The sequence below is a fragment of the Capra hircus genome, chromosome 7 (genome assembly GCF_001704415.2).
Source record: "Capra hircus breed San Clemente chromosome 7, ASM170441v1, whole genome shotgun sequence".
Taxonomy (NCBI): Eukaryota; Metazoa; Chordata; class Mammalia; order Artiodactyla; family Bovidae; genus Capra; species Capra hircus.
The window spans coordinates 92,614,972-92,687,060 of NC_030814.1; the positions used below are offsets into that span (position 1 = coordinate 92,614,972).

Below are 72,089 nucleotides of genomic sequence, written 5' to 3' on the forward strand. Positions count from 1 at the left end.
TCCTAGCCTCCAGGTTGTTCAAAGGTCAACTGAGTAGTAATTTCATTACAGAATAAGACCCTGCTGACAAGGTTTAACTGCTCAATGAACTCTGCCACCATCAATGTGAAGGTTTATTTTTAATAGAGAGATAATTTACATAGAATAAGAATTCATCCATTTTAAGTGTACAGTGTGATGAGTTTTATCAAATGTGAAAGGTCAGGGACTTTCCTGGTGGTCCAGTGGCCAAGATGCCATGCTCCCAATGCAAGAGACCCCGGGCTCAATCCCTGGTCAGCCAAATAGAGCCCATATACCTCAACTAAAGAACCCAAGTGCTGTAGTGAAGACCGAAGATCCTGTGTGCCACAGCTAAGACCTGGTGCAGCCAAATAAATACATACATATTTAAAAAATGTGTAGGATCGTACAACAGCACCACAATCAAACTCTGGAACATTTATGTAGCCCCCAAAAGTTATCTCTTGGCCCTTTTGTGGTTATTCTCTAGACTCCACTCCTAGGCAGCCACCAGTCTACCTTCTGCTCCTGTAGTTTTGACTCCCCAAGAATTTTGCATAAGGAGAATCGTGCAGTATGTAATTGTCCATGCTTGACACAGTTCTCTTAGCGTCATGCTTTTGATGTGTCCACCATGTTACGTGTATCAATATTTTGTGCCTTTCTATTGCTGAATAGTGCTCCGAAATGCTGATGAGCTTCCCTTTTTTGTGTGCATTCATCAGCTGATGGGTATTTGTGTTGTTTTCAGTTTGGGGCCATTAGATTGTTAAAAAATAAAACCAAAACTGTTTTATTTGCTTATTTATTTATGGCTGCATGACTTATGGGCTGTTAGTTCCCAGACCAGAAGTTGAACCTATATCCATTGGGAGCATGAAATCTTTTTCCTCTTTTATTTTTAATTTTTGGCTGCACTGGGTCTTCATTGCTGTACACAGGCTTTCTCTAGTTATGATGAGCAGGGGCTACTCTTCTTTGTGGTACGTGGGCTTCTCACTGAGGTAGCGTCTCTTGTTGTGGAATGCGGGCTCAGCAGTTGCGGCACATGGGCATGTGGGATCTTCTTGGATCAGGGATCGAACCAGTGTCCCCTGCAATGGCAGGTGGGTGCTTAACCACTAGACACCAGGGAAGCCCCAGGAGCTTAAAATCTTAACCACTGGACCTCCAGTGAGGTTATGGGGTTATTATGAATAACAACGGTATGAATACTGTGTATAAGTCTTTATCAGGGTATGTGCTATCATTTCTCTGGGAAAATTCCTAGGAGTGGATTGCAGGTCATATGGTAGGTGTATGTTTACCTCTGTATGAAACTTTCCCCAAGTGTCCATCCCATATTCCAATCTATCTCATCACCAGCAAATTAGAGTTCTGTTTCCTCCATGTCCTCAATGATACTTGGTATGGTTTGTAAGGTTAGCTTTAGTCATTCTTGTGGTAATTTATTCTATTTTTCAAAAAATAATTTATTTGGCTGTGCCAGGTCTTAGTTGCAGCACTTGGAATCTTTGATCTTCTTTGCAGCATGTGAGATCTTTTTTAGTTGGAGCATGTGAACTCTTTGTCAGGGCATGTAGGATTTAATTCCCTGCCCAGGGATCAAACTTGGGCCCCCTGCATTGGGAGGGTGGAGTCTTAGCCACTGGACCACCAGGGAAGTCCCAATTTATTGTATTTTAATTTGCACTTCCCTGAGGACTAGTGATATTAAGCACCTTTTCATGTAGGTATCTTATTTTGGGACAATTTGTATCCAATTTCTTGATAGTTTTTTTTTTTTTTTCAACCGAGGTTTTGTCAATTACTGAGTTGTAAGAATTTGTAAAATATATTCTGGGTTCAAATCCATCTCTGGGACCTGCCATGACCATTCTATTTAAGAGTACTATACCCACCCCTCTGCAGTTCCAATGCCTTTAACCCTGACTTACTCCTTTTTCTATAGGATTTAACTTTCTCACATAGTACATCATTTACTTATTTATTATGTTTATTGTTCTGTCTCCCTTCACCAGAGTGTAAGCTCCATGAAAGCAGGAATCTTGGCATATTTTCCCACTATTATATCCCTAATAACTGAAAGAGTGCCTAACTCTCAAGAAATATCTGTTGCGTGGATTAATTCATTCAATTAATTGCATTTGGAAATTTGACCACTACCAATAATCAAATGTCATATTTAAAGTGAGTAGGATCAAAATTGAATCTTTACCCAGATATATTGGTTCTTCCAACAGATTCCATTAAGGAGGGAACACTACTAAAGCAATAATACATTTCAAGTCTCTGAAATTCTTCTTTGGTGTTGCCTTCAATAAAATGAAAAGGAGTTGCTGTTTGATAATTAAAAGATGATCACAACAAGGATTTTCTGCATAGCACATGGAACTATAGTCAATATCTTACAAAAATTTATTCAGTATAATAGAAAAGAATCTGAAGCTGCACACCTGGAACTAACACAATATATTGTAAGTCAATTATAGTTTAATAAATAAACTAATTTTAAAAATCCATCTCTAGATGCATGATATAAAATAAATTCTTTCTATGATTGAGTTTTTATTTTCTGAATTGTGTATTTAGAAGAGCAGACCTTTTTAATTTTTGTGAAGTTTGTTAGATCAGTCTTTTATGGTTCATGTTTTTAGTGTCCTTATTCAGAAGTGGGTTTTTTTTTTTTTTTTTTTGCCGTACCATGTAGCTTGCAGGATCTTAGTTCCCTGACCAAGGATTGAACCTGGGACCTCAGCAGTGAAAATGTGAAGTCCTAACCACTGGCCTGCCAGGGAACTCCTGTGGTTAGGAAGTCTTTACTTAATCCCTTTTATCTCTTCTCAGTGATCATGGAAATAATCTGGACAGTGTTTTACCTGTTTAAGGCAAGTGGGTAAATCTGATCCCTGTTACTCCATTATAACCAAAAACAAAGTGTTAACTTTTTGCCATCTAAACTAATCAAACTCAGAAAAACAGAGAGCAAAATGGGGGTTACCAGGGGTTGAAAGGTGGAGGAAATGAAAAGATGAGCTGAAAATGAAAAGATGTTGGTCAAATGAAACAAACATCTGGTTATGAGTAAGTTGTGGGGGTCTAATGAACAGTGTGGTGATCGTCATTATCAATACTATAATTATCTACTTAAAAGCTGCTAAGAGGGTAGATCTGAAATAGTCTCACCACACAAACAAAAATTGTAATCATGTGAGGTGATAGATGTATTAACTAACCTTATTGTAGTGATCATTCTGCAATGTATGTGTGTATCAATTCATCATCTTGTCCTTTATATGCAATCATATCTCAATAAAGTTGCAGAAAGTTTTTATCGAAGCATAACATACATACAGAAAAATGCATATACCATAAGCACACAGGTTTGACTCATTTTCACAAATGGAAAACAGTTATATCCCCAGTACCTAGGGCAAGATGCCGAGGATCATTGGCACCCCCAAGAGACTCCTTGAAACTGCTTTCCATTAGCTCCCAAATCGTGGACAATGCAAACGGATGCACAAATGTAATTTCAAGTCCTCTCTGTACTGACCTGGGAATGAGAAGCCACAACTGTATCAAAATTGCCCCTAAATGTGTGGATCTGACTTTGCCTGAAGTCACAGATAATACAGAGGAGGCGGAACTCCTTGAACTGTGTAAACTGCCCTTTAGAAGGGAAAAGGGGATTACCCTGTGGCACTGAAGGGTAACAAAAGAAAAACAGAAACGCGAGACAAACAGCCTCAGCACTGCTCCGACGGTTTAGAACACCAACGGCCGAATCTGCTGGTGAGACGCATAGCCGTCTTTTTTTGGTTGTGCCCCACAGCTGGTGGGATCTTAGTTGCCCCACTGGGATTGAACACGGGCCCTTGGCAGTGAAATCACGGAATTCCCCACAACTGTCTTTGTATTTCTGTTTCATCATTCCTCACCTTGTCGACCTCCTTCAAGAGTCTCTTAAGTTGATGGTGACTGTAAGAACCTGGGTTTGATCCCTGGGTTGGGAAGATCCCCTGGACAAGGGAAAGGCTACCCACTCCGGTATTCTGGCCTGGAGAATTCCATGGACTGTATAGTCCATGGAGTTGCAAAGAGTCAGACATGACTAAGCGACTTTCACTTCACTTCATAATAGGTTAAACTGTGTCCCTAAAAAAAGATATGTTTTGGTCCTAACCCCTGGTCCTTGTGAATACTTTATTTGGAAACAGTGTTCTTGCTCTTATAATGAAAAATGTAAGATGTGGTCTTTAGAATAGGCTTTCAATCCAACCAGGATGGTATTCTTATAAGAAGAGAAACAGATTGTGATATTCTGATTCATAATAGAAATATATATACTTTGGTTTTCATCCCGCATTCCTGTACTGCTGCTGCTAAGTCGCTTCAGTCGTGTCCGACTCTGTGCGACCCCATAGACGGAAGCCCACCAGGCTCCTCTGTCCCTGGGATTCTCCAGGCAAGAACACTAGAGTGGGTTGCCATTGTAGCCTTCCAGGCTCCTCCGTCCATGGGATTTCCCAGGCAAGAGTACTGGAGTGGGGTGCCATTGCCTTCTCTGCCGTTCCTGTACACTACTCCTAAAATCCCTTGGAATTTCCTAAATGAGGAGTTTGATGTAGGTGTCTTTAGTTATTAATGAAATAATTTTTGGAAAGCCCCTAGTGAAGGTGACTGCTTGCCAGGGAACCCAACTACATAATTTGGAGTTTGGAACTTTGAATCCCACCCCCTGATCTTGGAGAGGGAGAGAGGGGCTGGAGGCTGAATCAGTCGCCAGTGGCCAACAAATGAAAGAGTCATGTTTAGGTAATGCAGGCCCCATAAAACCCCAAAGGCTGGAGTTCAAAGAACTTCTGGGTTGATGAACATGTGGCCATTGGCAAGAGTGGTGTGCTTGGAAGGAGCTCCATGCTCTCTCGCCACACCTTGCCCTGTGCATCCCTTCCTTCTGGCTCTTCCTGAGCTATAGCCCTTTATCATAAACCCATAATCTGAAGTAAAATATCTTCCTTATATGGCAAGTAAAATATCCTTCCACATTCTGTGAGCCACTCTAGCAAATTAATTGATACCAAGGAAAGGGTTGTCAGAACCTCTGAGCTATAGCCCTTCAGTCAGGAGCACAAATGACAACCTGGACTTAGGGACTTCTGAGGGACTTCCCTGGGGTGGGCTAAGACTCTGTGCTCCCAATGCAGGGCAACCCGGGTTTGAACTAGATCCCACACGCCTGATCTAAAACATCCTGCCTGCCAAAACAAAGACCCAGTGTAGCCAAATAAATAAAATAAAATAAATAAAAATAAATGTTAAAAAACTGGCGTCTTGTGGCCTGAGTTCACTTAACCTGTGAGTTCTGACCTGGGTAGAAAGTGTCAGAATTGAGTTGAATTGTAAGACGACCAGCTGGTGTCTGAGAATTGCGTGGTGTGGGGGGAAACCCACACTCCCGGCATCGGAAATGTCGTTGAAGGTGGTAGTAGTGTGAGGTTAAAGGAGAAACATAGGAGATGCAGCTACAAATGAAAGAATGCCACAGATGGCCATCAGTAGTTAGGAGAAACTTGGAAACAACCCCTTCTACAGTCTTCACGGTCCTGCCAACATGTCGATCTTTGACTTTTGGCCTCTAGAACCATCAGTGGACAAATCTCTGTTGTTTTAAGCCTTTGAGTTTGTGGTACTTTGTTAATAGCGGCCCCTGGGAAATGATACAGTAAGGAAAGGTTGCAAAGGCATATTTATAGCTCAATCAGTATGCAGCTATAAATGTATTAATTTCCATAACCACAAGGAGAGTACAATGACATAGTCTTTCCACAATCAATAGAATTTCATGTTACATATCTCAAACTTGAGTTTTAAGTAACAGATGAATAATGTTACTCTGTTGCTATAATTTCATCACCCATATTTTCATTTTCAGTGTTACATAGCCTTTGGTTGTTCCTTTTTTGTTGTTGTTTGAAAAATGTCATCAGTTTTTATTTAAGCACTTGCCCTTCATTAGGAAGGAAATGATACAATTTCAAATTGAGCCTCCTTCTCAAGAAGTGGTATGAGAACATAAGATTGATTAAACATACAATCTTCAGCAAAAATAAAGTTTACACAATTCACTAGGACATAAAATGCATGTGGAATTTCTTTGGTTTTTCTGAATGAACCCTGAGGCTTCCCCTTTTCCCCCCCCAAAAGGTACATTTCGATCTTTTTCAAATGTAATAGTCATTTAAAGTTGACTTGTGACTGTAAGACCTCTTCCTTCCCTGTGGACCCCAAAACAAATCTGAGAAAGAATTTTTAGGGGAAATATTGAGCTTCTAGTTTGGGAGTCATAATACTGAAGTGTGAGGTTCTCACCTTTCTTCCTGCAGCTCTTTTTTTTTTCTTTTCTTTTATTCTTAGATGATTTTTATTTTTTAAATTAATTATTCATTTTAATTGGAGGATAATTACTTTACAATATTGTGATGGTTTTTGTAATTTTTTTTTTAAATGGCACATTCTGTTTTCAAAGTTTGGAGCCTGTGGTCTCTCCTACTCCCCCTCCCCACCCTGCACATCTGAGCAGCTAGAAAACCTAAATAACATATATGAAAAGAATCCATTTGGATACATTGGGAGGACCAGCAAGACTGAGAAAAGTTGCAGAGCCAAGATGTAGCATGAGATTCAGAGGTTTGCACCTGCTTTTCACATGGGGGTTGATCAGTACATTACGTTAAGGGATGACCCACAGGTGGGGGAAGTAAGTGGAGCTTTCGACAGACTTCGGAAACTGGAGAGACAAAAAAAAATGAGTTTAGGTCCACCGAGGAGAAGGGGCCCTGGGGAACCCCTGAGGCATTTAGTAGAGTGAGCAAAACTCAGTTCTCACAGGGATTAATGGCTCCAGGATCAGATTAACTCAATCCCTGGGTGAATTAAAGGGCTTCCCTGGTGACTCAGATGGTAAAGAGTCTGTCTGCAGTGCAGGAGACCCAGTTTCAATCCCTGGATTGGGAAGATTCCCTGGAGAAGGAAATGGCAACCCACTCCAGTAATCTTATCTGGAAAATCCCATGGACGGAGGAGCCTGGTCAGCTGCAGTCCATGGGGTCGCAAAGAGTCAGACACGACTGAGTGACTTCTCTTTCTTTCTCAGTGAATTAAAGAGATCTGGAAAAGCTAGGGGCTCCAGTTTAGCCGCTTAAAAAAAAAAAAAAAAGGAAAAAACAATCCTCTCTGGAGATGAGTGGTTATATCTTCCAGGGACTCATATTTTGCCTAATTTTTTATATGTGATGTTTGGCATTCAACAAGGTTACAAGAAGGTGATTGAAAAGCACAAGTCCAATTCAACAGTTCAAATGAGCTGGAGAGAGCTGAGCTGCCAGGTGTTGTCCAAGTAACCCATTTGTTGTTGGTGGTGATGGTGTTTAGTCACTCAGTCATTTCCGACTCTTTGCGACCCCATGGCCTGCAGTACACCAGGCTTCCCTGTCCTTCAGTATCTCCCAGAGTTTGCTCAAACTCCTGTCCACTGAGTCAGTGATGCCATCCAACCATGTCATCCTCTGTTGCTGCCTTGTCTTCCAGCTTTCATTCTTTCCCAGCATCAGGGTGTTTTCCAATGAGTCGGCTGTTCACACCAGGTGGCCAAAGTTTTGGGGCTTCAACTTCAGCATCTGTCCTTCTAATGAATATTCAGGGTTGATTTCCTTTAGGACTGACTGGTTTGATCTTCCTGCAATCCGAGGGACTCTCAAGAGTATTCTCCAGCACCACAGTTTGAAAGCATCAATTCTTCAGCATCAGCCTTCTCTATGGTCCAACTCTTACATCCATACATGACTACTGGAAAAACCATAGATTTGACTATATGACCTTTGTCGGTAGAGTGATGTCTCTGCTTTTTAATATGCTGTCTAGGTTTGTCATAGTTTTTCTTTCAAGGAGCAAGAGTCTTTCTGTTTCATGGATCCAGTCACTGTCCACAGTGATTTTGGAGCTCAAGAAAATAAAGACCATCACTGTTTCCATTTTCCCCCCATATGCAGATGATACTACCCTAACGGCAGAAAGCGAAGAGGAACTAAAGAGCCTCTTGATGAAGGTGAAAGAGGAGAGTGAAAAAACTGGTTTAAAACTCAGCATTCAAAAAACTAATATCATGGCATCCGGCCCCATCACTTCATGCCAAGGAGCCCATTAAGATGAGTTAAAATGAAAGTAACAGTTAAGGCTTAATCATTTATGTGGTGAGACAGACCAGACAAGAAGCAGAAAGCACTGATCTTCTTCTGTTCTAGGTTCTCCAGGAATGGTGTGCCAGTGAAGAGTCAGCTGGAAAAGCACAAACCTGGGGGTCATCTCATGACTACCAGAACCCTAAACAAAAGGTTGGTGCCTTCTACAGACCGAATATATGGAGGAGGGAAAGGTAAGGGGCAGAGGGAAAGTATGATTATTGAGCCGGAGTAGAGAGAAGCTTTTAAGATTTCCCCCGCTCCCTGATGTATGGATGACTATGCTGATCAGGAGTCATTGTCAGACCTCTTTATAAGGAAGGTGCCTGGGCAACCAGTACAATGTGAAGACGGCAACCTTGATCCCCAAACTTTTGCTCAGCCATGTTTTTTTGACATCTGTCCACACTGGAGTGGGTAGCTAGGATCGCTTCATTTGCATGCTATGTAGGTGTAGCTTCTTTCCATGTTCTCAGTGCTTCAATTTCCTTCCAGATTTTGTGTAAACCAAGAGTAACCAAACTGCCACAGCCTGACTAGAGATGCGTGTGACCTCCATCCCCTGAATAGCGAGTTTAATAAAGAATTTTTGAACGTGACCAGTCATTGGCTACTTCTCACACCAGGGCCCCAACATAAGGAAGTGCCCAAAGATATGTGAATTATATGTTAGTAAAGTCATTAAAAGGAAAAGAAGAAATCATGGCCAAATCTAATGCCACAAATAATTTCCCCTTTGCTTCCTTCTAAGATTTTTATAGTTTTAATTAAGTTTAGGTATTTGATCCATTTTGAACTAGTTTTTGGATATGCTATAAGTTAACTTAATTCTAACAGTCCAACTTAATTCTTTTGCATGTGGATATTCAGTTTTCCCAGTGCCATTTGATGAAAAGACTGTTCTTTCCCCCATTCAATGGTCTTGGCATCCTTATCTAAAATCAGTTGACCATACATAGGAGAGTTTATTTCTAGTTTTTCACTCTTCTATTTCTTTGGTCTATATGTCTATTCTTATGTCAGTATACCCACTGGTTTACTTACAGTAGCTTTGTGGTACATTTTAAAATCAGAACATGTGAATCCTACAGCTCTTTTTCAAGATAGTTTTGGGTATTTGGAGTTCCTTGAGATTCCATATGAACTACAGTTTTCTATGCCTGCACAAATTTTTGACAGGGATTGCACAGAATATACAGATCATTTTGGGTACTATTGCCACCTTAACAATTTAAAATTTTCCATCCATGAACATGAGATGTATTTCCATTTATTTAGGTCTTCCTTAATTTTTTTAAACAGTGTTTTATAGCTTCCAGTTTTCTTCCCCTTGGTTAGATTTATTCCTAAATATTTCATTCTTTTTGAAACTGTTGTAAGTGGAATTGATTTTTAAATTTCCTTTTTGGGTGGTAAATTGCTATTATATAGAAATACAACCAATGTACATGTTGATCTTATATCCTTCAATTTGCTGAATTCATTTTATTACCTCTAACTTTTAAAAATGTATTTAAAAGGTTTTTCTAAATATAAAATTACTTCACTTGTAAATGGAGATAATTTTACTTCTTTTTCAATTTGGATGGTTTTTATATCATTTTCTTACCTACCTGTTCTGCCTAGAACTTGCAGTACTATGTTGAATAGAATTGGTAAATTGTAATTGTCTTCTTCCTGATCTTACAGGAAAAGCTTTCAGTCATTCATCATTAAGTATGATATTAGCTGTGAGCTTTTCATATGTGGCCTTTATCATGTTAAGAATGTCCTCTTGTATTCCCTGTTTATTGAGTGTTTTTATCATGAAGGGTGTTGGATTTTGTCAAAAGCTGTTTTTGCATCAATGGGGGTGATAATGTGTCTTTTTCCCTTATTAAAAAAAAGTGTGGTGTATTGCACTGATTGATTTTTATAGGCCACACCATTCTTCCACCCTGAAAATGAATCTCTCTTGGTCATATTGTGTAATCCTTTTAACATGCCTGCTGCTGTTATTCAGTTGCTAAGTTGTGTCTAACTCTTTGCAACCCCATGGACTGTAGCCCACCAGACTCCTCTGTCCTTGGGATTTCCCAAGCAAGAATACTGGAGTGGGTTGCCATGTCCTTCTCCAGGGGATCTTTGCCACCCAAGGATACAACTTGCATCCCTAGCACTGTAGGTGAATTCTTTACCACGGAGCCACCCGGGAAGCACCTTTCAATATGCTACCGATATTCTATATCGTTTGCTACTATTTTATATTTTTATTTAAAAATATTTAATTATTTTATTTTTCTTCATTTGGCTGCATCAGGCTTAGCTGTGGTTTTCAGGATCTCACAGCATTTGTTGTGGCATGCGGGATCTCTAGTTGCCACACGTGGGGTCTTGTTCCCTAACTAGGAACCAAACCCGGACTCCCTCAGAATGAGTTTGAAAGTGTTCCCTCCTTTTCAATATTTTTTTGGGAAAAGTTTGGGAGAGATTGGTGTTAATTTTTCATTAAATGTTGGATAAAATTCACCACTGAAATCATCCAATCTGGGCTTTTCTTTGTCGGGAGATTTTTGATTAGTGATTAAATCTCCTTCCTTATTATAGGTCTATTCAGATTTTCTATTTCATCTTGAGTCAGTTTTGGTAGGTTGTATATTTCTAAGCATCTGTCCATTTCATCTAGGTTATTAAGTTTGTTGGCATAGAGCTATTCGTGTGTGAGTGCTAAGTTACCTCAGTCATGTCCAACCCTTTTTGACCCTATGGACTATAGCCCACCAGGCTCCTCTGCCCATGGGATCCTCCAGGCAAGAATACTGGAGCAGGTTGCCATGCCCTCCTCCAGGTGATCTTCCTGACCCAGGGATCAAACCCATGTCTCCTATGTCTCCTGTGTTGGCAAAGGGGTTCTTTACCACTAGCACCACCTGGGAAGCCCAGAACTATCCATAGTATTCTCTTACAACCTTTTTTATTTTTGCAAAATCAATAACGTGTATGTGTGTTTGTGTGTTTCTCAGTTGTGTCCAACTCTTTGCGACCTCATGGACTGCAGCACATCAGGCTTCCCTGTCCATCACCAACTCCCAGAGCTTGCTCAAACTCATGTCCATCAAGTAGGTGATGCCATCCAACCATCTCATCCTCTGTTGTCCCCTTCTCCTCCTGCCTTCAATCTTCCCCAGCATCAGGGTCTTTTCCAATGAGTCAGGGCCAAAGTATTGGAGTTTCAGCTTCAGCATCAGTCCTTCCAAAGAATATTCAGAACTGATTTCCTTTAGGATGGACTGGTTATATCTCCTTGCAGTCCAAGGGACTCTCAAGAGTCTTCTCCAACACCACAGTTCAAAAGAATCAGTTCTTCGGTGCTCAGCTTTCTTTATAGTCCACCTCTCACATCTATATGTGAAAAATCATAGCTTTGACTAGATGGACCTTTGTTGGCAAAGTAATATCTCTGCTTTTGTAATATGCTGTCTAGGTTGGACATAGCTTTTCTTCCAAGGATCAAACGTCTTTTAATTTCATGGCAGCAGTCACCATCGACAGTGATTTTGGAGCCCAAGAAAATAAAATCTATCACTGTTTCCATTGTTTCCCCATCTATTTGCCATGAAGTGATGGGACTGGATGCCATGACCTTCATTTTTTGAATGTTGAGTTTTAAGCCAGCTTTTTCACTCTCCTCTTTCACTTTCATCAAGAGGCTCTTTAGTTTTTCTTTGCTTTCTGCCATAAGGGTGGTGTCATCTGCATATCTGAGATTATTGATATTTCTCCCAGCAATCTTGATTCCAACTTGTGCTTCATCCAGCCTGGAATTTTGCATGATGTACTCTGCATATAAGTTAAATAAGCAGGTGACCATATACAGCCTTGGTGTACTTTCCTAGTTTGGAACCAGTCTGTTGTTCCATATCTGGTTCTAACTGTTGCCTCTTGACATGCATACAGATTTCTCAGGAGGCAGGTCAGGTGGTCTGGTATTCCCATCTCTTGAAGAATTTTCCACAGTTTATAGTGACCCACACTGTCAAAGGCTTTGGCATAATCAATAAAGCAGAAGTAGATGTTTTATTTCTGGAACTCTCTTGCTTTTTCAATGATCCAGTGGATGTTGGCAATTTGATCTCTGGCTCCTCTGCCTTTTCTAAACCCAACTTGAACATCTAGAAGTTCACGGTACATATACTGTTAAAGCCTGGCTTGGAGAATTTTGAGCATTACTTTGCCAGCGTGTGAGATAAGTGCCATTGTGCTGTAGTTTGAACATTCTTTGGCATTGCCTTTCTTTGGGATTGAAATGGAAACTGACCTTTTCCAGTCCTGTGGCCACTGCTGAGTTTTCCAAATTTGTTGGCATACTGAATGCAGCACTTTCACAGCATCGTCTTTTAGGATTTGAAATAGCTCAACTGGAATTCCATCACCTCCACTAGCTTTATTCATAGCGATGCTTTCTAAGGCCCACTTGACTTCACATTCCAGGATGTCTGGCTCTAGATGAGAAATCACACCATCATGATTATCTGGGTCATGAAGATCTTTTTTGTACAGTTCCTCTGTGTATTTTTGCCACCTCTTAATATCTTCTGCTTCTGTTAGGTCTATACCATTTCTCATGTTTACTGAGCCCATCTTTGCATGAAATGTTCCCTTGGAATCTCTAATTATCTTGAAGGGATCTCCAGTCTTTCCCATTCTATTGGTTTCCTCTGTTTCTTTACATTGTTCACTGAGGAAGGCTTTCTTGTCTCTCCTTGCTATTCTTTGGAACTCTGCATTGAAATGGGTATATCTTTCCTTTTCTCCTTTGCCTTTAGCCTCTCTTCTTTTCTCAGCTATTTGTAAGACCTCCTCAGACAACCATTTTGCCTTTTTGTATTTCTTTTTCTTAGGGATGTTCTTGATAACTGCCTCCTGTACAATGGCACAAACCTCTGTCCATAGTTCTTCAGGCACTCTGTCTATCAGATCTAATCCCTGAACCTATATGTCAGTTCCACTGTGTAATCATAAGGGATTTGATTCAGGTCATACTTGAATGGTCTAGTGGTTTTCCCTACTTTCTTCGATTTAAGTCTGAATTTTGCAATAAGGGGTTCATGATCTGAGCCACAGTCAGCTCCTGGTCTTGTTTCTGTTAGGTATGTATATGCTTATAATTGTCGTATCTTCTTACCACATTGAACCTTCACCAATATGTAACATTCTTTGTGCTTTGTGATTTTTTTAAACTTTAAAGTCTATTTTGTCTGACAATAATATAGCCTCTCCAGCTCTCCTTTGGTACGACTTAGATGAAACATCTTTTTCTATCTTTTTACACTCAACCTCTGTGTCTTTGTAGCTAAAGTAACTCTCGTGTGGACAGATGAACTGTGTTTCTTTATTCAATATCCCAACCTCTGCCTTTTAGGAAAATTTAATCCATTTACTTTTTATTTTATTATTTATTTATTGGGCTGTGCCAGGTCTTAGTGGTGACATATGGGAATTTTTTTTTTTTTTTTTTTTTTTTAGTTGCAGCATGTGAACTCGTAGTTACAGCATGTGGTTCCCTAGTTTCCTGACTAAGAATGATTTAGTTTTCTGACTAAGAATGGGACCTGGGCCCCCTGCGTTGGGAGTCTTAGCCACTAGACCAGGGAAGTCCCTAATCCATTTGCTTTTAAAACAATTATTCATATGTAAGAATTTCCTTCTGCAATTTGGCTGTTTGTTTTCTGTGCATGTTTTGTCGCTCATTTTCTCCGTTACTGCCTGGTTTTGGTATTACTGACTTTTTGAAGTGTACCATTTTTGATTGCCCTTCTTTTTCCTCTTTCTTTTGTATTCAAAAATTATTCTCTTAGTGGTTGTCTTGGGGATTGCAATTAACACAGCAAGCTTAAAACAACTTAGTTTTAATAGTACTAACATTTTCAGTAGTATGAAAACATTTTGCTCTTATACATTCCTGTCACTACCCCTCTTTTTTGTTGATATGGAAATATACGTATTATTATTATTAAGTGAAAGCAATATACAAACAATTTGTGTATAAAAATATAGATACACCTGAATATATTTTAAAGACTGGATGCTAATTCATTCAAACATTAACAGTGGATAGATATCTCTGTGATTTTCACTATTATTTTTTTCTTATACTAGATTTCCTTTTCTAGATTTTCTACAATGAACGTTTCTTTTGTGAAGAATTATAGTAATATATCTTACTAACTTTTAAAATTTTATGTATCCATTTATGGCTGTGCTGGGTCTTCATTACTGTCGGTGGGGTTTCTCTAGTTGCAGGGAGCTGTAGCTACTCTCTAGTTGACTTATCTTGGCTTCTCTTTGAGGAGCCGTCTCTTGTTGTCAAGCATAGGCTCTGTGGCCTTCGGGATTCAGTAGCTGTGGCCAGGGGCTTAGGTGCCCTTCAGGCATTGGGATCTCTTTGGACCAGGGATTGAAACGGTGCTCCCTGCACTGAGTGCAGAGCCTTAGCCACTGGACCACCAGGGAAGTTTGATATATCTTATCAATTTTAAAATTATTTTATGTTGTTAAAGTATAATAAATAAAAATAGTAATAAAAGAAAGGGCAATTTTATTGGCTGTCCCTGTCGCTCTTTCTAGCCTTACCTCTCTACTCAATTCCCCATCATTCTCAATAAACAAGGGCTCAGCATCGCCACTATTCATTTTAGTATTCGCTAGTATTTCCCAGCCTCAGAGAAGCATACTAGGTAACGCGACCTAAAGATGAACACTTACATTCTCTAGGTGATTTGCATGCACACCAAATATTGAGGTTCCTGGAAACAGGAAGTTTCTTTTGGCCATGTCCCACCTAGCTTGTGGGATCGTAGTTCCCTAACCAGAGATTGAACCTGTGGCCTTTGCAATGGAAGTTCAGGGTCCTAATGAAGGGACTGCCGGGGAATTTCCAAGAGGGAGCTTTTTTTAAATCTCCCTTTGTCATTTATTTTTTCCCCTTTTATTTCATCCATTCATTCCCAGCTTGGGGGCATTTATTTGATTTACCTGTGTGCTCTCCTGGGGTACTATCCTTCCAGCCTAGTGGCCTGCCTCCTGACACCGACCACTGGTTGACTCCCTCAACACACCCCTGACTGGTGGCTGCAGACTGACCTCACTGTCCATCAAAGTTGGAGAAAAAGCTGCAGCGGGGCAGAATGGCGGCGGCTTTAGTCGGTGCCTACAGACTCCATGAGGCTGCGATGGTCGCTGATGCTTAAGGTGCTGGCAGAACAGCTGCAGCCTGGGTCTGGGCACGTGGGGGCTGTCGCTGGAGCCGGTGGTGCGGTGTGGATGCAGGTCACGTTGGCGGCTGTGAGGCATGGCCGCGCTGCCAGGTGAGGCCTTCATGGCTCACAGCCTGGAGAGCAGTCCTCGTCTCAGGCGTGCCAGTCCTCTTTATATTGTTAGTGTCACAGGCTGCATCTTCATACTTTGTGTTCCCTTTAAAATAGGTTTATGATGATTGTTTCGTGCATTTGCCTTTTAAATAATATATAAAAAAGGAGGAGTTATGAACCAAAATGCCCTTCCCTGTTGGCTGAGTGGTAAAGAATCCGCCGGCAATGCAGGAGCCGTGGGTTTGATCCCTGGGTCAGGAAGATCCTCTGGAGAAGGAAATGACAACCCACTCCAGTATTCTTGCCTGGGAAATTCTGCAGACAGAGGATCCTGGCGGGCTACAGTCCATGGTGTCCCGTGAAAAAAGTCGGACATGACCTAGCTACTAAACAACAACAAATGAACCAAAATGATAACATTGGCTTCTACGTTTACCTAAGTAGTTACCTTTGCTGGTGTTTATCTCTTCTTATGGCTTCCAGTTACTATCTCATGTGCCTTCGTTCAGCTCCAAGAGCTTCCTTTAACATTTATGGCAGGGCTACTGGTAGTGAATTTTCTCAGCTGTTGTTTATCTGTGTTAGGGACCAAATGACAGGCTCTAGGACCTGAGTCATGTTTCCTTAACAGAACATTCCTTGACCAAATTAGGAAGACTTCCTGCACACACCAACCAGAAAGAGACAGGACATGCGCTCATCCTGCCTGGCTAATCATGTAATGCCAGCTACTCCTGTAACTGAGACAAAGAACTGCCTGTATATAAGCCGCCATACTCCTTTGTTCGGGGCTCTTGTCAGATTCCACTGTGCTGGATGAGACTTGGGCCCTAGTGCGCTAGAAATAAACTCCCTTCTTGCCTTTGCATTACTGTGGTGGACTTGCTCTCTTGGTCGGTGTGGAGATACGGGCTCGGTGCATAACATTTGGGGGCTCGTCCGGGATCTCTGTCCCACCGGGGAGGACAACTCTCCTGGTAGAAGGGAGTAACCTCGTTAGGAGATAAGAGCTCTGAGCACCGGTGCTAATGTTGCAGAAGCCCAGATTAAGTCCGGGGCCCAGTATCGTATTGGGGAGGTATCTGGGTGTAAAGTGCAGAGGCAAGTCCAGCGTGAGGCCGAGTCCCCGGTAGCGTACCGGGAGGGCAGCTGGCACTGAGGATGTCCTGACGGTAAGACACTTGCAAGTAGAAAAGGGGTTTCTAGTGCTGTAAAGAGGACTGAAAGTAATATTGAGAGTTGGAATCTGTTTGTTGTGTCGTTTCTGTGTCTCTGTGTGCCGGCACTGTCCGTGTGAGTCTCGTTGTTGTTCGTGTTCTCTGTACCCATGGGGCAGACTACTTCTACTCCGCTGTCTCTGATGACTGACCACTTCTCTGATTTCAAGTCTAGAGCTCAGAATCTTTCGTTACTGGTGAAGAAGAGCAAACTGGTGACTTTCTGTTCCACCGAGTGGCCCATCTTTGAGGTCGGATGGCCACAAGAGGGAACCTTCAATCCCCAAATTATCCAGGCAGTTAGAGAGGGTGCTTACTCCTAGTCCTGCCGGGCACCCAGATCAGACTCCCTACATTCTGGTCTGGCAGGATCTAGTGAGAAACCCATCGGAATGGCTTAAACCATTTGTTCTCCCTCCTTCTAAACCTCCTAAACCTCCCCGTCCCTCTTTCCCAACTCCAACCTTACCAAGCCCACAGGTGCTAGTCATGAAGGCTTCCAAAGAAAATGAAGGAAAAAAGGATGAGAATTGACTAAAGCCGGTCTTCCAGGAATCTTCTCTGTATCCTAATCTGATAGATCTGGAGACTGAATTGTTCCCACCCCCGTATGCGGATCCACATCCGCCCTTGCTTCCACAGGTTCCACAGGTTTCATTGGGAGAAGCCGGGAGGAGAACTGAGCCTTCAGCTCCTCCCAGAGAAGGGGGCCCCACCCAGGGAACTCGGGGAAGAACAAGGGAAATGGCCAGCATAGTGGAAGAAGACCTAGAAGTCCCCTCCTCCACCGTTCACGCGTTTCTGGTCTGGGCGGGGCCAGCCAGAGAGGGTGGAGAGCGGACATATCAGTATTGGCCCTTCTCCACTAGTGATTTGTACAATTGGAAAACCCAGACTCCCTCCTTCTCTGAAAAACCGCAGGGTCTTATTGATCTTTTAGAGTCTATTCTTTTTACTCACAATCCCACTTGGAATGATTGTCAGCAACTGTTACAGGTGCTTTTCACTACAGAGGAGCGTGAGCGGATCCTGTCAGAAGCTCAGAAGAATGTGCCAGAGGTGGATGGGAGGCCCACAATACAGCCTAACTTCATTGAGGAGGGGTTCCCCTTGGTGCGACCCAACTGGGACTTCGAATGCCCTGAAGGTAGGGAGAGTCTCCGAGTGTACCGCCAGACTCATGGCCGGCCTTAGAGCTGCCGCCGGGAAGCCAACTAATTTGGCCAAAATAAATTCAGTGAGGCAGCAGCCAAATGAGAGCCCAGCAGCCTTCCTTGAAAGGATAATGGAAGCTTTTAGACAGTATACCCCTATGGACCCACAGGCAGATGAGTCACGAGCGGCAGTTATGTTAGCATTTGTAAATCAAGCAGCCCCCGATATTAGAAGAAAGTTACAAAAGATAGAGAGGTTAAGTGAACAATCCTTGCAAGATCTAGTGAGGGCAACCGAGAGAGTTTTTAATCATAGAGAGACCCCAGAAGAGAGAGAGGACCACATTAGAAGAGAAGAAAGAATTTAGAGCTGAAGAAAACCGTAAAAATCAAAAAGAGCTGGCCCAGATATTTTTTGCTGGGGTTGAAAACAAAAACAGGTTCCAAAAAGGGGAAAAATTGGACTCAAAAACTGAAGGAAAAACGACAAGGCATAAGCTTGAGAAAAACCAATGTGCATTTTGTAAAGAGTTTGGACATTGGAAAGATAAATGCCCCAAGAAAAGTCTAAAAGAGGGGCCCAAGAACCCCAAGAATGAGACTCCCTCTCCAGACAGTCATATCCTCTACGCGGGTGAGGATAGCGACTAGGGGGGTCAGGGCTCGAAGGCCCTCCCCGAGTCCTGGGTAACTATAAATGTGTAGAGGAAACCGGTTGGCTTCATGGTGGACACGGGAGCCCAATACTCAGTCTTAAACCAAAAAGATGGGACCCATGTCTAAGAAAAGTAGCTGGGTGCAGAGAGCAACTGGGACTAAACGATATGGATGGACTACAAAACGGCATGTGAACTTGGGGGCCCACCAGGTAACCCATTCTTTTCTGGTGATACCTGAGTGTCCAGCACCCTTGTTGGGAAGGGATTTACTGTCTAAAGTGAATGCCCAAATTCATTTTGACCACGGACAAGTGTCGGTTTTAGATGGGACCGGGCATCCTCTTCAGGTCCTGTCTCTGGCATTAAAAGATGAATACAGACTCTACTTGCCAGAGGCCCCAGCGACAATAAGCCCCGAAGTGCAACCATGGGTTCAAAGATACCCTCAGGCCTGGGCTGAAACAGCAGGAATGGGACTGGCCAAACAGAGGCCCCCTATAATTGTGGAACTGAAAGCCAGTGCTTCCCCGGTGAGGGTACGGCAGTATCCCATGAGTCAAGAGGCTCGGCAAGGAATTACTCCTCATATACAACACTTCATAGACGCTAGGGTCCTGAAAAGGTGCCAGTCCCCATGGAACACTCCCCTGTTGCCTGTGAAAAAGTCTGGGGGAACTGATTTTAGACCGTTCAAGATCTACGAGAAGTCAACAAATGGGTGAGTGATATTCATCCTACGGTTCCTAACCCTTATACATTGCTAAGCAACTTGCCTCCAAACTACATTGGGTATACTGTTTTAGATTTAAAAGATGCCTTTTTCAGTTTGCCTCTTGCCCCCGCAAGCCAAGAGATCTTTGCCTTCGAATGGCAGGAAGACGGTGGTCAGACCGCTGTGCAGCTGACATGGACTCGCTTACCACAGGGTTTCAAAAACTCGCCCATGTTATTTAATGAGGCCCTAGACGAAGACCTCTGTGAGTATCGGGTTGAACACCCTACCATTGTTTTATTACAATATGTTGATGACCTTATGCTGGCAGCGGCTACAGAGAAAGAGTGCCAAGAGGCAACAGGTGACCTTCTCCAAACCTTGGGGACTTTAGGTTACAGGGCCAGTGCCAAAAAGGCCCAGATTGCCAAGCAAGAGGTTACATACCTCGGTTATAAGATAAAACAGGGCCAGAGGTGGCTAACACAGGCTATGAAAGAAACCATCCTCCAGATCCCTGAGCCGGCTAACCCTAGACAAGTGAGAAAATTTCTGGGAACTGTGGGATATTGCCGGTTATGGATCTTGGGGTTTGCAGAAAAGGCCAGGCCCCTATATGAAGGGACCAAAGAAAACAAAGACTGGAAATGGACTGAGCCAATGAAAGAGGCCTTCCAAGAGCTCAGGCAAGCCTTGCTAGAAGCTCCTGCCCTTGCCCTCCCTGATCCATCTAAGCCTTTCCAATTATTTGTAGATGAAAAGCAGGGGATAAGAAAAGGGGTACTAACACAGAGATGGGGACCATGGAAGCGACCTGTAGCTTACCTTTCCAAGAGACTGGACCCAGTGGCAGCCGGATGGCCACCTTGCCTCCGTATCATCGCGGCCACCGTGCTCTTAGTCCACGATGCTGATAAACTGACTTATGGACAGAGACTCTTTGTCTACACTCCTCATGCCATAGAGAGAGTTTTAAAGCAACCCCCAGGTAAATGGATTTCTAATGCCTGCTTGATGCACTACCAGGCCTTGCTACTTGACACCCCACGGATTCATTTCCAAATGCCCTGCACTCTAAATCCAGCCACTCTTTTGCCCAATCCAGAGGAAAATAGCCCCCTCCATGATTGTGATGAGATACTGGCCGGGGTAACAGCAACACGAAAGGACTTAACCGATACTCCACTGGATAACAGTGAGCTAAAATGGTTCACAGATGGCAGCAGTTATGTGAAAGATGGACAGAGACGGGCGGGAGCCGCAGTAGTAGATGACTCTGGACAGACGATATGGGCAAAGGCCCTTCCCCCAGATACCTCAGCACAAAAGGCAGAGTTAATTGCCCTGATTCAAGCATTAGAGAGAGCCAAAGGATAAAGAATAACTATTTTCACTGACAGTTGCTATGCTTTTGGCACGGTACACATCCGGGGCCCAATATATCGGAAACGGGGGTTTTTGACAGCTGAAGGAAAAGAAATTAAAAATTTGCTTGAAATCCGTAGACTTTTAGAGGCTGTAGAGATGCCTCGGGCTATGTCAGTAGTACATGTACCTGGACATCAGAAGGGTGACAGCCCCACAGCACGAGGGAATCGTGCCGCAGACCTGGCAGCTCGAAAAGTAGCTGATGATTTCATCACCCCTGTGTTGGCGATCGGACTTCCACCTCCAGGTATGGGAACTCTGCCCCCAACCCCTGAGTATTCATCCACAGACCTTGCTTGGGTCCAAGAACACACCAACCTTCAAAAAGGTGAAGATGGATGGTACCGAGACTCAGACGGCTACTTGATACTCCCTGCTCAGTTGGGACGGCAACTATGTGAGCATTTACACTTGTCTACTCATCTGGGAGAAAAGAAGACTCTGATGCTCTTTCAAACTGCACGCCTGTGATTTCCCCAGCACCAGACAACTGTAAAGAACATAGCGCATGCTTGTAAGGGGTGTCAACAGATGAGGCCAGGAAAAGGACAACATGCAGGACTGAGGTATTGGGGAGAAGGACCAGGGCAACACTGGGAAATAGATTTCACCGAGGTAAGGCCAGGCAAGTATGGTTACCGGTACTTGTTAGTGTTGGTGGATACCTTCTCAGGGTGGGTGGAGGCTTTTCCTACAAAGGGAGAAACCGCGATGATAGTGGTAAAAAAGATTTTAGAAGAAATAGTTCCCAGGTTTGGCCTGCCGGTGACCATTGGCTCTGATAATGGACCTGCTCTTGTGAGTCAAATAGTTCAGAGCCTTGCCCTAGCCCTGGGGACTAAATGGAAGTTACATTGTGAATACAGTCCACAGAGCTCAGGGCAAGTAGAAAGAATGAATCGGACCCTAAAAGAAACTTTAACTAAATTGGCTATAGAGACTGGTGGGGACTGGGTGACCCTCCTTCCCTTTGCCCTCTTCCGTGCGCGTAATACTCCTTATCAACTTAATCTGACCCCATTTGAAATTCTGTATGGGAGACCTCCCCCTGTATGTCCAATATTTGAAGGGAAGAAACTACTGCCTCCCACGTTGGGACAATTCCAAGAGGCCTTGATGGCCTTAAGCAAGGTGCACTCTCGTGTCTGAAAACTGCTCCGGGAAATACATGTGGGTCAAAATAAGGGAACTATTCCCTCACATGACATTGGCCCAGGAGATTGGGTATGGGTCAAAAGGCACCAAACCAAGGCACTAGAACCCAAATGGAAGGGTCCTTATGTTGTTCTTTTTACCACCCCAACTGCCCTAAAGGTCGACGGTATCGGGCCTTGGGTGCATTGCAACCACGTACGCCCAGCTACTTCAGCAGAGCAGGAAGACGCTAAAAAGGAATGGGAAGCGTCTCTGCACCCGTCCACTCCCCTGAGGCTGAAGCTCTGGGGTCGTCGACAGGACTAAGACAACTCGTTTGGACCATCTTATGGATGACCATGTTACTCTGGTCCGAAGCTGCCAGCGTGAACCCGCACCAACCCGTCAAAATCACCTGGAAACTGCAAAATGGACTAACACGTGAGATGCTTAACTCCACCACTGCAATACATCCACCAAATATTTGGCGGCCAGACTTATACTTTGACCTTAAGCCGGTGGTGAATGTACCCTGGAAGAGGGGCAAACTCCAGAATCATGCATTCTGGGCATGTCCAGGTGCGCCCAGGCATAACTGGAAGATCTGTGAAGGGATACAGGACTCTTATTGTAAATCTTGGGACTGCGTAACTTCCAATGATGGGTCGGAGAGTCCAGGGTATAGACGGTGGGATGTAGGAAATCGGGACTTGCTTAACTTCTCATTTAAAGGACCCGTACCTCCGTACTCTGATTGGGAAAAAGAACGCATAAATACAGTACAGCTGTTTGTGCTTCAGCAACAATATCAAACTGTGTCTCAGGACCGAGAGAAAGATTCCTCTATATGATCTAAGGACAGGGGGGAGTGTTAGGGACCAAACGATGGGCTCCACGACCTGAGTCATGTTTCCTTAACAGAACATTCCTTGACCAAATTAGGAAGACTTCCCGCACACACCAACTAGAAAGAGACAGGACATGCGCTCATCCTGCCTGGCTAATCATGTAACGCCAGCTACTCCTGTAACTGAGACAAAGAACTGCCTGTATATAAGCCGCCATACTCCTTTGTTCGGGGCTCTTGTCGGATTCCACTGTGCTGGATGAGACTTGGGCCCTAGCGCGCTAGAAATAAACTCCCTTCTTGCCTTTGCATTACTGTGGTGGACTTGCTCTCTCGGTCAGTATGGAGATATGGGCTCTGTGCATAACAATCTGGAAATATCTTAATTTCTCTTTTCTTTCTGAAGGATGTTAGGTAAAGACCAGGACACCGAAAAGAGTGTCTAACAGGCTTTAATGGGAAGCACTCCCGGGCGGGGTTCCCGGACCCGAACGAGGCAGGTCAAGGAAGTCCGAGCCCGGACCGTGTTGGGGGTGGTTTTTATACATTCGTTGCGAGAGATGGTCAGGCTAGATGGACGAGGGTTCAGATAGGTCGCCAGGCCGAGGCGTCGCGGGCTGACAGGTCCTTCTACGTGGCTGGGGTGGGGTGGCTTTAGCTGGTGAAGTGTGCTGTCGTTGGTCCCCGGGATCTGGGAGGACCCTTTTGTTATTAGGGTTGGGAGAGAAGAGGGGTGGCTCATCACGTCCCCGGGGTCCGGCCTTACATTTTGACCCTTTTGATAGGATAAGGGGTGCCGTTATCGCTTTGAGAGAGTCATTTCCTAGGCAGGTTGATAAGAAGTCTAGGGGTCCCCAAGGAGAGAGGGGTCTGGAATTCTCAAGGAGGAAGAAAGGACAAACTTTTTTTTCCTTCTCTACCTAGGATTATATAACAACAATGTATTATGCCTGAGGACAGTCTCTGGATTAAACCTTCTGGCTAATTCTGTAAATTATGGGAGTAGACCTGCTCTTTACAAGGATTATATAACAACAATGTATTATGTGTTCTGCCTGAGGACAGTTTCTGGATTAAACCTTCTGGCTAATTCCGTTATCTTAAAATGTAAATTATGGGAGTAGGTCTGATGAAGTCTTTACAACCTCCAGACATTCTTTTGATTTGCTGGGGAGTATATAACTCCATTGCTAACACTAGCAAGTGGGTACTTTTTCTACCCCCTTCTGATGCCTATGTCAGAAGCTTTCTCTATCTCCTTTATACTTTAATAAAACTTTATTACACAAAAGGTCTGAGCGATCAAGCCTCATCTCTGGCCCCAGATTGAATTCTTCTCCTCCAGGGGCCAAGAAGCCCGGTGTAGTGATTCAACAACAACCTTTCAGCTTCTGACTACTTCCTTCTGAACTGGGGCATCTTTGGGGCTGAGGATCGTGGCCGGATCCCAGTGACCTTTAGGGGGCCTCAGGGTCTCTGGACGGGAGTTTGGAGTATGCGGCCACCATCAACATCTGTCCAGTAGCCGTCTGGGTCAGCTCCCTGACCCTCCAGAGGATGATCTGAAAAATACAAGGTCCTATCGACAGGATGAGGAGCAAGGCTGCTAGGGGCCCAAGAAGCGGGAGAAGCCATTTTGCTCAAGACGACTTCCACCATCCCAAGAAACTGAAACCATCTAATTCGGCCTGTCCAAGTCTGATGTTCTCTCTCAGCTCTCGGACCTTGTTCTGGACCATCCCTGAGGCATTAATGAAAAAACAACAGTCTTCCCTTAGGAATTGACAGGTTCCCCCTTTTTCAGCAGTTAGCAGGTCTAGGGCCCTCCGATTTTGGAGAGTCACTGCTGCCGGAGAGGTTACCTGGGTTTGTAATGTCATTAGGGAATCTTCCACCTTGTCCAGGTCTCGATTGAGGTCTGCGGACAGCTTATAGTAGAAGTGTGTGGCTGATCCCAATCTTCTCGCCCCCAGTCCTAAGGCCATGAATAAACCTACCCTGAGGAGCAGGGGAGTTGCAGCCAATGGCTTCCGGTGGCGGCGGGTTGGCTGGATCTGGTCTTTTATTGCCTGTGGGATCAGAATGGTCAGGTAGGGAGTAAAGAAGACTGGGGTGTAAGGCTGAGTCCAGTTGGGCAGGAAACATTGTAATAAGGTGGTTTGATTTCAGAGAAAGAATATCCCGGGTTTTCCACATACTGGAGGGTTTGGGGATAGGGGGTCTTGTCTCGAGTTGTCACAGGCCACTGTGGTTAATGAGGTGTCATTGGCCAGAACACAAGAGGCATTGGCTGGGAGGTACAGTATCTCAGTGGTCAAGGGCCCCATTGGCAAGATTACTTTAGTGGCATTTCAAGTGAGATTTTGGGCCTCTACCCGTTTGCTGGGAATCAGTTGGGCAAAGAATGGTCGGGGTCTCAAGGGAAGACAGAGCCCACATGAGAGGTCTGGTGAGGTTTCAGTCAGGGTCTGATAGGTGTCACTGAGGCTGGTGAAAATTTGGGATGAAAAATCTAGGGGTTTGAGTGCCTGATGAACCTGGTCTAGGAGTTTGTTGGGCTCATGCTGTGGATCAGAGGCTTCAGTTGCCAACTTTATGAGGTCCTGTTGGACCTTATGTTGGATTTGTTTTTGCCTCTGATCTTGGGCCCCTTTCCCATCTGTCATTCCTTAGTAAGTTTGCACGGTAAAACAGAGATCTTTGTTTTTAGCTTTATACCAGTTAGAGGCTGAGCTTGATTTGGCAGTTTCAAGGCTCTTGGCCATCTAATACCATTTACCCCATGGGAGCACAGCTGGGCAGGTGAGGCATAACAGTCTCGGCGGACATAAGTGTAGGCTGTGAACCCAGTTCCCTAGCAGTCTCGATCGGTGCAGCCCCGGGGGCAGGGCGTAGGTTGTCCTGCCTGTGTTATCATGGCCAGGAGGAATAGTGGCAAGAGCATGTTAAGCTATGATATTAGGAGGAGAGTGATAAAAGAGAAGAAGTCAATTTGAGATTTTGTAAAAAGGAGGATGTGATCACTAATCTAGAGCCAGACATCTTGGAAAGTGAAGTCAAGTGGGCCTTAGAAAGCATCACTACGAACAAAGCTAGTGGAGGTGATGGAATTTCAGTTGAGCTGTTTCAAATCCTGAAAGATGATGCTGTGAAAGTGCTGCACTCAATATGCCAGCAAATTTGGAAAACTCAGCAGTGGCCACAGGACTGGAAAAGGTCAGTTTCCATTTCAATCCCAAAGAAAGGCAATGCCAAAGAATGCTCAAACTACCGCACAATTGCACTCATCTCACATGCTAGTAAAGTAATGCTCAAAATTCTCCAAGCCAGGCTTCAGCAATACGTGAAACGTGAACTCCCTGATGTTCAAGCTGGATTTAGAAAAGCCAGAGGAACCAGAGATCAAGTTGCCAACATCTGCTGGATCATGGAAAAGCAAGAGAGTTCCAGAAAAACATCTATTTCTGCTTTATTGACTATGCCAAAGCCTTTGACTGTGTGGATCACAATAAACTGTGGAACATTCTGAAAGAGATGGGAATACCAGACCACCTCACCTGCCTCTTGAGAAATCTGTATGCAGGTGAGGAAGCAAAAGTTAGAACGGGACATGGAACAACGGACTGGTTCCAAATAGGAAAAGGAGTATGTCAAGGCTGTATATTGTCACCCTGCTTATTTAACTTCTATGCAGAGTCCATCATGAGAAACGCTGGACTGGAAGAAACACAAGCTGGAATCAAGATTGCTGGGAGAAATATCAATAACCTCAGATATGCAAATGACACCACCCTTATGGCAGAAAGTGAAGAGGAGCTAAAAAGCCTCTTGATGAAAGTGAAAGAGGAGAGTGAAAAAGTTGGCTTAAAGCTCAACATTCAGAAAACGAAGATCATGGCATCCGGTCCCATCACTTCATGGGAAATAGATGGGGAAACAGTGGAAACAGGGTCAGACTTTATTTTTTTGGGCTCCAAAAATCACTGCAGATGGTGACTGCAGCCATGAAATTAAAAGACCCTTACTCCTTGGAAGAAAAGTTATGACCAACCTAGATAGTATATTAAAAAGCAGAGACATTACTTTGCCAACTAAGGTCCATCTAGTCAAGGCTATAGTTTTTCCAGTGGTCATGTATGGATGTGAGAGTTGGACTGTGAAGAAGGCTGAGCACCGAAGAATTGATGCTTTTGAACTGTGGTGTTGGAGAAGACTCTTGAGAGTCCCTTGGACTGCAAGGAGATCCAACCAGTCCATTCTGAAGGAGATCAGCCCTGGGATTTCTTTGGAAGTAATGATGCTGAAGCTGAAACTCCAGTACTTTGGGCACCTCGTGTGCAGAGTTGACTCATTGGAAAAGACTCTGATGCTGGGGGGGATTGGGAGCAAGAGGAGAAGGGGATGACCGAGGATGAGATGGCTGGATGGCATCACGGACTCGATGGATGTGAGTCTGAGTGAACTCTGGGAGATGGTGATGAACAGGGAGGCCTGGCGTGCTGTGATTCATGGGGTTGCAAAGAGTCAGACATGACCAAGCGACTGAACTGAACTGAACTGAAAAAGGAGGAAGGTCCCCTGTAAGTGCAGATCAGAAATTGTCTGAATGAAGGAGTCACAGTCAACAATCGGGGTAGCCAGCCAAAGGTCCTGTAGTAGGGTCGAGATAAAGTCTTCAAGGCAGGCTAGGGTGAGAGACATATGGCCAGGTCAGGCCACCCCAGGAGTAGCGAACAGATAATAAGGTAAGCAAGGGCCAGTTAAAGTCAAAGTGTGAGTGGCCAGTCCTGGGGGGCTGTGACAGCCAGTCTAATGGCAAAGAGTATAGCCAGAGTTGTGATTGGCAATAGCCACAGTGGATGAGGCCAGACAAGCATTGGATGGGGCATGTCACTCACCAGCAGGAGGCAGGGGTGTCTTAGTAATGATAATCTTGGTAGGTCCTGAGATTTTAGAGGTGTAAGTCTCTAGGGGTTTGGGAGAGGGCAGGCTGTGTAGTGGAGCCCGCTTGAGTCGTGTGATGTAGTACCGCGGCTCATGTCTGTAGGGGTGGTGAGGACCACCGTGAAAGGCCCAGTCCACTAGGGCTGAAGAGGTTGAGGCATCCGCTTCTTTAGGAGGACCTGATCTCCCGGTGCCAAAGTGGGGGACGGGATCGCCTGGGTGTGGTCTCTGACAGGTTGAGGGAGGACACGGTCAGCGTGTTCTCTGAGTAGGGACCTCAGGAGGGTGAAATAGGGCAAGTAAGTCCCCAGAGGTGGGGTTGGGGGATCCGGAAGGTTGGTCAGTAGATATGGCCTACCGTACAGCAGTTCAAAAGGTGTCAAACCCATCTTGGCATGAGGAGTTGTCCGAATGCGGGTCAGGGCTGCTGGCAGGATATTGACCCAGGAGAGACGAAGTTCTGCTGTTAACCTGGTCAGATGAGCCTTGAGGATGCTGTTAGCCCGTTCTACCTTGCCTGATGACTGAGGCCAGCATATACCAGAAGGTCTGATGTCTTGGTATGTCAGTAAAGTCTATCTGCCAATCCTGTCCCGGCAGGTGTCCCCTCAGCTGGTGAGGTTTTATTTATTTATTTTTTGTGTGTGGTGGCCTGAGTCCTCCTTGAGGAGAGGTCTTGGCACAAATTAGGCAGTGATGATGGACTGCCTGAATGGTAGGTCGGAGGTGTAACAGGGAAAAGAGAGGGCTAGGGAAGGTCAAAAGTGTGTGGGGCCCAATGTGTAAAGAGTCATGGATCTGGGTGATAATGGACATTGCCTGTTTTTCGGGTAGGACTAGTTTGTTGTGGAGCGTGATCCATCCCGAGGGGTGTTTGGAAGTGCCCTCCTGTGAGAGGAGGACCTCCATTTTGGCCTTTGAGTAGTTAAGTGTAAGGGAGGTCTTAAGAAATAGTATTGGCAGAGGCCCCCTGCTGTAAGGCTATCTGTCTGGCCATCTGGTTAGCCTTATTGTTGCCTAGGGAAACCATGTCGTGAGTTGTCTGATGTCCTTTGCAGTGTAGGATGGCTACCTGAGTGGGCTGTGAGATGGCCTCCAGGAGCTTGGCGATAAGGGGGGCATTAGAGATGGGTGATCCCTTGGTGGTGAGGAATCCCCTTTCTCTCCAAATAGCTGAATGTGAATGTGCAATGAAAAAGGCATATTTGGAGTCAGTTTAGATGTTAACCCGTTTTCCCGTTGCCAGGTGTAAGGCTCTAGTGAGCGCTATTAGTTCTGCCTTTTGGGAGGTGGTTCCCTCCGGCAGCGGGCGAGCCTCAAGGATGTCATTGGTGGTCACAACTGCATATGCAGCGGCCTGGGGACGGGTAGGGTCTCGTTTTGTACTGCTATCTGCAAATAGCATGAGGTCTGGGTTTTGTAGTGGAGTAGCAAAATGGTTTGGGGGTGGTTGGATGAGAGTGTCTAGGACCTCTATGCATGAGTGAGGTCCTGTGTCTTTGCCTGAAGGATAGGTTGGAAGCAAGGGGAGAGAAGATAGGGGGTTTAGTTGGGAGCTGCGGCACAAAGTAACCTGGGGATTATCCAGAAAGAACAGGTGGAATTGTTGGAGCTGAGAGTCATTAAGGTCTGACAGGAATTTGGAAGCCAGGAGGTTGGCCAGGCGGTGTGGTGAGAATATAGTTAGGGGTTGATCTAGAATTAGTTTCTTATTTTTTTTGCATTTGCGTATAGAGAAGCTGCTGCTGCCAGGGCATGTAGGCAGGGGAACTATCCCTGGGCGGTGGGGTCTAACTGTTTGGAGATAAATGCCACTGGCAGCATTTCAGGGCCCACAGGCTGTGTGAGGGCTCCAAAAGCTATGCCCCCTTTTTCATCAGTATACAGGTGATAGGAGAGATTGGGATTGAGCAGGAAGAGTGGGGAAGAGGACAGCAAAGCTGAGTGGAGGTTGCAGAAAGCCTTTTGGACCTCAGTTTCTGAAGAGAGCAGTCCAGTAGGGGTGTCTTTTGCGGCTGTGTAGAGGGGTTTAGCCAGTGAAGCATAGTTGGGGACCCAGTGCCAGAAGAATCCTGTTAGCTCCAAAAAGGACAGGATTTTTTCCCCAGTGGAAGCGGGGCAGAGGTCTCGGAGAAGGCTGAGTCTGTCAGTAGTTAGAGCTTTAGTTGTTGGGGTAATCTTTAGACCTAGGTAAGTCACAGAGGTCTGGGTGAGTTGGGCCTTTTGTTGAGATGCTCAGTATCCTTTAGAGCTAAGGAAGTTAAGAAGAGTAGTGGTATGTGTCTGAGAGAGAGCTTGTGAGGGGCTGCAGAGCAGAAGGTCATCCACATACTGTAAGAGGACACCAGGGGCCAAAGAGCATGTGGCCAGGTCCCAGGCCAGAGCCTGGCCAGAAAAATGGGGGGCTGTCTCTAAACCCTTGGGGGAGGACTGTCCATGTTAGCTGGGAGGACTGTCGGGTTTCTGGCTCGGTCCATGTGAAAGCCAGGAGGAATTGGCAGTCTGGGTGTAAGGGAATAGTGAAAAAGGCATCTTTGAGGTCTATGACAGTAAAGTGAGTCGTACTGCTACGGATGTCAGAAAGCAAGGTATAAGGATTGGGGACAATCAGATGAGCAGGGATTACGGCCTCATTTATCAGTCGAAGGTCCTGGACCAATCGGTAGCCGACAGAAGTTTTCCGCACCGGGAGAATGGGGGTATTGCAGGGCGAGGTCGTGGGGACTAGGAGGCTCTGGCCTAAGAGATGGGCTATGATTGGTTTAAGACCGCGTAGGTGAGTCTGAGAGATGGGGAACTGAGGGCGGCTTGGGAAGCGGGAAGGATCACGTAGCTTAATCAGGATGGGGGTGTGATGGGTTGCTACCAGGGGGATTTCAGTGTCTCAGATGTTAGGGTCGACAACTGGAGCCTCAGGGGAGCAGAGGAGGAGTAGGGGCAAGGTGAGAGACTGGGAAAGTGAGAGCGGCAGGTGAATGGTGGCCCTAAGCTTAGCTAAAATGTCCTGCCCCGGCAGGGGAGTGGGGCATGAAGGGATCATCAGAAAAGAGTGTGTGAACAGGAAGTGGTCAAGCTGACAGGGCTGTGGCCCAGTCTGCAAGGGTCGTGAAGATGTGCCATCTATACCCACCACCGAGACCCAGGAAGGATGCAAGGTGTCCCCGAAGGAGGGAAGGACCGAGTAAGCAGCCCCCGTATCCATCAAGAAATTGATAGACTCATTCGCCACTTGAAGCATTACCCTGGGCTCGGCTTGGGTTATGGGGGTCCCCGAGTCTGGGCGTCGTCAATCCTTATCAAAGGAGAGAAGTTCTAAGGCGGGGTGCAGGGAGGAAATGTCCTTTTGGGAGCCCAGACCTCGGCCCGATAAGGCCGGGGCCTGAGTCGCCCGGGGACAATCACTCGCCCAATGTCCTGGCTGTTTGCAACGAGGGCACGGCTTTGCCAGGAGCCGGGGGTTTGGGCATTGGCGGGCCCAGTGGCCCTCATGACCGCATTTGAAGCAGGCTCCTGGTGGTGGCTTCTGGGGACACACCTTTGTCCCGTGGCCAGCCGCAGGGCTGCTACCAGTGCTTTGGGTGTGTCTCTCAAGGAGGTTAGCCTGGAGTTTGGCTTTTTGTTTAAGCCTTGCCTTGTGGCTGGCTTCAGTCGCTTCCTCTCAGGCATTATAAACCTTAAAGGCCATTTTTACCAGGGCTCGGAGGGGGGGTCTGAGGCCCATCCTCAGCCTTGGAGAGTTTTTTTCTGATGTCTGAAGCTGATTGGGATATAAAATGGTTGGCTAGGGTGGTGACCCCCGCCGGAGAACCTGGGGCAATCTGGGTATAGGTCGTGAGAGCCTCTGTCAGTCTGTTAAGAAAGCCTTCTGAGTTCTCATCGGGGCCCTGGGTCACTTCATCTAGTTTAAGCAGTGTAGGGAACAAGGTATAAGGAAGGTTGAGAAGTGCTTGCAAATGAGGCTCTCAACCTTCCTTACGCCTTGTTCCCTACATCGATGCTAGCGACGGAATGAAACACCAACACTGCAGAATGGTTTGAATCTTTTTACTTTTACTACTTGCTTCTTACAGCTGTTTTACTTTATATTTTTTGCACAACAATCTACAGGGCAAGTTGCCAAACACTATAATTCAGCGACTATACAGTGCGCAGGCGCAGGGTGAGATAACCTTTACCTTAACTTAGTTACTGCAGCTAAGACTGTTTTGGGGAACTTCCTTATCAACTTAGAATCTGTTTTGTCCCTGGGTCTGTTCCTTTTGAGGAATCAGAGAAACATCCTTGTGTGCAAGAAATGTTCTTTTCCCATGGGAACAAACAGAGGATTCTTAGCTGAACATCTCGTTTGCAAGAATGTTCAGCCCTGGTTGAGAGTCTCATTTGCAAGCACTTCTCAACCTTCCTTATACCTTTTCCCTACATCTCCCCCTTTCTTTTCTTGTAGGTGCTGAATAAGCGCTTAAATATGCAAAGCTTCTTCTTTCAATTGTTTCCCTTTTCCCAGCACCGGTAGACTACAAAAGCAATAAAACATAAAGCAACAATTAACAAAGTATTTACAAAGGATGTTGTTAACAATGTAGATACATGCCCTAAAGGATTAAGGTTATCTAATCCTTCTTGAAGACTCTTCAGTATATCAGAACCAAGAATATCAGGCAGTGTCTTACTAAAAGTTGACAATATAGTTTGTTCCAATTCCATTATTTCAGCAGTTAAATTCTGGTGTCCCACGAAAGACCTTTTCATTTTTTCCCAACCCTCACTCATATTAAAGGGAACAGGCATTACACATAGGTGAGATGAGTTCCAATCACATTTTAACACACTCTTTGTAGCTAACATAGTCATTTGATCTCCTAACCAGGAAACAGTGTGTTGTAAATTTAATACATCAGTAGCCAATTGAGCGTCCAAATCATGCTGTTGTTGCCACAATAAATGAGCATCCTTATGCCACTCCCTGAAAAAATCAGCCGTCTGTATGCCCTGATGCAAAGCAAGACCTGCTACACTTGCTGTTGCTGTTACTGAAGCCACGGCGAGAATTGATGCAATGACGATGCCAAGCATTCTTCGGGATCGATGGAGAAGAGTTTGCACAGCGTTCACAAGATGAGTGAAAGCAAAAGAGCCCGACCACGGCCGAGTGAGATTCGCAGGCAACCAGAGTCCAGCCCGTGCTTTCACAGTGACCGAAGAGTGATTACTGGAATGGACCATCTTGTTTTCAACATTTTTCCACCAGGAACGGTTTATACATTGAGTCAAATTACAATCAGAACATGATATAACTCCCAAAATTTCATTCCAAATCCATTGCCCATACAGTAAAGAAAAAGGAAATTTTACACATGCTATAGCAGAATAAGATTTATTAATATGCAAATAAACTTGAAATGGCCCTTTAGGATCATTAATATTTAAAGTAAAATTTCCCGTCCATATAGTAAAGTTACCTGACACTGCCCATGATTATACACTGGAATAGTAAAAGCAAATTTATTTCTATCTTTTATTTGCAAAGGAATATTAAAAAAAAACAATCTTTTAAATCTAAAACCATCAAAGACCAATTCTGTGGAATCAAGGCAGGAGAAGGGAGACCTAATTGCAAAGCCCCCATAGGTTTTATACATTTGTTAACTTCCCTTAAATCAGTCAACATTCTCCATTTACCAGATTTTTTCTTAATGACAAAAACAGGAGAATTTCAAGAAGACGTGGAAGGTTCAATATGGCCAGATTGAAGCTGTTCTTTTACTAATTGTTCTAAAGCCTCGAGCTTCACTTTTGGAAGCGGCCACTGCTCAGCCCATTTAGGGACATCAGTTAACCATTTCAATGGGAGAGCTCGAGGAATCTGAGCAGTGGCTACAAGTTTTCCGATGAGATGGTGAGCGTTGTTCCTATAGAAAATAAAAATCCCTTCCCCAGATATTAATAGGTATATTAACAATGTAAAAAGAAATAAACACTTTTTTTCCATTAGACAATTGGCATGACAAAGGTTGAGCACTTCTCCACACATCTGCTATAGATCCTAAGCCTGTTAAAACAAGAGGACTTTTTTCTTTTTTCCAGTCATTAGGCCACTGCTGGAGAGAAATAACCGAAACATCTGCTCCTGTATCCACTAATGCTTCAAACTGTTCATCTTCAACAATCAGTGACATTAAAGGACGAGAGTCATTAATAAGCATTTCCCAAAATATACTTTGTCCCGTACTTCCAAAACCACTGACTCTCTCTTCCTACCTCAACCTTGTCGGCAGCTACTGGAAATAGGGATGCGTAAGGTGGTGCAGAAGGGTTAACAGCCTTGGAAGTTCGTTTTTTATTTGATAAAATCTTCCGAAAGGCAGTAGTCATTGCGTCTACAGAATCTGAATCCTCCCCAGAACTCACATCTCTATCTGTCTCGATGGATGAATCTTTACTATCATCCGGAGGTTTGGGCGGAGGCCGAGGTGAAGCCCCCCCTTCACCTTCGTCTTCCTTCTCCTCATTCATAGGCACATCCTCATACAGGGGATCTTCCTTCTTAAGAGAACACGAGACGGCCTCACTATCAGCAGCCGTTAATTTTAAAGCCTGCGTTATAGCGCTCCATAGAGTCCACAGCCTTAAAGGAATCACATTTCCTTTTTGATGCTGCCTTCTGAACTCTTTCTGCACCACTTTCCATTGCTTCAAATTCAGCTGTACTTCTGTTTGATATTGAAACCAATAGCAATGCTGCTCTATAAGACAGAACAACTCACTCAAGCGGCGAGTAGACGTTTTAATTCCTATAGAATGCAGGAGCCCCTTAATCAGCTCCATATATTGTGACTTTAAAGACGGGGAATTCCCCATGGTCTTTCCTTTTTCTTTTCTCTTTTTTCTGTTCTTTTTCTCTTATTTTTCTTTTTCTCAAAAGTCCCCCTTTCAGCGTCTCGCTCCGGGGTGCTCACCCTTTCGGGTTTTTTTTTTCTTTTCTCTTTTTTCTCTTTTTCCCAAAAGTCCCCCTTTCAGCGTTTCGCCTCAGGGTGCTTACCCTTTTGGTTCTTTTCTTTCCTCTTTTTTTTCTATTTCCCGAAAGTCCCCCTTTCAGCGTTTTGCCTGGGGGTGCTTACCCTTTCGGTTCCGTTGTGCCCCGCGCTGGGTGCCAGATGCTGGCGACGGAATGAAACACCAACACTGCAAAGTGGTTTGAACCTTTTTACTTTTACTACTTGCTTCTTATAGCTATTTTACTTTATATCTTTTGTACAACAATCTACAGGGCAAGTTGCCAAACACCATAATTCAGCGACTATACAGTGCGCAGGCGCAGGGTGAGATAACCTTTACCTTAACTTATCTACTGCAGCTAAGACTTTGTTTTGGGGAACTTCCTTATCAACTTAGAATTCATTTTGTCCCTGAGTCTGTTTCTTCTGAGGAATCAGAGAAACATCCTTGTGTGCAAGAAATGTTCTTTTCCCATGGGAACAAACAGAGGATTCTTAACTGAACATCTCATTTGCAAGAATGTTCAGCCCTGGTTGAGAGTCTCTTTTGCAAGCACTTCTCAACCTTCCTTATACCTTGTTCCCTACAAAGTAGGTTTACTACTTTGAGGGAGGTGGTCTCCATTCCCTCCAATAGGCATTCTACCATGTACCGAATGTTGGCTCTCCCTCTTTGTCCCTCTTGATAGTCCCAATCTGGGTCTACATCTGGAATAGCAGCCGCTCCAGGTGGCCGGGCAGGGTCTGCTGGGTTGGCTAGGTATCTCTGGTCTGCTACCACTCTTGCTGTGGCCCAAATGGCCTTTCTTTTCTCTAGGATAGTAGTGGACCCCAGGATGACAAATATGTCTTGCCAGGTGAGGGTGTAAGACCGAGACAGCTGGGCAAAGTTTTTGATGTAGTTGGAGGGGTTGGCTGAGTAGGAGCCTAGCTGCTGTTCGATATGGGCAAGGTCTTGGAGTGAAAAGGGTATGTGGACATGGGTGAGACCCTCCGGGCCGGCCACCTGGCGGAGAGGAAGCAGGGGAGCTGGCGGCAGATTGGGAGCGGTCTGGGACCTTGTGTGTGAGCTGACTGGTGAGTCAGAAAGGGGTGGGCATGGAGGAAGGGGTGGATATTGAGGCGTAGCCAAGGGAGCAGCGAGAGGCATAGTCATAGGAGAGTTGGACTGTGAGGATGGTGGGGGAGGGGGGGATAACGGAGGAAGGGGTGGATGGAGAGACGGAGCCAAGGAAGTGGTGAGAGGCATAGTCACAGGAGGGCTGGGCTGTGAGGACGATGGGGGAGGAGTGGATATGGAGGGAGTTGGTGAGGGCGATAGAGGGGGAGTTGGTGTAGGGGTAGGAAGGGCCATGGTTAGGAGAATTTCAGAAGGGGAACAGCGGGTACATAGGGTGGGATGGGAGTGCAACAGCCAGAAAGCCTGTACATAGGGTACCTCAGACCATCTTCCCATCTTCCAGCAGTAATTATCTAAGTCAGGGAGGATGTTAAAATCGAAAGTTCCGGTTGGCGGCCATTGTGAGCCGTTATCTAAAGAATATTGGGGCTATGTCTCAGAACAAAGGAAGGTTAAGCGTTTGGAGTGAATTTTTCCAGAGATATGTAGAGTTCTGAGGTTGGCGAGTAAACATTTTAGCTGTGTAGATCAGGGCTGGTCGGCCCTGGAGGCAGCCGCCCCCCATGGAGAATATGAAATGAAGGTCCTGGACCAATTGTTAGTGGGGCTGGGAGTGGTCTGGTCAGGTGTCCCTGAACGGGCCGTCAACCCAGGGAGGAGAGGGCCACTCAGCCAAGACGGACATCTTTGAGTTGACTGGCGCCAACGAAGAGCAGGCCTGGCCTGCGGAGGAGGGTTCCGGACACGGCCGTGATTTAAAAGGACCGAGACATCCTAGGCATAATTGCAATGGGAGCAACGCCCCCAGAGCCCGACCAATGGAACTTACCTTGTATCCTGCCAGACGGTTGGATGGTCCCGGAGGGGCCATGGGGTGACCTGGTCTGGCGCGGGCCAGGCCCTAGGGGGGCCGCAAATCCCGCTCATCGTGGAATGGGCCCTTGCCTCAGACCCCACGTTGAGCACCAAATGTTAGGTAAAAGATGACCAGGACACCGAAAAGAGTGTCTAACAGGCTTTAATGGGAAGCACTCCCGGGCAGGGTTCCCGGACCCGAACGAGGCAGGTTGAGGAATTCCGAGCCAGGACCGTGTTGGGGGTGGTTTTTATACATTTGTTGTGAGGGATGGTCAGGCTAGATGGACGGGGGTTCAGATAGGTCGCCAGGCTGAGGCGTCGCGGGCTGACAGGTCCTTCTACGTGGCTGGGGTGGGGTGGCTTTAGCTGGCGCAGTGTGCTGTCATTGGTCCCCGGGATCTGGGAGGACCCTTCCGTTAGGGACCTTCTTGCCGTTGGGAGAGAGAAGGGGCGGCTCATCATGGCCCCAGGGTCCAGCCTTACAAAGGATAGTTTGCTGGGTAAAGTAGTCTTAGTTGAAAGGTTTTCCTTTTAGCTGTTTATCTTAAAAAAACACAACAAATTATTTATTTGGCTGCCTGAGATCTTTCTTGCTAGGAACACATTTCTCTCTAGTTGTGGACTCTCTAGCTGTGGTACGTGGGTTTAGTTGCCTTGTGGCATGTGGGACCTTAGTTCTCTGACTGGGGATTGAACCTGTGTCTCCTGCATTGAAAGGCAGATTCTTAACCATTGGACCACCAGGGAAGTCTTAGCAACTTTTATGAGGATGCTTGGTACATGATAATTGCTTCTTTTTTGCTGTTTTCAGAAGTTTATCTTTCTGCAACTTGACTATAATATGTCTTTCAGGAATTTGACTATAACATGCTGTCTTTGAATTTATCCTGCTTAGAGTTTTTTGAACTTCTTGAATCTGCGTATTCATGTACTTCATCAGATTTAGGAAATTTTTTGGCCATTATTTCTCTCAGTCTTTTGGGGGTAACTTTCTCTTTTCTTATGGGACTATGTTTATGATGTGTATGTTGCTATACCTGATGCTTGGACTTGCTAATTTCAGCTACGTTATCTTCAAGTTTGCTGATTCTTTCTCCTACCTGTTCAAATCTGTTGTTGAGCCCCTCTGTTGAAATGTTCATTTCAGTTATTGTGTTTTACAGCTGCAGAATTTTTGCTTGGTTCACTTTCATAATTTCTATCTTTCTATTGATATTTTCCTTTTGTTTGTATACATCTTCCTGATTTACTTTAGTTCTTTGTTTTCCTAAGCATATCCAAGACAGTTAATTTCTTGTCTTTGACTAGTAATTCCAATGTGCAGAATTCCTCAGGAAAATTTTTGTTGAGATCTTTTTTCTTGTGAATGAACCATAGTTTCTTTGTTTAATTTTATTACTTATACATTTTGAAATTAAGAAATACATTCCTTAACAACCCAAAGAATAAATAAATAAATCACAGTGGAAATCCTGCATTATTTTGAACTGAATGATACTGAAATTGTAACATGGAAAAATTTGGATGTGTTTAAAGCTTTGCTTATGGGGAAATTTATAGCCTTAAATGTATGCATTAGAAAAAAAGAAAGACTGAAAATTAACTATAACTTAAAGCACCTAAAGAAGTTTTAAAAAAGACCAAATTAAGTCCAAAGAAAATATAAAGGAGAAAATAGTAAAGATAAGAACAAACGTTAATGAAATAGGAAAAAAACTGCAGTAGAAATAATCAATAAAATCGACAAAACCAGTTGTTGGGTAAGATAAATCAAACGGATAATCTTCTGGCAACACTGAGTAAAGAGAGAGAAAGCACAATAACCAATACTAGGAAAGATAAAGGGCTGCCTTACATACATACATAATGTCTTATAGTCATTAAAATATGAGGACTTTTAAAAAACATCATTTTAATAACTTTGAAAATTCTTGCCTGGAGAATCCAGATGGGGGAGCCTGGTGGGCTGCCATCTATGGGGTTGTGTAGAGTCAGACACGACTGACGCAACTTAGCAGCAGCAGCAGCAGCAGCAGCAGCAGCAGAGACCTTTCTAGAGAAATACAGCTTACTAAAATGGGCACGAAGAGAAATAGAGGGCCTTCCCTGGTGGTCCAGTGGCTAAGATTCCATGCTTTCAATGCAGGAGGCCTGAGTTTGATGCCAGGTCAGGGAACTATCTCCCACAAGCTGCAACTAAGAGTTTGCATGCCATAACTAAAAACAAACAAAAGAAATAGAAAATGTAAATAATCTTACACATATTTTAAAAAGTGTCTCTGTAATTAAGAACTGGCCCCCAAAAAACTACAAGCCCAGATGACTTCACTGTGATTTCTGCTAAGAGTGAAGACATAGCACCAATATCATACACACTGTCCCTGTGTTTGAATAAGAAAGAACTTTTCTTAATTCATCTTGTGACACCAGCATAACCTTGAAATAAAGCCCCAGTAAAGATGTATGAGACAGGAAAATTAGAGATCAATCTCACTCTTGAACTCACATGCAAAAGTTCTTATGAATTTGAGCAAGTGTTTGTAACATGTAAAAAGAGTAGTAAATCGTGACCAAATTGGTTTCTTCCAAGAATGCAAGGTTGGTTTAACATTCAAAAATCAATTATTGTAATGAATCATATGAACATAATAGAGGAAAAATAAAATTATCTGAAATGATGCAGAGGAAGCATTTGATAAATTTAACAATTTTTAATGACAAAAACTTGCAGCAAACTAGAAATATATTATTGTTGTTCAGTTGCTCAGTCTTGTCTGATTCTTTGGACCTCATGTACTGCAGCATGCCAGGCTCTCCTGTCCTCCACTATCTCCTGGAGTTTGCTCAGATTCATGTCCATTGAGTTGGTGATGATATCTAACCATCTCATCCTCTGCCATTCCCTTCTCCTTTTGTCTTCAATCTTTCCTAGCGTCAGGGTCTTTTCCAGTGAGTCAGCTCTTTGCATCAGGTGCCCAAAGTATTGAAGCTTCAGCTTCACCAACAGTCCTTCCAATGAATATTCAGGGTTGATTTCTTTAGGATTGACTGGTTTGATCTTGCTGTCCAAGGGGCTCTCAAGGGTCTTCTCCAGCACCACAGTATGAAAGCATATAGCACCCTTATTCTGCTAAAGAATATCAACAAAATATCTGAAGCAAAAACATATTTAAGGGTGGGGTAGTGAAACTGGAATTACTGTCACCATTTCTGGCTTCCCAGGTGACACTAGTGGTAAAGAATCTGCCTGCCAGATCAAGAGATGTAAGAGATGCAGGCTTGATCCCTGGATCGGGAAGATCCCCTGGAGTAGAAGTGGCAGCCCACTCCAGTATTCTTGCCTGGAGAATCCCATGGACAGAGGATCCTGGTGGGCCACAGTTTATAGGGTTGCAAAGAGTCAGCCATGACTGAAGTGACTTAGCATGCACACACATATCACCACTTCTTCCTAACACTGCACTGGAGGTCGTAATCAGTACAACAGGACAGAAGAATATAGCAAAAGAATCGTAAAGGAAGAAATAAAAGTCACCATCTGCAGATCACATTATTGTATATGTAAAAAACTGAAAACATCTATGCACAGATTTAATATCTAATTTATATAGCAAAGTCACTGGATATAAAATCAAAACACAAAAATCAATTGTGTTTCCTGGTACCAACAAGTCTAGAAAAAGACATTTGAAAATGATGCCATTTGCAATCATATCAAAAAACATTAAATACCTATGATTGAATCTAGTGAGAGCACTGCAAGAATTCTACACAGAATAAACACAAATGCAAATAAAAAGGCATTACTGAGAAAATTAAAATCTAAACAAATAGAAAAATATACTGTGATCATGGATTGGAAGACAATATTGTTAAAACATTTTCTTTTTTTAGCCATGCTGCATGGCACATGGGATCTTAGTTTCCTGACCAGGTATTGAACCTGTGCCCCCTGCATTGGCAGCACGAAATCTTAACCACTGGACTGCCAGGGAAGCCCCCATGAAAACATTAATTCTACATCAACATCTATTGATCTACAGGTTCAGTGAAATCCCAATCAATAGCTTGGTAGGGAGTGTGTGTGTGTGTGTGTGTGTGTGTGTATGTGTTGGTGGGAATACAGAATGGTGCAGCCCAAATGGAAGACAGTATGGAGGCTCCTCATAAGACTAAAAATAGAACTACCTTACCATCCAGCAGTCCTGCTTCTGGATATAGACTCAAAATAATTGGAGTCAGGATCTCCAAGAGATACTTGTACTTTTACATTCATTGATGAGTTATTTACAATAGCAAAGCTATAGAAACAACCTATGTGATCATCAGTGAATAAATGGATAAAGGAAATATTATATATGTGTGTATACACACACACACACACACACACACACACAGTAGAGTCTTTTTCAGGTTTAAGAAAGAAGGAAGTTCTGCCCTTTGCGACAACATGGATGAGTTTGGAGGTTATAATGTTACTTGAAATAAGCCAGACACAGAAAGACATAAACTGTATAATTCCACTTATGTGAGGGATTTGTAGTCAAACTTATAGACAGGATATAGAATTGTGGGTGCCAGGGAGGGAGAATGGGGAGTTACTGTTTACCTGGTAGAGCGTTTCAGTTATGGAAGATGAATAAGTCCCAGGATCTACTATAGAGCATTATGAGGGCTTCCCAGGTGGCACTAGGGGTAAAGAACCCGCCTGCCAATGCAGGGGACATAAGAGACACAGGTTGGCCATCTGGGTCAGGAAGGTTCCCTGGAGGAAGTTATGGCAACTCACTCCAGTGTTATTGCTTGGGAAGTCCCGTGGACGGAGGAGCCTGGCTGACCCCAGTCCATAGGGTCACAGAGTTGGGCACAAGTCGGTCGCAGAGTTATGCACAGCATAATGCATAGAGTTAAAAATACTGTACTGTATACGTAAACATTTTTCTACGTGAGTATATCTTATGTTAGATTATCAAAAAATACAGAAAAGAAGCATTTAGAGGTGATGGTTAAGTTTATAGCACTGTTTATGGTGATGGTTTTAAGGGTATTTATCTTCAAATTCATAGAAATATACACATTAAACATGTATGGCTGTTTTGTATGTTAGTCCTACCTTAGTTAAAAAATAAATGCAATGGTTTATTTTTTAACTTTTTCTTTTATATTGGAATTTAGCTGATTAACAGTGTGTTAATTTCAGGTGTACAGCAAAGCAGTTCAGTTATACAAGTATCTATTCTTTTTCAAATTCTTTTCCCAGTTTGGTTGTGGAATATTGAGCAGATTTCTCTGTGCTCTACAGTAGATGCTTGCTGGTTATCCATTTTAATTACAGCAGTGTGTTCATGTCATAAAGCTCCACCTGCACCCAGCCCTGTAACCGTAGGTTTGCTCTCTCAGTCTGTGAGTCTGTTTCTGTTTTGTAAATAAGTTCATTTGTGTATCTCTTCTTTTAGATGCCACGTATAAATGATATCATGCGATATTTCTCTTTCTCTGTCTGACTTAATTCACTCAGTATTTTAACCTCTAGGTCTGCCCATTGTTGCTGCAAATGGCATTATTTTATTCTTTTTAATGGCTGAGTAATATTCCGTTGTATATATGTACCACATCTTCTTTATCCACTCTTCTGTTGATGGACATTCGTTTAAATGTTTAACAACTTTTTAAAGAGTTTAAACAATGTTTTTAAAAAGTGAATTTACAATTTGGTTACTCTTTGCTTCTCTGTGATACTTGAGTTGACTTTTGTTCCCTTTGATTAGTAATTTTCATTTCAGAAATAGTTTTTAAAAAGACTTTTTTAATCCCAAAATGTTTTTGGTTAAACAGATGTCTTTACATGATTTTGTACATTTTACATATTAACAAAAAAAAGTTTACCAAAAATCTCACGTTAGCTGCTCTATGGAGAATGGCCTGTAGGGGGCGAGAGTGGACATGGGCAGAGCATTTTGGAGGCTTTTGGAGAGGAAGACTGAATAAGGATAGATTGCCTTTCTAAATTAAAGTGTCTACAGAAGCTAATGCAACAATGTAAATCAACTATACTTCAGTAAAAAATTAATTAAAAGATAAAGTGTCTCAGAATATGTCCAAAAGAACAGAAATAGGATGTCTAACTTCTAAACTAAGTGTAAGAGAAAAATGGAATGACCAATATTCCAAACAAGGGAAGGAAGGTGAGAAAAAGAAATATAGCAACTGAGGGGCCACCAGAAAGTACCTAATAGATCCAAATACATTAGGAACTGCAATCAATGTAGATAGTCTAAATCTACAGGAGTCCATACAGTGCACAAGCCGTACGTCACAACTGAGCATTTGAAATGGGCATGGTTTGAACTGAGGCGTGCTGTTAGTGTGAAATGCACCCCAAAATTTGGAGACCTGGGATTTTTGAAAAAGTAAAATATTACTTATATTGATTCTTTTTTGTGGTGATAACATTTTGGATATGTTGTTAAAGAAAACATGTTATTAAAATGAATTTCACCATTTTGTTCATCTTTTGATTGTGGCTGCTAGAAAAATTTAAATTAGAGAGATGGCACACTTTACATTGCTATTGGACAGCATCAGTACAGTGTGGGGCAGTGTGTGTGCTGTCATGCCCAGCTCTTTGCAACTCTCTGGACTATAGCCCGCCAGGCTTCTCTGCCCATGGGATTTCCCAGACAAGAACACTGGAGTGGGTCACCATTCCCTCCTCCAGGGGATCGGTACAATACTTGAATTAAAAGACAAATATTTTCTGGCTGGCTAAGAAAAATTAAAATCCAGAAACATATTGCTTGCATTTAAACTTACACAATGTAACAAGTTGCCATTAAAGGATGTCAACAGCCAGAAAGAAAGTTTGTTTAAGTCTATTATTATTGGATGGCATAGACTTTTTTTTTTGGCTGGGCAATGCAGTATGTGGAATCTTAGTTCCTCACCCAGGCATGGAACCTGCCCACCTGCAGAGAAAGCATGGAGTTGTAAACCCTGGACCACCAAGGAAATCCTGAACTGCGTAGACTTTAATGTAGGAATCCTTACTAGGTATAACTAAGTCTTTGTCATGAAAATATGACAGTTCTAAATGTGTATGCGCTTAATAACAATATCACACTAAGTGAGGTAAGTCAGAGAAAGACAAATACCACATGTATCACTTACATGTGTGTTTTATTGATTTGGCTGTGCTAGCTCTCAGTGGTGGCTCATGGGATCATGGATCTTTAGTTGCAGTGTGCAAACGCTTATTTGTAGCATGTGGAATCTAGTTCCCTGATCAGGGACTGACCCCGGCCTCCTGCATTGGCAGCTCCAAGTCTTAGCCACTGGACCAGCAGGGAAGTTCCATGGAATTTTAAAAAAATGATACAAATGAACTTATTTAAAGAACAGAAATAGACTCACATAGAAAGCAAATTTATGCTTACCAAAGGGGAAAGGGAGGGAGGGATAAACTGGAAATTAGGGATTAACAGATATGCACTACTATATATAAAATAGATGATCAACATGGACCTATTTATAGCACAGAAAACTGTATTCAGTATCTTGTAATTACCTGTAATGGAAAAGAATCTGAAAAAGAATATCTCTCTATATATATGTGTAACTGAATCACTTTGCTGTATACTGGAAACATTGTAAATCAGTTCTACTTCAATTTAAAAATAGTAATGATCTGGATTTGAACCACACAGTAAACGAGCTTGATCATGAAACATGCACAGACCCTCTGAAAAATACACAGCAAATATTTGAGGAGCCAGTTGGAATGTAAAATGGTGTAGCCACAATGGAAACACAGTGCGGCGATTCCTCAAAAAATTTAAATGGCCAGTATTTAGTGTTTTGAAAAGAAGAAACATGATCAACTTCAAATTAGAAATATTATTAAGGAGAAAGAGGACCTAATTACAGAGACTGCAGATGCTGAGGAAACGTTAAGAAAACATAGAAGCTTCCTTGGTAGCTCAATGGTAAAGGGTTCTCCTGCCAGTGCAGGAAACACAGGTTCCATCCCTGGTCCTGGAAGATCTCCACAAGCCCCGGAGCAACTGAGCCCAAGTGCTGCAACTCCTGAGCCTGTGCTCTGGAGTCCAAGAGCTGCAGCTACGGAAGCCGGCATAGAGAGGCCACTCCAGTGAGAACCCTGTGTGCCACAACTGCAGAGTGACCTCTGCACTTTTCGGCTGGAGAAAAGTCTGCACACAGTAACAAAGACCCAGCACAGCCAAAAATAAATTAAAAAAAAAATTAAAAAGTATTATCAGTGAGAAAGGGGACATAATTATTGAGGCTGCAGAGGTTGAAGAAGCATTAAGACATAGAGAATGATGAACATTTTATTCATCAATATAACATCTATTCACCCATCACTGAGAAAATGTAGATAAAATATCCACATTTCTAGAAAAATGTAACTTAACCCAGATCACTAAAAAACACATCTAAAGAATTGAAATAAAGCAGAGACATCACTTTGCCAACAAAGGTCCGTAAAGTCAAAGCTGTGGTTTTCCCAGTAGCCGAGTACAGATGTGAGAGTTGGACCATAAAGAAGGCTGAGTGCCGAAGAATTGATGCTTTCAAACTGTGGTGTTGGAGAAGACTCTTGAGAGACCTTTGGACTGCAAAGAGATCAAACCAGTCAATCCTAAAGGAAATCAACCCTGAATAGTCATTGGAAGGACTGATGCTGAAGCTGAAGCTCCAATACTTTGGCCATTTAATGCAAAGAGCTGACTCATTGGAAAATACCCTGATGCTAGGAAAGATTGAGGGCAGGAAGAGAAGGGAGTGACAGAGGATGAGATGGTTGGAAGGTATCACCAGCTCACTGGACATGAGTTTGAGCAAACTATGGGAGATAGTGAAGGACAGAGAAGCCTGATGTGCTGTAGTTCATGGGGTCACAAAGAATCAGACATGACTCGGCGACTGAACAACAACAAAGAATTGAAAGCTCATTAAAGACATTGAATAATAACTTTTAAACCTTCCCATACCCAAACCCAGACACCCACACCTTCCTCACAAATAAGGCACCAGATCCAGATGTTTTCACAAAAGAGCCAAACTATTAATAATTATCTGTATAACTAATAATGCTAACCATATACAAACTAGTTCAGAATACAGGGGGGAAAAAAAAACACACACACACACCCAGTTTCTTTCATGAGTCCAGGACCGCCTTAATACCAAACCCTGACAAGGATAATATGAGTCAGAAAACCCACAGACTATCTCCCTTTTAAACTTAGAGATGCAAAAATCCTCTATACAATATCAATTGATTCCATAATGTATTAAATATATATCATGATCAAGTTGGATTTGTTCCAGGAATAAAAGGTTGGATTAACATGAGAACACTGAGGAACAGAATTCACAACATTGTCAGTCTAATGGGGAAAAATCATGTGAAACTTTGAGAGAGGCAGAGAAAACATTTAATAAAATTCAACATTTACTTCTGTTTTAAAAAGATCTCTTAGGAACAGAAGGGGATCTTTCTTAATCTAATTAGGGCCACCTAAAAAACCCTACAGTAGATTCATCACTAATGATAAAACCATTAAAAAGCATTCACTCAAAGATCGGAAATCAGACAAGGATGCCCATTTCAGGGACTTTTTCTTCAATGTTATTGTGATGATTACAAACATCTATTGCATGATATGTACCAGCAACAGATGTTAGAAGATATCATTTTAAAAAGAGATGAGATTTATTATAGCACAAACACATATAAAGCACTTAGAAATAAAATGGTGCATGATATTTATGGAGAATGTTATTAATTATTATTCAGAAACATTCAAGAGGACCTAAATAAAAAGAGTAATACCGTGTTCATTGATTGAATGATTCAGTCATTCAAAGTTATCTGTCACAAAGGTATCTGTACTCTCCAATTTGATCTCCAGATTCAATGCAGTCCTTTTCTTAAATTAAAATTTTTTTTTTTAAATTGGAGGATAATCGCTTTACCCCTTTGTGCTGGGTTCTGCCATACCACAACACAAGCCAGTCCTACCTATATATGTCTCAGTGCAGTTCTAGTAAAAATCCCAACTTTGTTTTTCATGCAATTTGACAAGCAGAGCAAAGTACTGTACATAACCAAGAGAATCCTGAAGATGCAGAATAAGAAGAGCTCTGTCTTCCCAGATAGCAGGGCTTATTGTACTCATCATATTAGAGAAGGCAGTGTGGTACTAGTATTGGTATAGACACATCAGCCCTTGGAATAGTTTATCATCTGCCTGGCTTCCTCCTGAGACATGAAAGATGCTCTCAGAGGACTTTCCAGCCATCAGGATGATAGATCTGTGACAGCTTATTGCATCCTCTAAACTAGATAAAATCTGGCATACATATTACGTGCGTTTGTGCCCAATCATGTCCACCTGTTTGTGATCTCATGGAGCATACATATTAGCCCTGGGTTTTTTTGAAGGGGCTTCCTACTTATACAGCTTTTTGATCTAAGATTGGAGTACATCTACAGTGGATGCCTGCACGATATGAATTAGTGCTTGCCAAAATAGGCTCTTACTGAGGTTAGAGTTTGATTTAGATAAGGTTTGTGTACATTTATTCATCATCCACTTAGTCACTCTTTTATCTGTACATCCAGCCGTACACACATTCAGTCTGCCCACACATCTATCTACTGCCCATCCACACATCCATCCATCCATTCATTTATCCATCCAATGAACCATCCATCCATCCCTCAACACATCCATCCACTCAACTATCCATCCATCTATCCACCCACCCATCCACTTTCACTCATTTACCCATTCGTTCATCATTTATCAACCCATTGAAACATCCGCCTATTTATCCATCTATGCTTCTCTGTCTGCCTACCTATCTGCATGGTTATAGAAAAGGGCTTGCACAGTCTACTAGTTACCTACTGATGCAGAACGTCACCCCAAAATTAGTGGTGTAAAACAAGTGTTTTATTTGCTCATAACCCTGCAAATCGACCCAACAGGGCTTGACAGGGATGGTTAGTTTCAGCTCTGTGGATCTGGGCAGTTCATCTGGGGCTGGTGTTAACTATAAGGACTTACTCTCACATCGTTCATCCTCCAGGGCTCTCCGGCCACTCATCGTCTCTCACCAGACAACTGAACTTCTTCACGCGGCCACTCAGGTCTCCGAGAAGGCAAACGTTGCAAGCCACTTGGCCTCCTTTTTTTAAATTTTTTTTCCCTAATTCATTTATTTTTTATTGACATATAGTTTACTATGCTGTTAATTTGTTATACAGCAAAGTGATTCAGTTGTACACGTATATGTACATTCTTTTAAAAATATTTTTTCTGTTATGGTTTATCATTGGATGTATTTTAAAATTGGAGGATAGTTGCTTTACAACATTGTGTTCATTTTTGCTGTACAACAACATGAATCAGCTATAAGTATACATTTATCCCCTCCCTCTTGAGCCTCCCTCCCACCCCTTTAGGTTTCTACAGAGCACCGAGCTGAGTTCCCTGTGTTATACAGCACCTTCCTGCTAGCTATCTATTATAATCTACACATGGTAATGTATGTATATCAGTGCTACTCTCTCAATTCGTCCTGGCCTCCTGCAGACTAGATTCTAGAATTCCTAGAATGTCACTTGTATAGCATTTTGTCTAAGTAAGTCAGAGTCAATTTACTCAGCTGTGATGGTTTGAGAACCTGTCATGTCGCGGTAAAGAGAGGAACAGGACGGACACATACCTTGCCCCCACAGAGCTCACCTTCTGGTTCCTGTGCTTTCTAGAGAGACTCCAGCTGCACTAACAGGTGCAGCAGGTCTGAGGTCTCCATCCCCTGCGGATGACTTTTCTCCCCTCCCACAATAGGTCGAATTTTTTCTAGACCCCCTTCATCAGAATGGACTACTTTTCCAGTCTTCAGTTTCCGGGCAGGGGTCCCAATTCCCTTTCCTCAGCCTCTGAGCCACATCAGAGCCACATTGCTGTCCAAGGGACTCTTGGGAGTCTTTTCCAGTACTGCAGATAGAAAGCATCAATTTGGGGTTTCTGTAAAACAGACCTGCAAGGGAGATTTGCATGCTGGAGGTTAATTAATTGTAGAATGCTGTCAGGCTCAGCTTGTGGGAGGACACTGGGACTCTGCAGAGGGGAGAGCTGGGCTCCGATGACAGAGACTTCAGTGGGTCTCTTGGGAAGCTCGAAGCTGGGGTGGCTCTTCAAAATCATCCTCACACCCGCCCCCGGCCCCCGGCAAGTTCTGGCCAAACCTCAAACCTCTTCATCACTTTGTGCTTTTTGGAGATCAATGCCAGGAGGAGACTAGTAGGTAATTCCTGCTTTCCAGAAATGAAGATGCAAAGTCAGCTACTACCTGAATGGGAAAGGGACAGGAGAAATAAATAATAGCATCAGCAACGATATATGTGCTCAGTTGTGTCTGACTTGTCGTGACTCCGTGGACTGAAGCACGCCAGGCTCCCCTGACTGTGAAATTTTCAGGCAGGAATATTGGAGTGGGTTGCCACATCCTCCTCCAGGGAATCTTCCCAACCCAGGGACTGAACTCTCATCTCCTGTGTGTCTCCTGCATTGCAGGCTGATTCTTTTACTGCTGGGCCATCGGGGAAGCCCAGCAATGATGGCCAGTGTTTACTGAGCACCTAGTTGTGCCAGGAGCCACTCAACTCAGCATTTGGTATATCTTTAAATTTTTTTTAAATTTATTTTTGACTATGCTTTGTTGCTTCAGGGGCTTTTCTCTAGTTGTGGCGAGTGGGGGCCACTTTCCTGTTGCAGTGCACGAGCTTCTCATTGCAGTGGCCTCTCTTGTTGCACAGCATGGACTTCAGGACACGTGGGCTTTCAGTAGTCATGGCTCCCAGGCTCTAGAGCACAAGCTCAGTAGTTGTGGCACACAGGCTTAGTTGCTCCAGGGCATGTGGAATCTTCCTGGACCAGGGAATGAACCTATGTCTCTTGCATTGGCAGGCAGATTCTTATCCACTGGGCCTCCGAGGAAGCCCAGTAGTTGGCACGTCTTAACTCTTCCCAGGTAATGGGGTTGTGGGGAGGGTTAGGATGATATATTAGTTCATGGGGCTGCCATAACAAAGGACCACAGCTGGAGTGACCTAAACAACAGAAATGTATCTTCTCACAGTCCTGCAGGCTGGAAATTCAAGATCACGGTGTCAGCAGTGTTGTTGCCTTCTGAAGCCTTGCTCCTAGGTTTGCAGAGACCACTTTGTGTCTTCATGTGGTCTTACCTCTGTGTGTCTGGGTCCTAATCTTTTCTTTTTCTTAAATTATTTTTTAATTGATGTATAGTTGCTTTACAATGTTGCCTTAGTTTCAGGTGTGCAGCAGAGTGAATCAGTTATACATACACATATCTCCACTCTTTTTTAGATTTTTTTTTTCCATTTAGGTCAACACAGAGCATTGAGTATTGTTTCCTGTGCGGTACAGTAGGTTCTCGCTAGTTGTCTGTTTTATACATCGTAGTGAATATATGTCAACCCCAGTGCCACAATTGATCTCACCCCACCTTCCCTCCTTGCCATCCATATGTTTGTTCTCTACGTGTGTGTGTATCTATTTCTGCCTTGCTAATAGGTTCATATGTACCATTTTTCTAGATCCTACATATATGTGTTAATATATGTTTGTTTTTGTCTTTCAGACTTACTTCACTTGGTACAGCAGTCCCTAGGCTCATTCACGTCTCTGCAAATGGCACGGTTTGGCTCCTTTCCGTGGCTGTGTAATACTCCATTATATACGAGTGCCACATCTTCTTTGGCCATTTTGCTGTCGATGGATGGCCTTCTCTGGTGGCTCAGTGGTAAATAATCCACCTGCCAATGCAGGAGACATGGGTCCAATCCCTGATCCAGAAAGATCCCTTGCAGAAGGAAATAGCAACTCACTGCCATTCTTGCCTGGGAAATCCCATAGACAGAGGAGCCTGGTGGGCTACAGTCCACGGGGGTCGCAAAGTGTTGGACATGACTTAGTGACTGAACACCACCACCAATAATTAGTGATGTTGAACGTCTTTTCATGTGCCTCTTCGCCATCTGTCTTCTTGGGAGGAGTGTCTATTTATATTTTCTGCCAATTTTTTTGAAAGAGTTGTTTGTCTGCTTGATATTGAGTTGCATGAGCTGTTTGTATATTTTGGAGATTAATCCCTTGTCAGTTGCTTCATTTGCAAATATTTTCTCCTATTCTGAGGGTTGTCTTTCCATCTTGATTGTGGTTTCCTTTGCTGTGCAAAAGCTCATAAGTTTAATTAAGTCCCACTTGTTTATTTTTGTTTTTATTTTCCTTACTTCAAGAGGTGGATCAAAAAAGATCTTCTTATAAGGACACCAGTCACATTGGATGAAGGCCCACTCGAATCACCTTAATTTTCTCCCATAAGGCGCCATCTCCAAATATAATTACATTGGCAGATACTGGGGTTTGAACTTCAACAAGTGAATTCTGGGGGGAACACAATTCAGCATCCATTACAGAGTAGGCAGTTTCTGTGCTCTGCTTTTTGGAGAAAACAACCCTGGAAAGGGGAAAGTCACCCTCCCCTGAGAAATTCTGGAGGAAGGGGACGGAAAACTAGAAGAGGCTGGAGTCCTGCTCCCCGTTGCAGAGAGACTGTAGGTCCCTGAAGAGGAAATGACTCAATGGTGTCTCTGGGCAGCTGAAGCCACAGAGCGCCTCAAAGAGTTTCCTGTACCTAAACCCAGCCTGAATACCGGCCTCCTGAGCAAGGCTCAGGAGTAGCAGAGAACGCACCGCTTTAGAGAGACTATAGGGACACAAACGGGGTGGGTGGATCAGACGAAGCTGGGCACCATGTGCGTGTGTGGCTTAAGAATCAGACGATGGGAGGGACATAGGTAAATCTATGGCTGATTCATGTTGACGTTTGGTAGAAACCAACACAATAAAGCAATTATCCTTCAATTAAACATAAAGAATCAGACAAGATCCCTCCTTCATTCTTTTTTTTTTTTTTAATGTTTCTAATTCCTTTTTTTTCTTTGAACTTTTAATTTTGTATTGGGGTGTAGCCGATTAACAATGTTGTGGTAGTTTCAAGTGAACAGCGAAGGGACTCAGCCTTGATTTTGTCCCTTAAGACTCATTTCTGACTTCTGAGTTCCGAAACTGTAAGCTAACCAATTTTTTTTTTTTAGTTTTTTATTTTTTTAATTTTAAAATCTTTAATTCTTCCATGTGTTCCCAAACATGAACCCCCCCTCCCACCTCCCTCCCCATAACATCTCTGTGGGTCACCAATTTAGTACTGCCTTAAGCAGCAACAGGAACGAATACAACTAGGATGCATGAGTCCTCCTAGTTGTATTAGTCAACTAGGTCAATACAACTTTGACCACCACCCCCCGCAATAGGGTCATTGTGAGAATTCAGGGAGTTACTGTGAATTAAGACTGGATGCCAAATTACTGACGCTTTCGAGTTGTGGTGAACTGACTCAATGGGGGAGACTCTGATTCTGGGAAGGACTGAAGGCAAAAGGAGAAGGGGTCAACAGAGGATTAGACGGTTGTATAGCGTCATCGACTCAATGGACATAGTGAAGGACAGGGAAGCCTGGCGCACCGCAACACATGGGGTCACAAAGAGTCAGACATGAATGACTTCGCGAGTGAAGAATGGCAGTGCACTTAGAACAGTGCCTGGCATGCGGTGCGTGCATTAGTATGACCTGTAATTAAGGATCATTATTGCTTTAAGAAAACCAGCTGTGCAGACGTGATGATGAAAGGCAGCTGACACTCAGTCTTCAAGTGGAAGACCATGGAGAGGAGTGGAGGCTGGTGAGCTGGTGAGCTGATGCCCTCTCCACAGAGGACAGCTGCTACCCAATCTGGGTTGCTGTCACAGCCCCCAACTTGCCAAGAAATCTCGATTTGTCCTGTGCAAAGTTTCATAACCTTTAAACACTGGGTACTAAGTGCTGTTTGAAAAACACACTCGGTGATTAGACATGATCTTACATCTACAGATATAAGATCACCTTATGTAATAACTGAAAAGAATCAGAAAAAAATTTTTTTGAAGTTTTGATACTTTATTTTTGTTTGTTTGGGCCACATGGCATGCAGGTTCTTCCCCAGTCATGCAGGTTCTGTTTCTTGGAGACGATGCATCTCAGTGTTTGTATGCCATAGTAACGCAGCAGGGAGGGGCATAGGGTCATCAAAGGAAAGTAGGAAGCAATTTAATTGCTATGATTTTTCCTTCTATTACCTCTGGATCCTGGCAAGTGATAGGGAGAAGAAGAGTTTTCTGTTCCACGGCTGGGGGTCGGGGGGTGGTATTGAGTGAAGACAGGAGACTTTGGGTATTGAGAAAGTATTGGGGCGGGGAGAGGGTGAAATCAGAAAAGATATCGGTGGTGTTAGCGGAAGTCAAGTAGATAGGCTTCTAAGAAGTTGTAAATAGGTCACTGGCCTGGGCTGGGGGCTTCCTGCTCCCGCACTTTATCTGAAATCAAAGCCCCTCCCAAAGGTGATCTTAGGAGGCTCAACTCTGTAGAGGTTCCATCCCCAGGCAGATGTTGGTGGCTGCTGGTGACTTTGATGAGTCCCCCTCACACACACACGCACACACCCCAGCCTTCTCATCAAAGCCACGGAAACAGAAAGACCACGAAGAGAGTAAAGGAAACTCCAGCATGGGTGGAGGCTGGGCCCCTGGGGCTGTTTCTCCTCCCACCAGCCCAGCCAGGGAGGCATGAAGCTGGGTGCCCTTGGTGTGGGCAGAGTGGGGTGGGGGAGGCACCTGAGCCTTGGTCGCTGCATCTGGAAAGTGGGGGCAACAGCAACTCCTCCCCAGAGGTGCAGGTGAAAATGTGACTCGCCACCTATGGCTGATTGACGTTGATGTTTGACAGAAAACAACAGAATTCTGTAAAGAAATTATCTTCCATTTAAAAAATAAATTTAAAAGATGTGACTTGCACAAGATGTCTGGGGCAGGGGACATGCCTGACAGATGCTCTCCTTAATATCTCTAAATGACACTTGTGTACTTATGGATCTCTTCCTGCATGCCAGGCACCATACCAAGTGGCTTTTTTCCTCATCTAATTTTAAAAATCACTGTTTCTTTCTTTTTTTAAAAATTCTATTTTTTTGGCTGCACTAGGTCTTAGTTGTGGCACGAGGGATATTTAGTTTCAGCATTCAAACTCTCGGTTGCGGTATGTGTGATCTAGTTCCCTAACCAGGGCTTGAATCGGGGCCCCCTGCATTGGGAGTTGCAGAGTCTTAGCCATTGGACCAGAAAAGTCCCTCCTCATCTGATTTCATCTTTACAATAAACCCAGGAGGTGAGAATCCTTGTTACCTAGTATTTCACAGATGAGGAAACTGGGCATGGAGAGGTGATGGGGTTTGCTCCTGTGTCACATGGCCAGGAAATGACAGAGTAGACTTGGAACTCAAGACCATCAGATGGCAAAGCTGGTTCCCTTCCCCCCTTTACCAGGCAACTGTGTCAACAGTAACAAGAGTGAGTCATTCTCTGGGGTCTGAGCTGTGATCCTAGGGTCCAGGGAAACCTTGCTTCCTGGGTCCATGCTCATTTGCAAAAAACATCAGGTCTGTAAGCATATCATTACCTGTCCCTCCCCACACTCTTGGATGCCCTGTTACCCCAAGCTCCCAGCTGCCTGGGTAGAGTGCCAGTCTGTGCTGAATGTCGGCAAGAAGGGTACTGAAGTGTGTAGCCTCTGCTTTCTCAGGAACTGTGGATTTGAGGCTAGAGCACACCTGGGCACCAGGTCTCTGGCTTCCCTGCTAAACCTCCTGGATGGAGTTGGGTCAGCTGGGTTCAGAGTTCTCAGCTGTAAAAGTGACCTCTGTGGGTCATTCCATCTGTCCCTGGGCCTCCATGAGTGACCTGCCCCTTAAGAACTAGACAGGCCAGCTGCAACGTTCAGCATTTATTTCCAAGGCCAGTGGTCCAAGGGCTACAGACTAAGTCTGGTCCTCACCCCAGGATGTGAGGTGGCTGGGAAGAACTGGCTATGTGTGTTTGTCATTGTGAGGCTGCGAGTGTGTGTGATGGGTGTGACTGTGATGCAGCATGTGGGAGTCTGACATAGAAGCATTGCATCCCATGTGTCATACGTGGTGTGACTGTATGGCCCAGTGTGGCTGATGGGCTGTGATGATGACTTGTGTGTGACTGTGTGGTACATGGTTGTAATGCAGTGTCTGTGACTGAGGGTTTGCTCTGCCGTCTAGGACTTCCAGGTTGTGTGGGAATCTGATGTTTGGTGTGTATGTGTCTAAGGTTGTCAAGGAGTGGCTGAGCTTGTGATTCTCTGGGATGCTGCAGCTGCGATGACAGTTGATTTCTTTCACTTTTGGTACCTTTTCTTTCTCTTTCCTTTCACTCTTCATTTCCATCTTTTCTTTCTTTCTCTATCAGTCCATCTTTCTTTCCTTTCACCCTTCCTTTTTTTCTACCTTTCTTTCACCTTTTCTTCCTTCCTGTCCACCTTTATTTCTTTTCTGTCTTTATCTAACCATCTTTCTCTTCTTTCACCTTTTCTTTCTTTCCACCTGTCTTTCATTTTTCCTCCCTTCTCTCCCTTGCTTCTCTCTCTCTTTTTCTTTTTCTCTCTTGAAACATTTACTAAGTGCCTGTGCAGCAGCTTCTGGCTTGGGTGCTGAAACAGCAGTGCTGGGTGTCAGCCAACCTGTGGATGATATACACCGGGAGCCAGAAACGAACCACAGAGGGAAAATTTACACCATGGAAATGGGTGTCCCCTCCTGGGACAGCTGTTTGTTGAACACCTCCCAGCACGTCCCTACGCCTGTTTCTCTGAGGGTAGCTTCGTGGCCAGGCTGTGGTGTGGCCGCAAGCCCCATGGGTGGAACTTGGGTCATGACTATGACCATGGGTAGGGCTGGGCTGGGCTGGGCTGTTCAAGGTGGGTGAGTCTTGATGATAAATCCTCACCACCTCCCCATCAGAGTCCGCCCACACTTGTGAGAGGGTAGACAGTGTTAAGAAATTTTCTGTTCTCAGGCAACTCCCCGGACCCCCATGTCCCACTTTAATCTGAATCAAAAGTATAAATACAATTTCCTGTCTTCGCCAACCACCACCACCATCACCATGTCCCTTAGATCTGATTCGGGAGTATAAATAGCCACCCCTCACCCCTTCCTGAATATCAAGATCAGCTTTAGCCCCTGCCTGGGGGCTAACAGACCCCCAGTGTTGTCCAGGCAGGGCCTGCAGTCTCCTTTGATCCTTCAGAGGTGCCTGCTGGTTCTTGGGGCAGCTGCATTCTCGCTAGTCCCCACTGAACTCACCACCTGTCAACTTTGGGTGTCCCCCAGGCCCGCTCTAAAAACCTCCGCTCGTGTTCTTCTGTGTCCAGAGGCATCCTCTGAGGTCTCTTACTTGTCGGAGATGCAGGTTGGATTAGCCCCGACCACGTCCTTCACACCATGAAGGCCCCGAAGTAGGAGCGTGTGCCGTCGTGGACTTGGATCACGCGCTCGCCCGGCATGCGTACCACCACCTCGTCCCCCACGTCCAGGTGGACCACTCCGCCCAGGAAGCTGCTGTCCCACCACACCTGGGAGCCGTCTGCTCGCCCGCACCGCGACCGCCGGTTGACCAGCAGCTCCACCTCCTCGGGGTAGCTGGCGGTGCGCTTGTAGAGCCCGTGGGTGATGGGCAGGCAGCCGGTCAATCCCTGGGAGCAGCCCGTACCACCCAGCTGCACCTTGGAGTAGATGTAGTAGTAGCCGGCCTGGGCGACCACCAGGGCCCCATCCCGGTAGCTAAGGCCCCTCAAGAAGGCCAGGCCCAGTTTCGTCTCCCACCGCAGCGGGCCTTCCTTGCCAGTCCGGCTGAAGTCGGCCCCTGTGGAGGGAGACAGCAGGGCTGGTGAGCGCACGTTTCCTGCTCGCAGTGGGACCCCGGGCCAGTCGCCAGCCCTCTCTGAGCGCCACCTTGCTCTGTGCTGGGCTTTAAATGTATGCACTCACTTTATCCTCACTTTACAGGTAGGGGAACTGGAGCACAGTAAGTAGCAAAATAACTTGCTTATCCTCCATCTTAACGCTTTCACCCCCTTCTTGCAGACGGGGAAACCGAGGCACAGGGCAATGGATTCGCCCAAACCGTCAGAAATTGTTAAGTGGCAGAACTAAGGATTTAAGCAAAACACATCATGGCCCAGCAGGTTATAACCTCTGTATGCCTCAGTCTCCCTCTCTGGAAAATGGAGCTATGAATAGTCCTGGCTAAGGATCGAATGAATGAAGAAGTCGAAAGCCCTCTTCAGTGTGAGCCAGAGAGTAAGCACCCTACAAGGGTTTATTCAGTAAATGAAATTAGAAATTCGTGGACTCAGGCAGTGTCTGTGCTCTGGGCAGCTTTGAAGAACTAATGAATAAAGGAGTACTCAGCCACCACTGGGGGGTCTGTCTGGTCGCCCCAAGACCCACGGAACCCTCTTACCCCTGCCAGGACCTGAGGGGCCCTCACCTGTGAGGTGTGCTGCTGGTTTGTCTTGCTTGGGCTTCTGCTCTGGAGAGAGAGAATCAGAGGTCAGAGGTGAAGGTCGTGGTGGGGGGTAAAGGGCCAGCCTCCAGAGGGGTCACCTAGTCCACCTCCTGGTGTCAACCTCACCCTTTCCGGAATGACCCAAACTTCTGCTTCTCCGGCCTGGGGGAGGGGCTTCCGTGGGGCTTGGGCCAGTTGTGCAAATTGCATTGGGCAATGGACTGAGGGGGTGGGGGCAGCATGGGAACCATACCGTCCCCTCCTGGGCGCGCGTTGCGGGGGGCGGGCGGAGGAAGCAGGACCCTGACTCACCTTGTAGCAGCTGCTCCCAGTGTTTTGCACTTTTGTCCTGAAAGTACAGAGCAGCCCCATGGTGAGGATCTGTGGGGCCCACGCCCTGGTATCACTCAGACTCGTGGCCAAGAGGCACACACAGACCACGGGCACAGACGTCGCCCTCCGTCGACTCCAAGGCCACGTGCAGGCCCCACCCCTACTCCCTGCCACCCAGCAGGCTCTTAACCAGCCAGGACCTCCGTTTTCCCCTCTTGTAAATGGACACATGGAAAATGCCTGGTTTGAATTCCCATGTGAAGTGTAATACAATGCCTGGCACAGAGCAAGTGCTATAGAAGTGTTTATTACATAAGTGCTAGGGAGCTCAGTCCCTGGATCAGGAAATGGCAACCCACTGGAGAGGGCAATGGCAATCCCTGGAGAAGAAAATGGCAACCCACTCCAGTATTCTTGCCTGGAGAATTCCAGGGCCTGGCAGGCTATAGTCTATGGGGTCACAGAGTCAGACAGGACTGAAGTGACTTAGCACACACACACACAGAAGATACACAGTCATCTGAATGGCTGGACACTTGTACATAAATGCAAACACGTGAATACAGACACATGGACACAGACCTGGACTCACTGAAAAGACACACATGGAGGCAGATACATGGGTGCAGGGTTTACGGATTCACTTGGGTCTGCACATACAGAGACCCAGTAACAAAGACACACAACGTCAATACACAGGCTTGGACGAGTGAGGAAGTGACTGTGTTGGTACACGTGTGTGGGATAGCAGCACAGGTCCAAGTGGGCCTGTGGTCATCAGGTCCAGCCATGAGCAGAAAAAGGACCCAGAAACAAAAAAGGCCGAGACTGCATGGGCATGGCATGGGACACAGAGACCTACAGGTGTGGCAGAGACATCCGCGGTCATAGGAAACGGATGCAGAGAGGCATGCTCACAGACAGACAAGTGGCTTAGTGACAGCCCTGATAGTGGTGATCAGGGTACTGCTGGTAATGACTAGCTAGGTCAGGAGCTTCCACGGTGGTCCAGGGGTTAAGACTCTGAACTTCCAATTTAAGGGCGAAGGTCTGACCCCACTGCTGTGCAACATGGCCCCAAAAATTTTTTTTTAATTAAAATATTTTTAAAAGTGGTCAAACTGAGGAATCAGATAAATATTTTAAACAAACAACTAGCCATGTCAGGATGGCGGTTCTGGGGGATACAGACAACACAACTGTTTTATAAAACATTAAGCTTCCTAGAGGTATGTGTGCCTAGTTGCTTCAGTTGTGTCTGACTCTTTGCAACCCCATGGACTGCAGCCCACCAGGCTCCTCTGTCCATGGAATTCTCCAGGCGAGAATACTGGAGTGGGTTGCCATTGCCTCCTCCAAGGGATCCTCCCAACACAGGGATCAAAATCGAATGTCCTGTGTCTCTTGCAGAGAAGTCTGCTCCTAAACACCTAGGTTTTGTTAGTTCCCATCACTAGAAGAAATTATAATTATGTGATGCCATTGCAGTATTTATATACAAATCAATATGTTGTACACCTTAAACTTACACAATATGCTATGTCAATTATATCTCAATTAAAAAAAAAAAGTCAGTTCCCATTTATTGATTGGCTTCCCTGGTGGCTCAGACGGTAAAGCGTCTGCCTACAGTGCGGGAGACCCGGGTTCAATCCCTGGGTCAGGAAGATCTCCTGGAGAAGGAAATGGCACCCCACTCCAGTATTCTTGCCTGGAAAGTCCCATGGATGAGGAAGCTGGTAGGCTGCAGTTCGTGGGGTCGCAAAGAGTCGGGCACGACTGAGCGACTTCACATCACTTTGCCTGTGCCACACACACAATATTCTGTTTTATTCCCTATGGAGACTCTTCTTATCATGCCCATTTCATGGATGAGGAAACTGAGGTTCCAGAGGTGAATTAGCTTGCCTGGGACTGTTTTAGTCTGTCCTGCATCTTTGCACACACACGTACAGATGCTCAGTGACATTGGCTTGGAGAACCCCACCCCACCCCAGTGGTGCTTACCTGCAGGGGGCCGCTAACCGCCTCTAGGCGCCAGTGCAGCTGCAGCAGGAACCAGCCCTGGACAGCCAGTCCAGCCACCAACAACAGCAGCATGAGGCCCAGTCCCAGCTGGGCAGCACTGCAGGGCTGTCTCCTGCGGCTGTGCCCCAGCCTCCTGAATGGGATGTCTGTCTGTCCATCCACCGCGAACACTGAGGGCCTTGCAACTGTCTCTTCCATGCCTGAGTGGATGAGGCCCCAAGATGCTTTGGGTCTGGCTGGCCTGGGTGAATCCTTCAGGCCAGGAGGGAGGAAACCACGATTGCCCAACACGCCTGGGCTTCTCACACTGCCAGCAGGCACTCGTGGGTCCTGGGGCTGCGTTTAGAGCTGGGGCTCGGCCCCTCCCCTTCCCCCACATGCCCTCCTCTCCTTCCTGTCTTCTCCCCACCCCCAGGCTGGCCCCATCTCACTCTCACTCAGAGCCTCTCACACTTTCCAGAGGCATCTGGAGACGTGACTCAGGTGGGGATGGGAGACAAAAAGCCCCAGCTTTCCCTTCTGATGGCATCAACCACGGGGTTGCCAAGTGTTTGCTGAGCACCTCGGCATCATTCACTTGGTCACCGAATGTTTGCTAAGCACCTTCTGTGTCCCAAGTACTGTTCTAGGTTTGGGGGCACAGCTGCGAGCAAGAGAGACAGATGTCCGTGGTCTTAAAGCACTCCTGTTCTAGCGGAGTGAGAAAGACCAGCGTAGTAGGAAAATACTATAGAGTGCTTGAAATGGTAACACAGCGATGGGAAATGCCCGCAAAGAGTGGTTTGTGTGTGTGCCTGTGTGTGGGTGTGATTATGTGTGTGCACGAGCGTGTGGGTGCGTGTGTGTAGCCGCGCGTGTGCACCTGTGTGTGTAGTGTGTGCATGCAGATGTGTGCGGGTGCATGTGCATGTCCGTGCTTGTGTGTCTGTACACACCCCTGTGTGCACGCATGCAAGTTTGTGTGTGTGTGTGTGTGTGGTTTGTTTTTAAGTATTTATTTATTTATTTGGCTGTGCTGGGTCTTAGTTGAAGCATGTGGGATCTTTGATCTTCGTTGCGGCATTCGGGATCTTCAGTTGTGGCATGCGACCTCTTAGTTGCGGCATGTGGGATCTAGTTCCCTGTCCAGGGATCAAACCCAGGTCCCCTGCATTCAGAGTGGAGTCTTAGCCAGTGGACCACCAGTGAAGTCCCGCTGAAACTCACAGTCAGAGGGTGGAACCACCGTCCACTCAGCTGACTAAAGCCAAGTCCTGGGAGTCCTCCTGGACCTCTCCTCCATCCTGTCATGACGTTCCACCCTCAGCAAGCCCTATGGATTCAACCTCTGAACCAGATCCCAAATCCAGCCACCCATTTCCATCCCCACTGCTACCACCCTAAGTGCTATAGACTGTTTGTTCCCCAGCCCCTACACTGATATGTGAATACCTCCAATGTGATAGTACTTAGAGGTGGAGCCTTGGGGAAAGGCTAGGGCACAAAGTTGGAGCCCTCCTGAACGGGATTAGTGCCTTTATAAGGGGAGTTGTAAGAGATATGCTCTGTCTCCCTCTCTGCTGTGTGGGGACAGAGAGGGATGGAGGGCAGGCCAGGAAGAGGGCTTGCTTTGGAACTCAGCCATGCAGGCACCCTGGTCTCAGACTTCCAGCCTCTAGAACTGTGAGAAATACATGTCTGCTGTTTAACCCACTCAGTCTAGGGTAGCTTCTTATAGCAGCCCCAGCAGACTAAAACACTAAGGGACCCATCAGGTTTTGCTTGGACTGGCACAGTAGCTTCCCAGCTGGATACACTGCTGTACCTCGTGCCATCTTATGATTCATTCTCAACCTTCAAGCTAGTATGGGCTTGCTTATTTGTTTCTTTTTTATTTCATTGTTGTAAATTCACACAACATAAAATGAACTGTTTATTTATATTAAATTTTTTTTGACCTTTCTGGGTGCTCACTGTGGCTTCTCTAGGTGTGGCTCTTGGGCTCAGTAATTGTGCACAGGCCTCTCTAGTTGCTGCTTGAGGGCTTAGCTGCCCTGAAGCCTTAGTTTCCTGACCAGGGATTGAACCTGTGTCCCTGCAATGGAAGGCAGATTCTCAACACTGGACCACCAGGGAAGTCCCAAAATGAATCATTTTAAAGCAAGCAACTCAAGTGCTATTTAGTACATTTACAGTGTTGTACAACACTAGCTAGTTCAAAAGCATTTCAGTGTCTCAAAGGTAAACCTTATAACCATCAAGAAGTCATTCCCCAACTCCCCCATCCCCAGACCCTGGCAACTATGAGTCCACTTTCCTGCTCTATGGATTGACCTGTGTTGGGCATTTCAAAAAAAGAAAAGAAACACACACTACGTGGTCTTCTGTGTTTGGCTTCTTTCACTGAGCATAATGTTTCCAAAATTCATTCACACTGTAGTGTGTGTTCAGTGCTTCACTCCTTGGCAAGGCCGAGTAATATTCCAGTCTGTAGATGAACCATATTTTATCCTTATCCTTATCCTTTCACCCATTAATGGATATTTACATTATTTCCACCTTTTTGTCATTTTGAAAAATGCTGCTACCAGCATGTGTCTGCATGTGTTTGGGTTCCAGGTCACAATTCTTTTGGGTATATACCTAGGACAGGAACTGCTGGCACCAGCCTTAAAAAGAATTATAGTTTAATTTTTTGGTCATACTATGGGGCATGTGGGATCCTAGCACCCCAACCAGGGATTGAACCCATGCCCCTTGCAGTGCAAACGTGAAGTCTGAACCACTGGACCTCCAGGGAAATCCCCTGGCATCAGCTTTTAAACACTTAAGTCAGCTCTCATCTCTTCCATGTTTGTGTTGTCGTTCAGCCACTAAGTTGTGTCTGATTCTTTGTGACCCCATGGACTGCAGCACACCAGGCTTCTCTGTCCCTCACTATCTCCTGGAGTTTGCTCAAACTCATGTCTGTTGAGCCAGTGATGCCATCCAACCATCTCATCCTCTGTTACCCGCTTCTCCTCTTGCCCTCCATCTTTCCCAGCATCAAGGAGTGTCCAAAGAGTCAACCCTTCATATCAGGTGGCCAAAGTATTGGAGCTTCAAATCATCATCAGTCCTTCCAATGAATATTCAGGGTTGATTTCCTTTAGGATTGACTCGTGTGATCTTGCTATCCAAGGGACTCTCAAGAGTCTTCTCCAGCAGAACAATTTGAAAGCATCAGTTCTTTGGTACTCATCCTTCTTTATGATCCAATTCTCAGTTCCGTTCAGTCGCTCAGTCATGTCTGACTCTTTGCAACCCCATGGATCACAGCACGCCAGGCTCCCCTGTCTATCACCAACTCCCAGAGTCTACTCAAACTCATCTCCATGCAGTCGGTGATGCCATCCAACCATCTCATCCTCTGTCGTCCCCTTCTCCTCTTGCCCTCAATCTTTCCCAGCATCAGGGTCTTTTCAAATGAGTCAGCTCTTCACATCAGGTGGCCAAAGTATTGGAGTTTCAGCTTCAACATCAGTCCTTCCAATGAACACCCAGGACTGATTTCCTTTAGGATGGACTGGTTGGACCTCCTTGCAGTCCAAGGGACTCTCAAGAGTCTTCTCCAACACCACGTTTAAAAGCATCAATTCTTCTGTGCTCAGCTTTCTTTATAATCCAACTCTCACATCGATACATGACTACTGGAAAAACCATAGCCTTCACTAGATGGACCTTTGTTGACAAAGCAATGTCTCTGCTTTCTAATATGCTGTCTAGGTTGGTCATAACTTTCCTTTCAGGAGTAAGCGTCTTTTAATTTCATGGCTACAATCACCATCTGCAGTGATTTTGGAGTCCCCCCAAATAAAGTCAGCCACTGTTTCCACTGTTTCCCCATCTATTTGCCATAAGTGATGGGACCAGATTCCATGATCTTAGTTTTCTGAATGTTGAGCTTTAAGCCAACTTCTTTGCTCTCCTCTTTCACTTTCATCAAGAGGCTCTTTAGTTCTTCTACTTTCTACCATAAGGATGGTGTCATCTGCATATCTGAGGTTATTGAGATTTCTCCTGGCAATCTTGATTCCAGCTTGTGCTTCTTCCAGCCCAGCGTTTCCCATGATGTACTCTGCATAGAAGTTAAATAAGCAGGGTGACAATATACAGACCTGATGTACTCCTTTTCCTATTTGGAACCAGTCTGTTGTTCCATGTCCAGCTCTAACTGTTGCTTCCTGACCTGCATATAGGTTTCTCAAGAGGCAGGTCAGGTGGTCTGGTATTCCCATCTCTTTCAGAATTTCCACACTTTATTGTGATCCACACAGTCAAAGGCTTTGGCATAGTCAATAAAGCAGAAATAGATGTTTTTCTGGAACTCTCTTGCTTTCTCGATGGTCCAGCCGATGTTGGCAATTTGATCTCGGTTCCTCTGCCTTTTCTAAAACCAGCTTGAACATCTGGAAGTTCTTTGGAACTCTGCATTCAAATGGGTGTATCTTTCCTTTTCTCCTTTGTTTTTCACTTCTCTTCTTTTCACAGCTATTTTTAAGGCCTCCTCAGACAGCCATTTTGCTTTTTTGCATTTCTTGGGGATGGTCTTGATCCCTGTCTCCTGTACAATGTCACAAACCTCCATTCATAGTTCATCAGGTACTCTATCAGATCTGGTCCCTTAAACCTATTTCTCACTTCCACTGTATGATCATAAGGGATTTGATTTAGGTCATACCTGAATGGTCTGGTGGTTTTCCCCACTTTCTTCAATTTAAGTCTGAATTTTGCAATAAGGAGTTCATGATATGAGCGACAGTCAGACCCTGGTCTTGTTTTTGCTGACTGTACAGAGCTTCTCCATGTTTGGCTGCAAAGAATATAATCAGTCTGATTTCAGTGTTGACTATCTGGTGATGTCCATATGTAGAGTCTTCTCTTGTGTTGTTGGAAGAAGGTGTTTGCTATGACCAGTGTGTTCTCTTGGCAAAACTCTATTAGCTTTTGCCCTGCTTCATTCTGTACTCCAAGGCCGAATTTGCCTGTTACTCCAGGTGTTTCTTGACTTCCTACTTTTGCATTCCAGTCCCATATACTGAAATGGACATGTTTTTGGGGTGTTAGTTCTAAAAGGTCTTGTAGGTCTTCATAGAACCGTTCAACTTCAGCTTCTTCAGCATTACTGGTCGGGCCATAGACTTGGATTACTGTGATGTTGAATGGTTTGCCTTGGAAACAAACAGAGATCATTCTGTTTTGAGATTGCATCCAAGTACTGCATTTCAGACTCTTGTTGACCATAATGGCTGCTCCACTTCTTCTAAGGGATTCCTATCCATGGTAGTAGATATAATGGTCATCTGAGTTAAATTCACCCATTCCAGTCCATCTTAGTTCGCTGATTCCTAGAATGTCGACGTTCACTCTTGCCATCTCCTGTTTGACCATTTCCAATTTGCCTTGTTGCATGGACCTAACATTCCAGTTTCTATGCAATATTGTTCTTTATAGCATCAGATCTTGCTTCTATCACCAGTCCCATCCACAACTAGGTGGTGTTTTTGATTTCACTCCTTCCCTTCATTCTTTCTGGAGTTATTTCTCCACTGATTTCTAGTAGTATATTGGGCACCTACTGACCTGGGGAGTTCCTTTCAGGGAGGACATTTCAGTGTCCTACCCTTTTGCCTTTTCATACTGTTCATGGGGTTCTCAAGGCAAGGCTACTGAAGTGATTTGCCATTCCCTTCTCCAATGGACCACATTATGTCAGACCTCTTCACCATGACCCATCCATCTTGGGTAGCCCCACATGGCATGGCTTAGTTTCACTGAGTTAGACAAGGCTGTGGTCTGTGTGATCAGATTGGCTAGTTGTCTGTGGTTTCAGTCTGTCTGCCTTCTGATGCCCTCTCTCAGCACCTACCGTCTTACTTGGGTTTCTCTTACCTTGGACGTATATCCCTTCAGGGCTGCTCCAGCAAAGCACAACTGCTGCTCTTTACCTTGGACATGGGGTAGCTCCTCTCGGCCGCCGCCCCTGCCCTTGGACGTGGGGTAGCTCCTCTTGGCCACCCCTGCACCACGCAGCCACTGCTGTCCAATTCTCACATCTGTACAAAATTCCAGTGACCTCATATTGAGCTTATGAGGGTTGACAGATTGTGGCCTGTGGGCAGTCAGCAAAGGCTTATATTTCTGTGAAGCCACAGGACTTGCTCTCAGGGGGCTCATACTTTAGTGTCCTGGAGTCACAGATGTGGCTCCTTCCTCTTGTCCCTGTTCCCTTCTTTGCTTCCAACTGGCTTCCTAAATGGCAGCCAACACTCACCACTACCCAGGCTTCATAGCTGATTGTGTTGCAGGGAAGAACTGATTCTGCCTCAGTTGTCTCATCTGGGTGAGCTGACAGGAACTGTGACTTGCTTTTGGAACTGTGACTTACTTTTGTTCTTATAATCATACATTATGGACTGACTGCCTCAGAGGACCCTACCCCTCTGCCTGACTTGAACTAAAGTGACTTTGTTTAGCTCACAGAGAGATAATCTGACCCTACCCACCTGTGAATGGCTGCAAGAAAAGAAGAAATTAACACACCTGCTCCTACTTTGCAAGATAAATGGTCTTTTTACTTCCTCACCTCCTCTCCCTCTCTTCTCTGTTTAGATAAAAGAACCTGGCATCCAGACCCCAACAAGATGGTTACCTTGAGACATTAGTCTGCATCTTCGGGGTGAGCCAGTTTTCCGAATAAAGTTGTGGTCTTTGCCTCAACACCTCTTTTTGTTCATTGGCCTGTCATGTGGTGAGCAGAGCAAGCTTGGGCTGCGTAATCATCACATGGGCTGCCACCTCCATGTTGGTGTGTCTTCTGTTGGCAGTTACTAGGCATTGGCTGGGTGCATCTGATTCTGGGGGTTGGTGACTCAGCATGTTGCTTCAGCTTTGGCCAGCTCACCCAGATGAGACAGCCTGGCCTTGGGAAAGAGAGGTTGGCTGGAAACTGGGCATCATTGGAGCAGAGAGAAACTGGCCTTGGTGGTCATCCCACACCCTCTCCACTCACCTGGATCTTGTCTACTAAAAAGGATGCACAACATGAGAGTTGTAAGTTAAGTTTCATTTGGGATAAAATGAGGACTGAAACATAGGGGACAGCACCTTGGATAGCTCTGAGAGACTGCTTCAAAGAGCAGTCATCCAAGAAGGCCAATATATAAGATTTTGGTGAAGGGGGAGTTCAGTGCAATCAAGCATTCATTTCACATGAGGTTTTCTGCTAGTCATGAGGAGCTGATGTCATCATGAAGGGATTTAGTGCTTTTCTAGATATAAGTCAAGAATCCACCTGCAGTGCAGGAGACCCGTGTTTGATCGCTGGGTCGGGAATATCCCCTGGAAGAGGAAATGGCAACCCACTCCAGCATACTTGCTGGGGAAATTCCACGGACGGAGGAGCCTGGAGGGCTACAGTTCATGGGATCGCAAAAAGGTGGACACAACTGAGCAACTAACACTCACTCACTAGATGTGACGAGATACAAGGACTGGGATCATGAAATCAGTTTCTGAAAACATCTGACTATCTAAAGACAGGTCCCACCAGTTTCTCTGGAGCACAGAGTGCCTCTCTCTCCACCCAGAACTGCCTTCAAGGCATGTGGAGAGTCAGAAACTGCAGCAGCACAGGATTCCATCTCTGCAGAGGCAGGTGGCAAATGCCCTTGGCAAGTGCCAATCTGTAGTTGACAATCTCCAAGCCTCAGGCCCATTACTCTTCATCCAGAGAATGTCTCCAGCAGCTGGACAGGAATCCTGTCTTCCAACCCTGGATGGCCCATCCCAAGCAAGTGGGGCATAAGGCAGGCTGGAAGCATCCTTCATTTTATGAATACCTTCTTGCTGCTAAGTTTCTGCTAAGTCACTTCAGTCGTGTCTGACTCTGTGTGACCCCAGAGACGGCAGCCCACCTGGCTTCCCCGTCCTTGGGATTCTCCAGGCAAGAACACTGGAGTGGGATGCCATTTCCTTCTCCAGTGCATGAACGTGAAAAGTGAAAGTGAAGTCGCTCAGTCATGTCCGACTCTTAGCGACCCCATGGACTGCAGCCTACCGGGCTCCTCTGCCCATGGGAGTTTCCAGACAAGAGTACTGAAGTGGGGAGCCATTGCCTTCTCCGGAATACCTTCTTAATAGCCTTAATTTTATCTCTCGGTCCTCAAAGACGAAAATATTTACTGTATAGCCCTTTGTAGAAGGGCTGTCCCCTGAAGTAAGAATAGACATTAAGGGGACTTCTGATGGTGCAGTTGTTAAGACTCCACGCTTTCACTGCTGAGGGCACGGGTTCAATCCCTGGTCAGAGAACTAAGATCCCCCATGGAGCCACGATGTACCATATCATCACCCTCATCGGCGAGAACCTCGAGAAGTTCAAGGCCCTTGAGAGTGACCCTGCTGATAGGCATCAAGGCTCCAGGGCAAGCTGCTGAAGGCACACCATTACACATCAAGCTGATCTCGGGGAGCAGCCCTCATCCCCGGCATTCTTTGGTCTTAGTTGCCCCATGTGGGATCTAATTCCCTGACCAGGGATTGGCTCCAGGCCACCTGCGTAGGGAGCTTGGAGCCTTAACCACTGGACCCCCAGGAAAGTTCCTCAGCATCATATTTTATGACCCTTACTTGCAGGGCAGGACTGAGCAGTCCCTGGGCCTGCAGATGGTCTATGCCCCTCAGGACTTACTGTTATCAGAGCGGTCTCCTTGCACTATAATCTCAACAGACATAACCACCACCTCATCAATGACTTTACTATAAAGCAGGTGGTCCTATATTACTGACACTAATGAATGCATGGTGGAAGTAGACTAAAAGGCATCCTTTTCTTCAAGCAGGTTGGTGTTTGCACAAGTTTGCTTAAACCGCTTTCCATGTATATCAGCTCTTTAGGTTTTCTGTTGCGTTAAGGGCTCTGCATTTTCCTCTCTTTTAAAAAGAAAAAGAATATATCTACTTACTTATTTATTTTTTGGCTGCACTAGGTCTTTGTTCCTGCACTCGGGCTTTCTCCAGTTGCAGCGAGTGGGGGCTACTTTTCATTGCGTGGCGAGGGCTTCTCATTGTGGTGGCTTCTCTGGTTGCAGAGCACAGACTCTGTGCACATGGGCTTCAGTGGTTGCAGCTCGTGGGCTCCAGAGTGCAGGCTCTGTAGTTGTGGTGCACAGGTTCAATTGTTCCATGGCATGTGGAATCCTCCCAGGCCAGGGACTGAACCAGTGTCCCTTGCATTGCAAGGAGGATACTTAACCACTGGACCACCAGGGAAGCCCTCAGCACTCCCTTCTTGCTGTCAAAATAACTTTATCCTGATAATGTTCCACTGGTCGACCTTAGCACCAGTAGGAGACAGCAGACAGCCTCACTGGTCGTCTGTCTGCTTGGGTTTCATACACTGGTTTAGCACAGTGTTTGGTAGAACATCACTGACTGGAAAACAAGGATATCACATCCCTAGAAACAAAAACCATGGTAGTTCCGTTCCCAGTGTGTACGTTAATTTTTCTTTTCTGTTTGTGTTTTAATTTTTGAAGTAAAAATAATGCTGACTTTCAGTAAAAAAAACAAACAAACTGATTTTTCACTTGGCTGTTCTGGTTTTAAAGGATGAGCTTAGGCTGTGTTAAAGGATGAGCTATAGGCTGTGTGTTTTTCTCTACCAACTCGGCGCTTATGAAATACTTATGTACCATAAGTAAAATTTGAGGTGTTTTGAAAAAAAAAAAAAAGCAGATGAGGTATGGAGCATCCCTAGTGAATGAGACACTTGGACTGGTGGATGAGAAGTGCACACAACCTAGGGCCCACATCAGACAGTTCCCAGCAGAGCAACCTAGAGCCTGAGCAGTGTAGACTGGGAAAGCACACAGACCGTGAGCAGGGGCAAACCCAGTGTGGCTGAGACACTGCCAGCACTCTCCACAGACGCCAGTGATATTTGTTTGCAGTGTTCCTCCCTCCCCACAGCATGACTGAACAAGCGAGCCTAAAAAAGTGACCACCACCGCCCCCCTTGTGTCAGGGCAGAAATTAGACACTGAAGACACCAGCAAACAGAAGAGGCTAAAATAAACAGAGGGAGCCCCTTTGGAAATGACAGGTGCAATAGATTAAAACCCTGTAGTTAGCACCGACTACATAGGAAGGGGCCTATAGATCTTGAGAAGCATAAGCCGAACTATCAACGAACTATCTGAAAATGAACTGACCCCACACTGTCCGTAACAGCTCCAGAGCAAGTCCTAGATATATTTTTACTATTATTGTTTCTAAATTTTTAAAAATTTCTTTTTCATTTTTAAGTCCTCCATTCCTCCTTTAATTTTCATTTTTATAACCTACTATTAGTTTGCAAAAAAAAGACCCTATTTCTTAAAGCAAAATTCATATATATATATTTTATAATTTTTGTGACTCTGTTTTTTTCTTTAATATTGTACTTTTGAGAATCCAACCTCTACTCTAGATATTTAGTCTTTGCTTTTTGGTATTTGTTATCAATTTTGTACCTTTAAGAACCCAATCTTCAGTACCCATTTTTACTTGGAAGCGAGATTACTGGCTTGACTGCTCTCTCCCCCTTTGGACTCTCCTTTTTCTCCACCAGGTCGCCTCTATCTCCTTCCTCCCCCTTCTCTACCCAACTCTGTGAATCTCTTTGTGTGTTCCGGACTGTGGAGAACACTTAGGGAACTGATTACTGGCTGGATCTGTCTCTCTCCGTTTGATTCCCCCCTTTATCCTCCTGGCCACCTCTGTCTCCTTCCTCCCTCTTCTCTTCTCTGTATAACTCCGTGAACATCTCTGAGCCATCCAGACTGTGGAGAGCACATAAGGAAGTGATTACTGGCTAGCTTGTTCTCTCCTCTTTTGATCCTCTCACTTCTCCTTCTGGCCACCTCTATCTCCCTCCTCCATCTTCTCTTCTCCACGTAACTCTGTGAACCTCTCTGGGTGTCCCTCACTGTGGAGAAACTTTTCATCTTTAACCTAGATGTTTTATCATCAGTGCTGTATAGATGGAGAAGTCTTGAGGCTACTGTAAGAATAAGACTCAAAATGAGAGGCAGGAGGCTTAAGTCCAAATCCTGAGAACACTAGAGAACTCCTGACTCCAGAGAACTCCTGACTCCAGGGAACATTAATTGATAGGACTTCACCAAAAGCCTCCATGAGGTCAGTTCAGTTCAGTCTCTCAGTCATGTCCAACTCTATGTGACCCCATGAATCGTAGCATGCCAGGCCTCCCTGTCCATCACCAACTCCCAGAGTTCACCCAAACTCATGTGCATTGAGTCAGTGATGCCATCCAGCCATCTCATCCTTTGTCGTCCCCTTCTCCTCCTGCCCCCAATACCTCCAAGCATCAGGGTCTTTTCCAATAAGTCAACTCTTCACATGAGGTGGCCAAAGTATTGGAGTTTCAGCCTCAGCATCAGACCTTCCAATGAACACCCAGGACTGATCTCCTTTAGGATGGACTGGTTGGATCTCCTTGCAGTCCAAGGGACTCGTAAGAGTCTTCTCCAGCACCACAGTTGAAAAGCATCAATTCTTCAGTGCTCAGCTTTCTTCACAGTCCAACTCTCACATCCATACATGACCACTGGAAAAACCGTAGCCTTGACTAGACGGACCTTTATTGGCAAAGTAATGTCTCTGCTTTTCAATATGCTATCTAAGTTGGTCATAACTTTCCTTCCAAAGAGTAAGTGTCTTTTCATTTCATGGCTACAGTCACCATCAGCAGTGATTTTGGAGCCCAAAAAGTAAAATCTGACACCGTTTCCACTGTTTCGCCATCTATTTCCCATGAAGTGATGGACCAGATTGCCATGATCTTAGTTTTCTGAGTGTTGAGCTTTAAGTCAACTTTTTCACTCTCCTCTTTCATTGTCATGAAGAGGTTTTTTAGTTCCTCTTTGCTTTCTGCCATATGTGTGGTGTCATCTGCATATCTGAGGCTATTGATATTTCTCCCGGCAATCTTGATTCCAGCTTGTGCTTCTTTCAGCCCAGCGTTTCTCATGATGTACTCTGTTGCTGCTGCTAAGTCGCTTCAGTCGTGTCCAACTCTGTGCGACCCCATAGATGGCAGCCCATCAGCCTCCCCATTCCTGAGATTCTGCAGGCAAGAACACTGGAGTGGGTTGCCGTTTCCTTCTCCAATGCATGAAAATGAAAAGTGAAAGTGAAGTCACTCAGTCGTGCCCAACTCTTAGCGACCCCATGGACTGCAGCCTACCAGGCTCCTCCATCCATGGGATTTTCCAGGCAAGAGTACTGGAGTGGGGTGCCATTGCCTTCTCCATGATGTACTTTGCATATAAGTTAAATAAGCAGAGTGACAATATACAGCCTTGAAGTACTCCTTTTCCTGTTTGGAACCAGTCTGTTGTTCCATATCCAGTTCTATGCCGGTCAGTTGCTTCCTGACCTGCATATAGGTTTCTCAAG

General features: G+C 44.9%; 1 protein-coding gene and 1 pseudogene across 2 annotated transcripts; one reads left to right on the plus strand and one right to left on the minus strand.

The window, feature by feature from the left end:
- LOC108636463 lies at positions 17,647–18,398 on the plus strand (annotated as a pseudogene).
- On the minus strand, positions 55,763–59,807 carry TNFSF14 (tumor necrosis factor superfamily member 14). 2 transcript variants are annotated; one of them, NM_001314329.1, is given in 4 exon segments: positions 56,176–56,603; positions 57,231–57,272; positions 57,561–57,597; positions 59,589–59,807. In NM_001314329.1, coding segments are annotated over 4 exon segments (726 nt in total).

What these genes read in the sequence shown, in the direction of transcription:
- TNFSF14 (XM_018049976.1), bottom strand. Translation starts at nt 57,812, where the DNA reads ATGTGTCCATTTACAAGAGGGGAAAACGGAGGTCCTGGCTGGTTAAGA. An exon ending in CTGGGAGCAGCTGCTACAAG is followed by an intron (nt 57,268 to 57,560) that starts GTGAGTCAGGGT and finishes TCTCCAGAGCAG; the next exon opens with AAGCCCAAGCAAGACAAACC. An exon ending in ACCAGCAGCACACCTCACAG is followed by an intron (nt 56,604 to 57,230) that starts GTGAGGGCCCCT and finishes CTCCCTCCACAG; the next exon opens with GGGCCGACTTCAGCCGGACT.